The sequence below is a fragment of the Oryctolagus cuniculus genome, chromosome 21, assembly GCF_051225735.1.
Source record: "Oryctolagus cuniculus isolate XC-2025 breed Fujian yellow rabbit chromosome 21, ASM5122573v1, whole genome shotgun sequence".
In the NCBI taxonomy this organism is placed as follows: domain Eukaryota; kingdom Metazoa; phylum Chordata; class Mammalia; order Lagomorpha; family Leporidae; genus Oryctolagus; species Oryctolagus cuniculus.
Window position 1 is genome coordinate 43,098,103 of NC_142887.1, and position 72,089 is coordinate 43,170,191.

The window sequence follows — 72,089 nt, forward strand, 5'->3', positions numbered from 1 at the left end:
GATTCATCCACACCTCCCAGCTGAGTGTCTGTGGCTTCTGACTGAATTAACATGAAAATAGCAGTGAAACTCGGTTTGGAGGCAATTAATATCTGTCACCTCAGCCAAAGTGTTCCATTTTATTTTCCAAAACTCAAAAACTCACCTTCGTCTTCTTACCTGTAGATTTCAAACTTGAAATGCCTATTTGTTGTGTTTTTTATTTCATAATTGCTACTCTGTCCAAACTCTTGTTTGTATTGCGTCAGAATGCAAAATTTGGGAAGGAAGAAGGCAAAACCAACTCAGACCCTGAAAACATTTAGGAAATTGCCACTCAAGAAACCAAAAGTCAGCTGAGGCACCCACAACAATGACAGCAAGCCAGAATTGAGAAAGTAAACAGCTGTGCCCTGATTGAAAAATAACCTTCCTCTTGTGCCCTAAACTCAGTATGCCAGCCTCAAAACCAAAGCTCACATCAGAAAATTCATTACAAACCATGATAAATAAGAAAAATGAGAAAAAACCTAAGAAATGCCGGAGCTCTTAGGGATATTGGGCTTGATTTATGGCCATGTAAACGGCTGTTTCCAGATTCATCCACACCTCCCAAATGAGTGTCTTTGGATTCTGAATGAATTAACAAAAAAATCGCAATGAAACTCGGTTTTGGAGGCAATTAATATCTGTCACCTCAGCCAGAGTGTTCAATTTTATTTTCGAAAACAAAAAAACTTACCTTCGTCTTGTGACCAGTACATATATAAGCTTCAAACGCATATTTGTTGTATTTTTTATTTCATAATGGCTACTCTGTCCAAACTCTTGTTTGTATTATGCCAGAATACAAAATTTGGGGAGGAAGAAGGCAAAACCAACTCAGACCCAGAAAACATTTAGGAAATTGCCGCAAAGAAACCACAAATGGGCTGAGGCACCCAAAACCTTGAAAGCAAGCCAGAATTGGAGCAAGCCAACAGCTGTGCTCTGATTGAACAAGACCATTAATCCAGTGTCCTGAACTCCATATTCCAGCCTCAAAACCAAAGCTCACAAAAAAAAATCATTACAAAAAATGATAAATAAGGGAAATCTGAGAAAGCCAAAGTAATTCAAGAGTCCTTTGTGGTATTTGGCTGGATTTAGACAGAAGGAAACAGGCTGTTTCCAGATTCATGCCCCCCTTCCACAGACTGACTTTGGAATTCTGACTCAATTCACCTCAAAATCGCACTCACACTCAATTTGGAGGGAAATAGTATCTGTCCCCTCAGCAGAAGTGTTCCATGTCATTTTCCAAAACACAGAAACTCATCTTGGTCGTGTTGCCTATAGATTTCTAATCCTGAAAGGTCAATTTACTGTGTTCTTTTTTTTTCTTTCATAATGGCTACTCTGTCCAAAATCTTGCTTGTATTGCATCAGAATACAAAATTTGGGAATAAGAAGGCAACGCCGACTCAGACCCAGAAAACATTTAGGAAACTGCAGAAAAAGAATCCACAAATCAGCTAAGGAACCCAAAAAAATGACAGCAAGCCAGAATTGGAGCAAGCCAACAGCTGTGCCCTGATTGAAAAAGAACCTTCCTCTTATGCCCTAAACTCAATATGCCAGCCACAAAACCAAAGCTCACATCAGAAAATTCATTTCAAACCATGATAAATAGGAAAAATCAGAAAAAAGTCAAAGAAATGCAGGTGTTCTTAGTGATATTGGGCTTGATTTATTCCTAAGTAAACAGCTGTTTCCAGATTCATCCACAACTCCCAGCTGAGTGAATAGGGATTCTGACTGAATTAACCTCAAAATGGCAGTGAAATTCGGTTTGGAGACAATTAATATCTGTCACCTTAGCCAAAGTGTTCCATTTTATTTTCCAAAACAGAAAAACTCACTTTGGTCATGTTACCTATAGATTTCAAAGCTTCAAACGCCTATTTGTTGTGTTTTTTATTTCATAATGGCTACTCTGTCCAAAATCTTGCTTGTATTGCATCAACATACAAAATTTCGGAAGGTAGAAGGAAAAGCCAACTCAGACCCAGAAAACATTTAGGAAATTGCCACTCAAGAAACCAAAAGTCAGCTGAGGCTCCCAAAACCATGACAGCAAGCCAGAATTGGAGCAGGCAATCAGCTGAGTCCTGATTGAAAAAGGCCATTCTTCCGGTACCCTGTACTCCATATTCCAGCCTCAAAACCAAAGCTCACATCAGGAAATTCATTACAATCCATGATACATAAGAAAAATGAGAAAAATGGCAAGAAATGCAAGAATCCATAATGATATTGAGCTGGATTTAGTCGCAAGGAAACGGGCTGTTCCCGGATTCATCCACCCCTCCAACTGACTGCCTGCGGAATTCTGACTGAATTAACCTGAAAATCACAGTGAAACTCAGTTTGGAGGCAATTAATATCTGTCACCTCAGCCAAAGTGTTCCATTTGATTTTTCATAACACAAAAACTCACCTTGGTCTTGTTATCTGTAGATTTCTAATCTTCAAACACCTATGTGTAGTGGTTTTTATTTCATAATGGCTGCTCTGCCCAAACTCTTGTTTGTATTGTGTCAGAATACAAAATTTGGGAAGGAAGAAGGCAAAATCAACTCAGACCCAGAAAACATTTAGGAAATTGCCGCTCAAGAAATCACAAATCGGCTGAGGCACCCAAAAAAATGTCAGCATGCCAGAATTGGAGCACACCAACAGCTGTGCCCTGATTGAAAAAGAACCTTCCTCTTGTGCCCTGAACTCAATATGCCAGCCTCAAAACCAAAGCTCACATCAGAAAATTCATTACAAACCATGATAAATAAGAAAAATCAGAAAAAAGCCAAAGAAATGCAGGAGTTCTTAGTGATATTGGGCTTGATTTATTCCCTTATTGCTGGCTGGTTGCAGATTCATCCACACCTCCCAGCTGAGTGTCTGTGGTTTCTGACTGAATTAACATGAAAATCGCAGTGAAACTCGGTTTGGAGGCAATTAATATCTGTCACCTCAGCCAAAGTGTTCCATTTTATTTTCCAATACACAAAAACTCACCTTGGTCATGCTACCTGTAGATTTCTAAGCTTCAAATGCCTATTTCTTGTGCTGTTTATTTTATAACGACTACTCTGCCCACACTCTTGTTTGTATTGCGTCAGAGTACAAAATTTGGGAATGAAGAAGGCAAAACCAACTGAGACCCAGAAAACATTTATAAAATTGCCGCTCAAGACACCTAAAGTGAGCTGAGGCACCCAAAACAAGGACAGCAAGTCAGAATTGGAGCAAGCCAACAGCTGTGCCCTGATGGAAAAAGACCATTAATCCAGTGCCCTTACTCAATATGTGAGCCTCAAAAGCAAAACTCACATCAGAACATTCATTACAAACCATGATAAATAAGAAAAGTGAGAGAAAAGCCAAAGCAATGCAAGAATCCATAATGATATTGGGCTTGACTTAGTTGCAAGGAAACCGGCCATTCCCGGATGCATCCGCCCCTCCAGCTGACTGCCTGTGGAATTCTGACTGAATTAACCTCAAAATCGCAGTGAAACTCAGTTTGGAGGCAATTAATATCTGTCACCTCAGCCAAAGTGTTCCATTTGATTTTCCAAAACACAAAAACTCACCTTGGTCGTGTTACCTGTAGATTTCTAAGCTTCCAATGCCTATTTGTTGTGTTTTTTATTTCATAATGGCTACTCTGCCCAAACACTTGTTTGTATTGTTGCAGAATACAAAATTTGGGAAGGAAGAAGGCAACACCAACTCAGACCCAGAAAACATTTAAGAAATTTTCACTCAAGAAACCAAAAGTCAGCTGAGGCACCCAAACGAATGACAGCAAGCCAGAATTGGAGCACGCCAACAGCTGTGCCTGATTGAATAAGAAACTTCCTCTTATGCCCTGAACTACATATGCCAGCCTCAAATCCAAAGCTAGCATCAGAAACTTCATTACAAACCAGGATAAATAAGAAAAATTAGAACATGCCAAAGAAATGCAAGAATAAATAATGATATAGGGCTTGATTTAGTTGCAAGGAAACCGGCTGTTCCCGGATTCATCCACCCCTCCAGCTGACTGCCTGTGGAATTCTGACTGAATTAACCTGAAAATCGCAGTGAAACTCAGTTTGGAGGCAATTAATATCTGTCACCTCAGCCAAAGTGTTCCATTGTATTTTCCAAAACACAAAAACTCACCTTGGTCATGTTACCTGTAGATCTGTAAGCTTCAAACACCTATTTGTTGTGGTTTTTATTTCATAATGGCTATTCTGTACAAACTCTTCTTTGCATTGCATCAGAATACAAAATTTGGGAAGGAAGAAGGCAAAGCCAACTCAGACCCGGAAAACATTTGGGAAATTGCCACACAAGAAACCACAAATCGGCTGAGGCACTCAAAACAATGACAGCAAGCCAGAAGTGGAGCAAGCCAACAGCTGTGTCCTGATTGAAAATGAACCATCCTCTTGTGCCCTGAACTCCATATTGCTGCCTCAAAACCAAAGCTCACATCAGAAAATTCATTACAAACCATGATAAATAAGAAAAAAGAGAAAAAAGCCAAAGAAATGCAAGAATCCATACTGATATTGGGTTTGATTTAGTTGCAAGGAAACCGGCTGTTCTCAGATTCATCCACCACTCCAGCTGACTGCCTGTGGAATTCTGACTGAATTAACCTGACAATCGCAGTGAAACTCAAGAAACCAAATTTCAGCTGAGGCACCCAAAACAAAGACAATAGCCAGAATTGGAGCACACCAACAGCTGTGCCCTGTTTGAAAAAGACCATTCCTCCAGTGCCCTGAACTCTATATTGCAGTCTGAAAACCAAAGCTCACATCAGAAAATTCATTACAAACCATGATAAATAAGGGAAATGTGAAAAAGCCAAAGAAATGCAAGAGTCCTTTTTGATATTTGGCTGGATGTAGACACAAAGAAACTGGCTGTTTCCAGATTCATCCCCCCCTTCCACAGACTGACTTTGGAATTCTGATTGAATTCACCTCAAAATCGCTCTCACACTCCATTTGGAGGGAATTAGAATCTGTCACCTCAGCAGAAGCGTTCCATGTCATTTTCCAAAACACAGAATCTCATCTTGCTTGTGTTGCCTATGGATTTCTAATCCTGAAAGGTCAATTTCCTGTGTTTTTTTTTTTCTTTCATAATGGCTACTCTGTCCAAAATCTTGCTTGTATTGCATCAGAATACAAAATTTGGGAAGGAAGAAGGCAAAACCAACTCAGACCCCAAAAACATTTAGGAAATTGCCACTCAAGAAACCACAAATCAGCTGAGGCACCAAAAACAATGACAGCAAGCCAGAAGTGGAGCAAGCCAAGAGCTGTGCCCTGATTGAAAAAGAACCTTCCTCTTGTGCCCTGAAGTCAATATGCCAGCCTCAAAACCAAAGCTCACATCAGAAAATTCATTACAAACCATGATAAATAAGAAAAAAGAGAAAAAAGCCAAAAAATGCAAGAATCCATAATGATATAGGGCTTGATTTAGTCGCTAGGAAACCGGCTGTTCCCGGATTCATCCACCCCTCCAGCTCACTGCCTGTGGAATTCTGACTGAATTTACCTGAAAATCACAGTGAAACTCAGTTTGGAGGCAATTAATATCTGTCACCTCAGCCAAAGTATTCCATTTTATTTTCATAAACACAAAAACTCACCTTGGTCATGTTACCTGTAGATTTCTAAGCTTCCAACGCCTATTTGTTGTGTTTTTTATTTCATAATGGCTATTCTGTACAAACTCTTCTTTGCATTGCATCAGAATACAAAATTTGGGAAGGAAGAAGGCAAAGCCAACTCAGACCCCGAAAACATTTGGGAAATTGCCACACAAGAAACCACTAATCGGCTGAGGCACTCAAGACAATGACAGCAAGCCTTAATTGGAGTAAGCTAACATCTGTGTCCTGATTGAAAATGAACCATCCTCTTGTGCCCTGAACTCCATATTGCTGCCTCAAAACCAAAGCTCACATCAGAAAATTCATTACAAACCATGATAAATAAGAAAAAAGAGAAAAAAGCCAAAGAAATGCAAGAATCCATAATGATATTGGGTTTGATTTAGTTGCAAGGAAACCGGCTGTTCCCAGATTCATCCACCACTAAAGCTGACTGCCTGTGGAATTCTGACTGAATTAACCTGACAATCGCAGTGAAACTCAAGAAACCAAATTTCAGCTGAGGCACCCAAAACAAAGACAATAGCCAGAATTAGAGCACACCAACAGCTGTGCCCTGTTTGAAAAAGACCATTCCTCCGGTGCCCTGAACTCTATATTGCAGTCTCAAAACCAAAGCTCACATCAGAAAATTCATTACAAACCATGATAAATAAGGGAAATGTGAAAAAGCCAAAGAAATGCAAGAGTCCTTTGTGATATTTGGCAGGATTTAGACACAAAGAAACTGGCTGTTTCCAGATTCATCCCCCCCTTCCACAGACTGACTTTGGAATTCTGATTGAATTCACCTCAAAATCGCTCTCACACTCCATTTGGAGGGAATTAGAATCTGTCACCTCAGCAGAAGCGTTCCATGTCATTTTCCAAAACACAGAATCTCATCTTGCTTGTGTTGCCTATGGATTTCCAATCCTGAAAGGTCAATTTGCTGTGTTTTTTTTTTTTTCTTTCATAATGGCTACTCTGTCCAAAATCTTGCTTGTATTGCATCAGAATACAAAATTTGGGAAGGAAGAAGGCAAAACCAACTCAGACCCCGAAAACATTTAGGAAATTGCCACACAAGAAACAACAAATCAGCTGAGGCACCCAAAACAATGACAGCAAGCCAGAATTGGAGCAAGCCAACAGCTGTGCCCTGATTGAAAAAGAACCTTCCTCTTGTGCCCTGAACTCAATATGCCAGCCTCAAAACCAAAGCTCACATCAGAAAATTCATTACAAACCATGATAAATAAGAAAAAAGAGAAAAAAGCCAAAAAAATGCAAGAATCCGTAATGATATAGGGCTTGATTTAGTCGCTAGGAAACCGGCTGTTCCCGGATTCATCCACCCCTCCAGCTGACTGCCTGTGGAATTCTGACTGAATTTACCTGAAAATCACAGTGAAACTCAGTTTGGAGGCAATTAATATCTGTCACCTCAGCCAAAGTATTCCATTTTATTTTCATAAACACAAAAACTCACCTTGGTCATGTTACCTGTAGATTTGTAAGCTTCAAACACCTATTTGTTGTGTTTTTTATTTCATAATGGCTAATCTGTACAAACTCTTCTTTGCATTGCATCAGAATACAAAATTTGGGAAGGAAGAAGGCAAAGCCAACTCAGACCCGGAAAACATTTGGGAAATTGCCACACAAGAAACCACAAATCGGCTGAGGCACCCAAAACAATGACAGCAAGCCAGAAGTGGAGCAAGCCAACAGCTGTGCCCTGATTGAAAAAGAACCATCCTCTTGTGCCCTGAACTCAATATGCCAGCCTCAAAACCAAAGCTCACATCAGAAAATACATTACAAACCATGATAAATAAGAAAAAAGAGAAAAAAGCCAAAGAAATGCAAGAATCCATAATGATATCAGGTTTGATTTAGTTGCAAGGAAACCGGCTGTTCCCAGATTCATCCACCACTCCAGCTGACTGCCTGTGGAATTCTGACTGAATTAACCTGACAATCGCAGTGAAACTCAAGAAACCAAATTTCAGCTGAGGCACCCAAAACAAAGACAATAGCCAGAATTGGAGCACACCAACAGCTGTGCCCTGTTTGAAAAAGACCATTCCTCCATGCCCTGAACTCTATATTGCAGCCTCAAAACCAAAGCTCACATCAGAAAATTCATTACAAACCATGATAAATAAGGGAAATGTGAAAAAGCCAAAGAAATGCAAGAGTTCTTTTTGATATTTGGCTGGATGTAGACACAAAGAAACTGGCTGTTTCCAGATTCATCCCCCCCTTCCACAGACTGACTTTGGAATTCTGATTGAATTCACCTCTAAATCGCACTCACACTCCATTTGGAGGGAATTAGAATCTGTCACCTCAGCAGAAGCATTCCATGTCATTTTCCAAAACACAGAATCTCATCTTGGTTGTGTTGCCTATGGATTTCTAATCCTGAAAGGTCAATTTGCTGTGTTTTTTTTTTTTTCTTTCATAATGGCTACTCTGTCCAAAATCTTGCTTGTATTGCATCAGAATACAAAATTTGGGAAGGCAGAAGGCAAAACCAACTCAGACCCAGAAAACATTTAGGAAATTGCCACACAAGAAACCACAAATCAGCTGAGGCACCCAAAACAATGACAGCAAGCCAGAAGTGGAGCAAGCCAACAGCTGTGCCCTGATTGAAAAAGAACCTTCCTCTTGTGCCCTGAACTCAATATGCCAGCCTCAAAACCAAAGCACACATCAGAAAATTCATTACAAACCATGATAAATAAGAAAAAAGAGAAAAAAGCCAAAAAAATGCAAGAATCCATAATGATATAGGGCTTGATTTAGTCGCTAGGAAACCGGCTGTTCCCGGATTCATCCAACACTCCAGCTGACTGCCTGTGGAATTCTGACTGAATTAACCTGAAAATCACAGTGAAACTCAGTTTGGAGGCAATTAATATCTATCACCTCAGCCAAAGTGTTCCATTTTATTTTCATAAACACAAAAACTCACCTTGGTCATGTTACCTGTAGATTTCTAAGCTTTAAACACCTATTTGTTGTGGTTTTTCTTTCATAATGGCTATTCTGTACAAACTCTTCTTTGCATTGCATCAGAATACAAAATTTGGGAAGGAAGAAGGCAAAGCCAACTCAGACCCGGAAAACATTTGGGAAATTGCCACACAAGAAACCACAAATCGGCTGAGGCACTCAAAACAATGACAGCAAGCCAGAAGTGGAGCAAGCCAACAGCTGTGCCCTGATTGAAAAAGAACCATCCTCTTGTGCCCTGAACTCAATATGCCAGCCTCAAAACCAAAGCTCACATCAGAAAATACATTACAAACCATGATAAATAAAAAAAAGAGAAAAAAGCCAAAGAAATGCAAGAGTTCTTTTTGATATTTGGCTGGATGTAGACACAAAGAAACTGGCTGTTTCCAGATTCATCCCCCCCTTCCACAGACTGACTTTGGAATTCTGATTGAATTCACCTCAAAATCGCACTCACACTCCATTTGGAGGGAATTAGAATCTGTCCCCTCAGCAGAAGCGTTCCATGTCATTTTCCAAAACACAGAAACTCATCTTGGTCGTGTTCCCTGTAGATTTCTAATCCTGAAAGGGCAATGCGCTGTGGTTTTTTTTTTTTTCTTTCATAATGGCTACTCTGTCCAAAATCTTGCTTGTATTGCATCAGAATACAAAATTTGGGAAAAAGAAGGCAAAACCGACTCAGACCCAGAAAACATTTAGGAAATTGCCACTCAAGAAACCACAAATCGGCTGAGGCACCCAAAACAATGACAGCAAGCCAGAAGTGGAGCAAGCCAACAGCTGTGCCCTGATTGAAAAAGAACCTTCCTCTTGTGCCCTGAAGTCAATATGCCAGCCTCAAAACCAAAGCTCACATCAGAAAATTCATTACAAACCATGATAAATAAGGGAAATGTGAAAAAGCCAAAGAAATGCAAGAGTCCTTTGTGATATTTGGCAGGATTTAGACACAAAGAAACTGGCTGTTTCCAGATTCATCCCCCCCTTCCACAGACTGACTTTGGAATTCTCATTGAATTCACCTCAAAATCGCTCTCACACTCCATTTGGAGGGAATTAGAATCTGTCACCTCAGCAGAAGCGTTCCATGTCATTTTCCAAAACACAGAATCTCATCTTGGTTGTGTTGCCTATGGATTTCTAATCCCGAAAGGTCAATTTGCTGTGTTTTTTTTTTTTCTTTCATAATGGCTTCTCTGTCCAAAATCTTGCTTGTATTGCATCAGAATACAAAATTTGGGAAGGAAGAAGGCAAAACCAACTCAGACCCCGAAAACATTTAGGAAATTGCCACACAAGAAACCACAAATCAGCTGAGGCACCCAAAACAATGACAGCAAGCCAGAAGTGGAGCAAGCCAACAGCTGTGCCCTGATTGAAAAAGAACCTTCCTCTTGTGCCCTGAAGTCAATATGCCAGCCTCAAAACCAAAGCACACATCAGAAAATTCATTACAAACCATGATAAATAAGAAAAAAGAGAAAAAAGCCAAAAAAATGCAAGAATCCATAATGATATAGGGCTTGATTTAGTCGCTAGGAAACCGGCTGTCCCCGGATTCATCCACCCCTCCAGCTGACTGCCTGTGGAATTCTGACTGAATTAACCTGAAAATCACAGTGAAACTCAGTTTGGAGGCAATTAATATCTGTCACCTCAGCCAAAGTGTTCCATTTTATTTTCATAAACACAAAAACTCACCTTGGTCATGTTACCTGTAGATTTCTAAGCTTTAAACACCTATTTGTTGTGGTTTTTCTTTCATAATGGCTATTCTGTACAAACTCTTCTTTGCATTGCATCAGAATACAAAATTTGGGAAGGAAGAAGGCAAAGCCAACTCAGACCCGGAAAACATTTGGGAAATTGCCACACAAGAAACCACAAATCGGCTGAGGCACCCAAAACAATGACAGCAAGCCAGAATTGGAGCAAGCCAACAGCTGTGCCCTGATTGAAAAAGAACCTTCCTCTTGTGCCCTGAACTCAATATGCCAGCCTCAAAACCAAAGCTCACATCAGAAAATTCATTACAAACCATGATAAATAAGGGAAATGTGAAAAAGCCAAAGAAATGCAAGAGTCCTTTGTGATATTTGGCAGGATTTAGACACAAAGAAACTGGCTGTTTCCAGATTCATCCCCCCCTTCCACAGACTGACTTTGGAATTCTCATTGAATTCACCTCAAAATCGCTCTCACACTCCATTTGGAGGGAATTAGAATCTGTCACCTCAGCAGAAGCGTTCCATGTCATTTTCCAAAACACAGAATCTCATCTTGCTTGTGTTGCCTATGGATTTCCAATCCTGAAAGGTCAATTTGCTGTGTTTTTTTTTTTTTCTTTCATAATGGCTACTCTGTCCAAAATCTTTCTTGTATTGCATCAGAATACAAAATTTGGGAAGGAAGAAGGCAAAACCAACTCAGACCCCGAAAACATTTAGGAAATTGCCACACAAGAAACAACAAATCAGCTGAGGCACCCAAAACAATGACAGCAAGCCAGAATTGGAGCAAGCCAACAGCTGTGCCCTGATTGAAAAAGAACCTTCCTCTTGTGCCCTGAAGTCAATATGCCAGCCTCAAAACCAAAGCACACATCAGAAAATTCATTACAAACCATGATAAATAAGAAAAAAGAGAAAAAAGCCAAAAAAATGCAAGAATCCATAATGATATAGGGCTTGATTTAGTCGCTAGGAAACCGGCTGTCCCCGGATTCATCCACCCCTCCAGCTGACTGCCTGTGGAATTCTGACTGAATTAACCTGAAAATCACAGTGAAACTCAGTTTGGAGGCAATTAATATCTGTCACCTCAGCCAAAGTGTTCCATTTTATTTTCATAAACACAAAAACTCACCTTGGTCATGTTACCTGTAGATTTCTAAGCTTTAAACACCTATTTGTTGTGGTTTTTCTTTCATAATGGCTATTCTGTACAAACTCTTCTTTGCATTGCATCAGAATACAAAATTTGGGAAGGAAGAAGGCAAAGCCAACTCAGACCCTGAAAACATTTGGGAAATTGCCACACAAGAAACCACAAATCGGCTGAGGCACTCAAAACAATGACAGCAAGCCAGAAGTGGAGCAAGCCAACAGCTGTGCCCTGATTGAAAAAGAACCATCCTCTTGTGCCCTGAACTCAATATGCCAGCCTCAAAACCAAAGCTCACATCAGAAAATACATTACAAACCATGATAAATAAGAAAAAAGAGAAAAAAGCCAAAGAAATGCAAGAATCCATAATGATATTGGGTTGGATTTAGTTGCAAGGAAACCGGCTGTTCCCAGATTCATCCACCACTAAAGCTGACTACCTGTGGAATTCTGACTGAATTAACCTGACAATCCCAGTGAAACTCAAGAAACCAAATTTCAGCTGAGGCACCCAAAACAAAGACAGTAGCCAGAATTGGAGCACACCAACAGCTGTGCCCTGTTTGAAAAAGACCATTCCTCCAGTGCCCTGAACTCTATATTGTAGCCTCAAAACCAAAGCTCACATCAGAATATTCATTACAAAGCATGATAAATAAGGGAAATGTGAAAAAGCCAAAGAAATGCAAGAGTCCTTTGTGATATTTGGCTGGATGTAGACACAAAGAAACTGGCTGTTTCCAGATTCATCCCCCCCTTCCACAGACTGACTTTGGAATTCTGATTGAATTCACCTCAAAATCGCACTCACACTCATTTTGGAGGCAATTAGAATCTGTCCCCTCAGCAGAAGCGTTCCATGTCATTTTCCAAAACACAGAAACTCATCTTGGTCGTGTTGCCTGTAGATTTCTAATCCTGAAAGGGCAATGCCCTGTGGATTTTTTTTTTCCTTTCATAATGGCTACTCTCCAAAATCTTGCTTGTATTGCATCAGAATACAAAATTTGGGAATAAGAAGCCAAAACCGACGCAGACCCAGAAAACATTTAGGAAATTGGCACTCAAGAAACCACAAATTGGCTGAGGCACCCAAAACAATGACAGCAAGCCAGAATTGGAGCAAGCCAACAGCTGTGCCCTGATTGAAAAAGAACCTTCCTCTTGTGCCCTGAACTCAATATGCCAGCCTCAAAACCAAAGCTCACATCAGAAAATTCATTACAAACCATGATAAATAAGGGAAATGTGAAAAAGCCAAAGAAATGCAAGAGTCCTTTGTGATATTTGGCTGGATTTAGACACAAAGAAACTGGCTGTTTCCAGATTCATCCCCCCCTTCCACAGACTGACTCTGGAATTCTGATTGAATTCACCTCAAAATCGCACTCACACTCCATTTGGAGGGAATTAGAATCTGTCCCCTCAGCAGAAGCGTTCCATGTCATTTTCCAAAACACAGAATCTCACCTTGGTCGTGTTGCCTGTAGATTTCTAATCCTGAAAGGGCAATGCGCTGTGGTTTTTTTTTTTTTTTCTTTCATAATGGCTACTCTGTCCAAAATCTTGCTTGTATTGCATCAGAATACAAAATTTGGGAAAAAGAAGGCAAAACCGACTCAGACCCAGAAAACATTTAGGAAATTGCCACTCAAGAAACCACAAATCGGCTGAGGCACCCAAAACAATGACAGCAAGCCAGAAGTGGAGCAAGCCAACAGCTGTGCCCTGATTGAAAAAGAACCTTCCTCTTGTGCCCTGAACTCAATATGCCAGCCTCAAAACCAAAGCTCACATCAGAAAATTCATTACAAACCATGAAAAAAAGAAAAATGAGAAAAAATCCAAAGAAATGCAGGAGTTCTTAGTGATATTGGGCTTGATTTAGTGGCAAGGAAACAGGCTGTTCCCAGATTCATCCAACCCTCCAGCCGACTGCCTGTGGAATTCTGACTGAATTAACCTGAAAATCGCAGTGAAACTCACTTTGGAGGCAATTAATATCTGTCACCTCAGTCAAATTGTTCCATTTTATTTTAATAAACACAAAAACTCACCTTGGTAGTGTTACCTGTAGATTTCTAAGCTTCAAACGCCTATTTGTTGTGTTTTTTTATTTCATAATGGCTACTCTGCCGAAACTCTTTTTTGTATGGCGTCAGAATACAAAATTTGGGAAGGAAGAAGGCAAAGCCAACGCAGACCCAGAAAACATTTAGGAAATTGCCACACAACAAACCACAAATCGGCTGAGGAACCCAAAACCATGACAGCAAGCCAGAATTGGAGCAAGTCAACAGCTTTACCCTGTTTGAAAAAGACCATTCCTTCAGTGCCCTGAACTCCCTATTGCAGCCTCAAAACCAAAGCTCACTTCAGAAAATTCATTACAAACCATGATAAATAAGGGAAATGTGAAAAAACCAAAGAAATGCAAGAGTCCTTTGTGATATTTGGCAGGATTTAGACACAAGGAAACTGGCTGTTTCCAGATTCATCCCCCCCTTCCACAGACTGACTTTGGAATTCTGATTGAATTCACCTCAAAATCGCTCTCATACTCCATTTGGAGGGAATTAGAATCTGTCACCTCAGCAGAAGCGTTCCTTGTCATTTTCCAAAACACAGAATCTCATCTTGCTTGTGTTGCCTATGGATTTCTAATCCTGAAAGGTCAATTTGCTGTGTTTTTTTTTTTTTCTTTCATAATGGCTACTCTGTCCAAAATCTTGCTTGTATTGCATCAGAATACAAAATTTGGGAAGGAAGAAGGCAAAACCAACTCAGACCCCGAAAACATTTAGGAAATTGCCACACAAGAAACCGCAAATCAGCTGAGGCACCCAAAACAATGACAGCAAGCCAGAATTGGAGCAAGCCAACAGCTGTGCCCTGATTGAAAAAGAACCTTCCTCTTGTGCCCTGAAGTCAATATGCCAGCCTCAAAACCAAAGCTCACATCAGAAAATTCATTACAAATCATGATAAATAAGAAAAAAGAGAAAAAGCCAAAGAAATGCAAGAATCCATAATGATATTGGGGTTTTTTTTAGTTGCAAGGAAACCGGCTGTTCCCAGATTCATCCACCACTAAAGCTGACTGCCTGTGGATTTCTGACTGAATTAACCTGACAATCCCAGTGAAACTCACTTTGGAGGCAATTAATATCTGTCACCTCAGTCAAATTGTTCCATTTTATTATAATAAACACAAAAACTCACCTTGGTAGTGTTACCTGTAGATTTCTAAGCTTCAAACGCCTATTTGTTGTGTTTTTTTATTTCATAATGGCTACTCTGCCGAAACTCTTTTTTGTATGGCGTCAGAATACAAAATTTGGGAAGGAAGAAGGCAAAGCCAACGCAGACCCAGAAAACATTTAGGAAATTGCCACACAACAAACCACAAATCGGCTGAGGAACCCAAAACCATGACAGCAAGCCAGAATTGGAGCAAGCCAACAGCTTTACCCTGTTTGAAAAAGACCATTCCTTCAGTGCCCTGAACTCCCTATTGCAGCCTCAAAACTAAAGCTCACTTCAGAAAATTCATTACAAACCATGATAAATAAGGGAAATGTGAAAAAACCAAAGAAATGCAAGAGTCCTTTGTGATATTTGGCAGGATTTAGACACAAGGAAACTGGCTGTTTCCAGATTCATCCCCCCCTTCCACAGACTGACTTTGGAATTCTGATTGAATTCACCTCAAAATCGCTCTCATACTCCATTTGGAGGGAATTAGAATCTGTCACCTCAGCAGAAGCGTTCCTTGTCATTTTCCAAAACACAGAATCTCATCTTGCTTGTGTTGCCTATGGATTTCTAATCCTGAAAGGTCAATTTGCTGTGTTTTTTTTTTTTCTTTCATAATGGCTACTCTGTCCAAAATCTTGCTTGTATTGCATCAGAATACAAAATTTGGGAAGGAAGAAGGCAAAACCAACTCAGACCCCGAAAACATTTAGGAAATTGCCACACAAGAAACCGCAAATCAGCTGAGGCACCCAAAACAATGACAGCAAGCCAGAATTGGAGCAAGCCAACAGCTGTGCCCTGATTGAAAAAGAACCTTCCTCTTGTGCCCTGAAGTCAATATGCCAGCCTCAAAACCAAAGCTCACATCAGAAAATTCATTACAAATCATGATAAATAAGAAAAAAGAGAAAAAGCCAAAGAAATGCAAGAATCCATAATGATATTGGGGTTTTTTTTAGTTGCAAGGAAACCGGCTGTTCCCAGATTCATCCACCACTAAAGCTGACTGCCTGTGGATTTCTGACTGAATTAACCTGACAATCCCAGTGAAACTCAAGAAACCAAATTTCAGCTGAGGCACCCAAAACAAAGACAATAGCCAGAATTGGAGCACACCAACAGCTGTGCCCTGTTTGAAAAAGACCATTCCTCCGGTGCCCTGAACTCTATATTGCAGCCTCAAAACCAAAGCTCACATCAGAAAATTCATTACAAACCATGAGAAATAAGGGAAATGTGAAAAAGCCAAAGAAATGCAAGAGTCCTTTGTGATATTTGGCTGGATTTAGACACAAAGAAACTAGCTGTTTCCAGATTCATCCCCCCCTTCCACAGACTGACTCTGGAATTCTGATTGAATTCACCTCAAAATCGCACTCACACTCATTTTGGAGGCAATTAGAATCTGTCCCCTCAGCAGAAGCGTTCCATGTCATTTTCCAAAACACAGAAACTCATCTTGGTCGTGTTGCCTGTAGATTTCTAATCCTGAAAGGGCAATGCCCTGTGGATTTTTTTTTTCCTTTCATAATGGCTACTCTCCAAAATCTTGCTTGTATTGCATCAGAATACAAAATTTGGGAATAAGAAGCCAAAACCGACGCAGACCCAGAAAACATTTAGGAAATTGGCACTCAAGAAACCACAAATTGGCTGAGGCACCCAAAACAATGACAGCAAGCCAGAATTGGAGCAAGCCAACAGCTGTGCCCTGATTGAAAAAGAACCTTCCTCTTGTGCCCTGAACTCAATATGCCAGCCTCAAAACCAAAGCTCACATCAGAAAATTCATTACAAACCATGATAAATAAGGGAAATGTGAAAAAGCCAAAGAAATGCAAGAGTCCTTTGTGATATTTGGCTGGATTTAGACACAAAGAAACTGGCTGTTTCCAGATTCATCCCCCCCTTCCACAGACTGACTCTGGAATTCTGATTGAATTCACCTCAAAATCGCACTCACACTCCATTTGGAGGGAATTAGAATCTGTCCCCTCAGCAGAAGCGTTCCATGTCATTTTCCAAAACACAGAATCTCACCTTGGTCGTGTTGCCTGTAGATTTCTAATCCTGAAAGGGCAATGCGCTGTGGTTTTTTTTTTTTTTTCTTTCATAATGGCTACTCTGTCCAAAATCTTGCTTGTATTGCATCAGAATACAAAATTTGGGAAAAAGAAGGCAAAACCGACTCAGACCCAGAAAACATTTAGGAAATTGCCACTCAAGAAACCACAAATCGGCTGAGGCACCCAAAACAATGACAGCAAGCCAGAAGTGGAGCAAGCCAACAGCTGTGCCCTGATTGAAAAAGAACCTTCCTCTTGTGCCCTGAACTCAATATGCCAGCCTCAAAACCAAAGCTCACATCAGAAAATTCATTACAAACCATGAAAAAAAGAAAAATGAGAAAAAATCCAAAGAAATGCAGGAGTTCTTAGTGATATTGGGCTTGATTTAGTGGCAAGGAAACAGGCTGTTCCCAGATTCATCCAACCCTCCAGCCGACTGCCTGTGGAATTCTGACTGAATTAACCTGAAAATCGCAGTGAAACTCACTTTGGAGGCAATTAATATCTGTCACCTCAGTCAAATTGTTCCATTTTATTTTAATAAACACAAAAACTCACCTTGGTAGTGTTACCTGTAGATTTCTAAGCTTCAAACGCCTATTTGTTGTGTTTTTTTATTTCATAATGGCTACTCTGCCGAAACTCTTTTTTGTATGGCGTCAGAATACAAAATTTGGGAAGGAAGAAGGCAAAGCCAACGCAGACCCAGAAAACATTTAGGAAATTGCCACACAACAAACCACAAATCGGCTGAGGAACCCAAAACCATGACAGCAAGCCAGAATTGGAGCAAGACAACAGCTTTACCCTGTTTGAAAAAGACCATTCCTTCAGTGCCCTGAACTCCCTATTGCAGCCTCAAAACCAAAGCTCACTTCAGAAAATTCATTACAAACCATGATAAATAAGGGAAATGTGAAAAAACCAAAGAAATGCAAGAGTCCTTTGTGATATTTGGCAGGATTTAGACACAAGGAAACTGGCTGTTTCCAGATTCATCCCCCCCTTCCACAGACTGACTTTGGAATTCTGATTGAATTCACCTCAAAATCGCTCTCATTTCCATTTAGAGGGAATTAGAATCTGTCACCTCAGCAGAAGCGTTCCTTGTCATTTTCCAAAACACAGAATCTCATCTTGCTTGTGTTGCCTATGGATTTCTAATCCTGAAAGGTCAATTTGCTGTGTTTTTTTTTTTTTCTTTCATAATGGCTACTCTGTCCAAAATCTTGCTTGTATTGCATCAGAATACAAAATTTGGGAAGGAAGAAGGCAAAACCAACTCAGACCCCGAAAACATTTAGGAAATTGCCACACAAGAAACCGCAAATCAGCTGAGGCACCCAAAACAATGACAGCAAGCCAGAATTGGAGCAAGCCAACAGCTGTGCCCTGATTGAAAAAGAACCTTCCTCTTGTGCCCTGAAGTCAATATGCCAGCCTCAAAACCAAAGCTCACATCAGAAAATTCATTACAAATCATGATAAATAAGAAAAAAGAGAAAAAGCCAAAGAAATGCAAGAATCCATAATGATATTGGGGTTTTTTTTAGTTGCAAGGAAACCGGCTGTTCCCAGATTCATCCACCACTAAAGCTGACTGCCTGTGGATTTCTGACTGAATTAACCTGACAATCCCAGTGAAACTCAAGAAACCAAATTTCAGCTGAGGCACCCAAAACAAAGACAATAGCCAGAATTGGAGCACACCAACAGCTGTGCCCTATTTGAAAAAGACCATTCCTCCGGTGCCCTGAACTCTATATTGCAGCCTCAAAACCAAAGCTCACATCAGAAAATTCATTACAAACCATGATAAATAAGGGAAATGTGAAAAAGCCAAAGAAATGCAAGAGTCCTTTGTGATATTTGGCTGGATTTAGACACAAAGAAACTAGCTGTTTCCAGATTCATCCCCCCCTTCCACAGACTGACTCTGGAATTCTGATTGAATTCACCTCAAAATCGCACTCACACTCATTTTGGAGGGAATTAGAATCTGTCCCCTCAGCAGAAGCGTTCCATGTCATTTTCCAAAACACAGAAACTCATCTTGGTCGTGTTGCCTGTAGATTTCTAATCCTGAAAGGTCAATTTGCTGTGTTTTTTTTTTTTTTTCTTTCATAATGGCTACTCTCCAAAATGTTGCTTGTATTGCATCAGAATACAAAATTTGGGAATAAGAAGGCAAAACCGACTCAGACCCAGAAAACATTTAGGAAATTGGCACTCAAGAAACCACAAATCGGCTGAGGCACCCAAAACAATGACAGCAAGCCAGAAGTGGAGCAAGCCAACAGCTGTGCCCTGATTGAAAAAGAACCATCCTCTTGTGCCCTGAACTCCATATTGCAGCCTCAAAACCAAAGCTCACATCAGAAAATTCATTACAAACCATGATAAATAAGAAAAAAGAGAAAAAGCCAAAGAAATGCAAGAATCCATAATGATATTGGGTTTGATTTAGTTGCAAGGAAACCGGCTGTTCCCAGATTCATCCACCACTAAAGCTGACTGCCTGTGGAATTCTGACTGAATGAACCTGACAATCCCAGTGAAACTAAAGAAACCAAATTTCAGCTGAGGCACCCAAAACAAAGACAATAGCCAGAATTGGAGCACACCAACAGCTGTGTCCTGTTTGAAAAAGACCATTCCTCAGGTGCCCTGAACTCTATATTGCAGCCTCAAAACCAAAGCTCACATCAGAAAATTCATTACAAACCATGATAAATAAGGGAAATGTGAAAAAGCCAAAGAAATGCAAGAGTCCTTTGTGATATTTGGCTGGATTTAGACACAAAGAAACTGGCTGTTTCCAGATTCATCCCCTCTTCCACAGACTGACTCTGGAATTCTGATTGAATTCACCTCAAAATCGCACTCACACTCATTTTGGAGGGAATTAGAATCTGTCCCCTCAGCAGAAGCGTTCTATGTCATTTTCCAAAACACTAAAACTCATCTTGGTTGTGTTGCCTGTAGATTTTTTTTTTTTTTTTTTGACAGGCAGAGTGGACAGTGAAAGAGAGAGACAGAGAGAAAGGTCTTCCTTTTGCCGTTGGTTCACCCTCCAATGGCCGCCACCGCCGGCGCGCTGCGGCCGGCGCACTGCACTGATCCGATGGCAGGAGCCAGGAGCCAGGTGCTTTTCCTGGTCTCCCATGGGGTGCAGGGCCCAAGCACCTGGGCCATCCTCCACTGCACTCCCTGGCCACAGCAGAGAGCTGGCCTGGAAGAGGGGCAACCGGGACAGAATCCGGTGCCCCGACCGGGACTAGAACCCGGTGTGCCGGCGCCGCAAGGCGGAGGATTAGCCTAGTGAGCCGCGGCGCCGGCCTGCCTGTAGATTTCTAATCCTGAAAGGTCAATGCGCTGTGTTTTTTTTTTTTTTCTTTCATAATGGCTACTCTCCAAAACATGCTTGTATTGCATCAGAATACAAAATTTGGGAATAAGAAGGCAAAACCGACTCAGACCCAGAAAACATTTAGGAAATTGCCGCTCAAGAAACCACAAATCGGCTGAGGCACCCAAAACAATGACAGCAAGCCAGAATAGGAGCAAGTCAACAGCTGTGCCCTGATTGAAAAAGAACCTTCCTCTTGTGCCCTGAACTCAATATGCCAGCCTCAAAACCAAAGCTCACATCAGAAAATTCATTACAAACAATGATAAATAAGAAAAATGAGAAAAAAGCCAAAAAAATGCAAGAATCCATAATGACATTGGACTAGATTTAGTCTCAAGAAAACCGAATGTTCCCGCATTCATCCACACCTCCAGCTGATGCCTGTGGAATTCTGACTGAATTAACCTGAAAATCGTAGTGAAACTCAGTTTGGAGGGAATTAATATCTGTCACCTCAGCCAAAGTGTTCCATTTTATTTTCCAAAACACAAAAACTCACCTTGGTCGTGTTACCTGTAGATTTATATTCTTCAAATGCCTATTTGTAATGTTTTTTATTTCATAATGGCTACTCTGTCCAAACTCTTGTTTGTGTTGCGTCAGAATTACAAAATTTGGGAAGGAAGAAGGGAAAACCAACTCAGACCCAGAAAACATTTAGGAAATTGCCACACAAGAAACCACAAATCGGCTGAGGCACCCAAAAGAATGACAGCAAGCCAGAATTGAAGCAGGCCAACAGCTGTGCCCTGGTTGAAAAAGACCATTCCTCCTGTGCACTGAACTCTATATTGCAGCCTCAAAACCAAAGCTCACATCAGAAAATTCATTACAAACCATGAAAAAAAGAAAAAAGAGAAAGAAGCCAAAGAAATGCAAGAGTCCTTTGTGATATTGGGCTTGATTTAGTTGCAAGAAAACCAGCTGTTCCCGGATTCATCCACCCCTCCTAGCTGACTGGCTGTGGAATTCTGATTGAATTCACCTGAAAATCGCACTCACTCTCGATTTGGAGGAAATTAATATCTGCCCCTCAGTGGAAGGGTTCTATGTCATTTTCCAAAACCCAAAAACTCATCTTGGTCATGTTGCCTATGATTTCTAATCATGAAAACCCAATATGTTCTGTTTTTCGATTTCCTAATGGATCCTCGTTCTAAACCCTTGTTTGTATTGCATCAGAATACACAATTTGAAAAGGAAAAAGGCAAAACCAACTCAGACCAACAAAACATTTAGGAAAAAGTCGCTCAAAGTGAAAAATTGCCTGAGGCACCCAAAGCAATTACAGAAAGCCAGAATTGGAGAGAAACAACAGCTGTGCCCTAATTAAAAAAGACCATTCCTCTGGTTCCCTGAACTCCTTAAGCCAGCCTCAAAACCACAACCCACATCAGAAAATTTATTACAAACCATGATAAATAAGAAAATGTGAAAAATGCAAAAAAGAAAAAGAAATGCAAGAGTCCTTCGTGATATGGCGCTTGTTTTAGTACAAGGAAACCAGCTGTTTCCGGATTCATCCACCCCTCCCAGCTGACTGACTGTGGAATTCTGATTGTATTCACCTGAAAAGAGAGAACATTTATAAGTATATTGGGACTGTGGAACCTGTCATTTACCAATCACATGTTAGACTGAATCATAGACCAAATATAGGGAAGAAATCCTATGCATGTAAACCTTGTGGGAATTCATTCAGTATTAAATACCCTCCATCACAGCACTCATATTGTGGAAAACCCTCATGTGTGTAATGATTGTGTGGAAACCACTCACCAGAAGTCAGATCTCATTAGACATCAGAGAATTCACACAGGGTTGAAATCTTACAAATCTAATGACTGTGGGAAGTTCTTTGGCCAGAAGAAACACCTCATAAATCATCAGAGAATTCACACAGGTGAGAAACCTTTTGAATGTAATGACTGTGGAAAATCCTTTGGCCAGAAGGCAAACCTCATAAATCATCAGAGAATTCACACAGGTGAGAAACCTTATGAATGCAATTACTATGGAAAATCCTTTGGCCAGAAGGCAAACCTCATAAATCATCAGAGAATTCACAGAGGGGAGAAACCTTATGAATGCAATCATTGTGGAAAAGCCTTTGCTGAGAAATCAAAGCTCACAAAGCATCAGACAATTTGTACTGGGGGAAACCTTATGATTGCAATGACTGTGGAAAAACCTTTGCTGAGAAGTCAAACCTCAGAAAGTATCAGAGCCTTCACACCATGGAGAAAGCTTATAAATGAAATGACTGTGGAAAAGCCTTTGGTCCCATCCTTGCATACCAAGGATAAATCCCACTTGGTCTGGGTGGATGATCTTTCTGATGCATTGTTGGATTCAATTGGCCAGAATTCTGTTGCAGATCTTTGCATGTATGTTCATCAGGGAAATTGGTCTATAATTACTTTCTTTGTTGCACTTTTTTCAAGTTTAGGAATGAAGGTGATGTTGGCTTCATAGAAAGAATTTGGGAGAATCGCCTCTCTCTCAATTGTTTTGAATAACTTGAGAAGAATTGCAGTTAGTGCTTTAAATGTCTGTTAGAATTCAGCAGTGAAGCCTTCCAGTTTTGGGGTTTTCTTGGTAGTGATGGTCTTTATTACTGGTATCATTTCCATCTGGTTATGTGTGTGTTTAGGTTTTCTATATCTTTGTTGCTCAATTTAGGTAGGTTTTATGGATGGAAGGATGGTGGAAAGCCTCTTTGCTGTACTTCATAACTCATAAGATATCAGAGTATCCACACAGGGAATTTTCTACTTGACCTTTTTGTGCAAGTTATATCTCATGAAATATTAGAGAATTCACCAAGGGGAGAAATGCATGAATATAATACATGTGAATAGCCTTTGTGGTGCAAATCAGACCTCATCAAACATAAAAGAATTCTCATGGGGAGCAATTTTATGAATGTAATGACTCAGAGCCTTTTACCATAATTCAGCCCTCATTGTACATCATCAAATTCATATAGGGAAAAACTCCTTTGAAAGTAAAATCCCTTTAATTAGAAGCCATACCTCATAAGACAACAGGGAATTCACGTGGGAGAGAAACCTTATGGGTGTAATGAGTGTTGGAAAGCTCTGCCCAAATCTCTCCTTATATCAGAATGCACAACATATATATCTAATGAATGAAATAAATGTGAGAAAGTCATTTCACATAGGTAATGCCTCATAATCCATCATGGAATTTGAACAAGGGAGAGACCTTAACAATATAATGAATGTGGAAGAGCTTTTCTCCAAAATTCATGTAAGTATTGTGACAAAACCTTTTGCTGGAAATCACATCCTATCCAACAGAGACTCATGTAAAGGAGAAAGCTTATAAATATTATTAGAGTCAGAAGTCAATGGTACATCAGAGAATTGACACAGGTGGTTTCTTAGGCGTATACTGATTGTGCAAAAACATTTTCTTTATTTCAGGCTTGTATAGACACAGAATTCACAAAAGGTGATAGTCTTTGCATGCTGTAAATACAATAAAACCTTTAGCCAGAAATTAGACATCAACAGACTTCAGAGAATTCATAAGGAACAAAAGTCTATGCAATGAATTTGGAAAATGTATTTCTGTTATAAATCAGTCTTCAATTCCCATGAATAGACTCACAAATGAGAAAACATGCATGCATAGAAAAGTTTTGTACCATAAATTATCTCTAGATGGTAAACTAATATATCACACAAAAGAAATATCATGAGTGTAATGGAATTGGGAAACCCTTTGCTATAAGGCAGATTTCCAGAAAGCTTAGCAAGATTACAGAAAAGTCTCTGAAAATGTAACATGTCTGAAAGATTTGTTGGCATCACAAACTGGAGGATAGCTCAAGTGCATGTGTTTTTGTGCCTGGCATCCAAATTGATATCTCTTTTTCTTTGATGAATTCCTTGTTTATTTATTTAGCAGATTTAGAGACAAAGGATTCCTGTCCATTGATTTACTACTATATGCCCACAATTGCCATGGTAAAGTATATGGCAAAAACTGAGTGCTGGGGGCTGTGAATCTGATTCATCACTGATAACATTGAAGACATTGGTTCCTGGTTCTTATGCTGCTATGCATGGAAATGTTTCTCTAATTTCATTTTCAAATAGTTCATTGTTAATATAAAGAAATGCTTCTAATTTTTAAAATTTCATTGAAATAATTTGTGATTAATGTGTCCTAGTCATGCATTATTACAGGGTGTAGTGCAATATTTGCACACATTTATGCAGTAAAAAGTGATCAAGCTAAGCAACTACAGTTTTATTAAGTTTTTAAAGAGTTATTTATTTGAAAGACAGAGTTACAGAGAGAAGTAGCAGCAGAGAGAGAGAGAGGCCTTCCTCTGCCGGTTCACTCCCCAGATGGCCACAATGGCCGGAGCTCTGCCAATCTGATTCCAGGAACCAGGAGCTTCTTCCAGATCTCCCACTTGGGTGCAGGGACCCAAGGACTTGGGCCATCTTCTACTGCTTTCCCAGGCCATAGCAGAGAGTTGGATCAGAAGAGGAGCAGCCAGGACTAGAACTGGTACCCACAGGGGATGCTGGTGCTTCAGGCCAGGGTGTTAGCCCACTGTGCCACAATGCTGGCCCCCAAGCAACTACAGTTTCTAATTCTTCTCCATGATTTGAGACTACCAGCTCCTCTCCTTCAGTTCTTTACACAGAACCTAATATGGTTGAATGTAGTCATCTCATTATATTATGGAACACCAGAAGTTCTTTCTGCCTCTTTGATTTTTGATACCTATTATCCAATCCCCCTCTATCCCTAGCTGCTTCCCTTCTCAGCCTCTAGTAATCACAGTTCTGTGTTCAGATCCATTATTTTCTTTCACTTCCACATGTGACAAGGACCAGGTGACATTTGTGTTCCTGCTTCTGGCTTATTTCAATTAATTTAATAATATTTTGTTCTTTTTTTGTATCTAAAAGAGGTTGCCCTGTCCATTGTTTTTCACTGATGGACAGCTAGATTGGTTTCACATCCTGGCTGCAGTGAACTGTGTTATAGTGGCTGTGTTATGGGAAAATTGCTGTATCTTTGATATGCTCTCCTCCTTTCCTTCTAATAAAATTTCCTTATTCTATATAGCCAAGAGCAAGATAACTCTCACATGGTAGGTCAATTTTTATCTTAGTTTAATTTTTGTTATTTATTTGAAAGAGTTACAATAGAGGTAGAGACACAGAGAGGTCCTCCATTAGCTGGTTCGCTCTACAGATGACTACAAAGGCCAGAGTTATGCCATTCTGAAACCTGGAGACAGGAGCTTCCTCTGGGTCTCCCTCATGGGTGCATGGGCCCAAGGACTTGGGCCATCTTCTACTGCTATCCCAGGAGATAGCAGAGAGCTGTATTGGAAGAAGAGCAGCTGGAACTAGAACTGGCACCCAAATGGGATGCTGGCCCTTCAGGCCAGGGCTTTAACTCACTGCACAACAGCGCCAGCCCCAATTTTTATCCTTTTTAAGGAATGACCATACTGTTCTGCATAACATCTGTACTAACTTGTGTTTTCACCTACCATATATGGTGGTTTTCTTTTCCCATGTGCTCTCTAGCATTTGTTATTTTTTATCAGTTTGGCATAAAAATGATATAGTATTGTTCATGTTTTTGTGTATTTTGAAATCAGTTAATTTGTTTATTAAATCTTTATTATTTGAAAGGTGGATTTAGAGAGAGAGGGAAAGACATAGATAGCTTTCATCTGCTGGCTCACACCCCAGAGAGTTTCAACAGTTGAGCCTGGGGCATGCTGGAGTCAGGAGCTTCATCCAAGTCTCCCACATGAGTGGCAAGGACCTGAGTCCTTCGTCCATCTTCTGCTGGTTTCCCAGGTGTTTAGCAGTGAGCTAAATTGGAAGTGGAGATTCCTAAACTCAAAGTGGAACTCAGATGTTATGCTGGCCTCACAGATTGCAGCTTTCCCCACTTGGCCACAATGCCAGCCCCTCTATCAATTTAATTCCTCAAAAATAGCTCAGTAATGTTGGCATCTATCTCATTTTGTTTTTTCTCTGTTATTATTCAACTTATTGATGTCTTATTTTTGTTCACATTATTCCTCTCAATTGCTCTACCTGAGGTGAGTAGGGCTGCTGTGTTGCTTAAATGAAGTGTATGCTTTAGATTACTCATTTAATGAGTGCATGTCATTCACATAGCACTTCACTGAAGTTCTACTATGTCCCAAATCCTCTTCTAGGCACAGAATTTAGACCACTTTTCTCTTAGGCCCAGATCTTGCCTTTAACATACTACTTGGAATTTAGTAGCTCATGAAATCTGCAGACTGCATAAATGAATGAATATTTTGAGGGCTGTGCTTTTGTGGAGGAACTTCATAGGAGACCGAAGGAATAAAATAAATCAAAAGTATCCACAGTATATAGAATGTATACTATTTTACAAGTCACAGAGAAGAAGAAGAAGAAGGAAAGTAGTAAGACTAGAAAGTTTGTGGCAAGACTAACAGGCGCTGGTCAAGAACTTAATAAGCACATTAGGAAAGCAGTAAGGTTTCTTTTTTTTTTTTTTTGAGGAAAAGTTTTTATTTCTAGTGATGAAATTGGCTACAGAACATTATGAAAGTTTAAAAATACAAAGAGAAATTGTCTATAATTAATAGATTCAAAATTTGACAATCAGTGAATATCATTATTAGTCATTACCAACAACAGTTATTGATTTGAAAGGCAGAGTGACAGGAAGAGGGAACCACTGCTTCACTCCCCAGACACTTGCAATAGCCAAAGCTTGACCAAGCCAAAACCAGGAACTGGGAATTCATTCTGGATGTCCCATTTGGGTGCAGGGACCCAAGCACTTCTGCCATCCTCCGTCTCCTCCCAGGGTGCACACTAGCAGAAACTTGCCTCAAAGCAGAGAAGCTACCACTCAAGCCAGGCATTTGTATATGGGATGTGGGTGTGTGGTGGTGATAGCAAGCCCTCATGGATAAAAAAAAAAAAAAAAAAAAAAAAAAAAAAAAAAAAAGTTATTTCTATGCCAAGGAAATTACTCTGTAGTCTTTCTCTTATAAACTACGTATTGCTGAACCTAGATAATTTTTCCTTTATTTAACAATGACATGAAAATGTCAGTTGAGTTGGCTTTCCTGAAGACCTTGTTTCTTGAATATTAGTGGCTAGCTGAGATAAATTCTTTTCATCTCTTTCTCGCTTCGGCAGCACATGTGCTCGCTTCGGCAGCACATATACTAAAATTGGAATGATACAGAGAAGATTAGCATGCCCCTGCGCAGTAAGGTTTCTTTACCTCCCTGTAGGCTCTGCTCTCCAGAGGTGAACAGGGTCCTCTAAACCCACTTGCTGCACACACAAACACCTGAGTGTTGTATTCTCCCACAGGTGTTGGAGACTGATATGGTGTTCTGATTTATATTTACATAATGGCTAGTGACATCGGGCATATTCACATGTTTTGACCATGTACATTTCTTCTGAGAAATGTCTATTCAGATCCTTGCCTGTTTCTTCACTGTATTTTTTGGAGTTTTTCCAATTCATGTAAATGTTCTGGAAATCTGTAAACATTCAGAGTTTTAATTTTTCCTGCCATCTGTTCATTGTATCTACACTCTGATGTTTACTTTGTTGTGAAGAAGTATCTTAGTTGGATATACTCAAATGTCTCTGTTTTTATTTTTGTGACTATTGCTATTGGAATCTTACCCAAAAGCTATTGTGTGTTGACAATATTTAGAGTTTCCCTATGTTTACTTGGGTTTGGGTCTTATGATTACATTTTAATTCACTGTGAGTTCACTTTCACATAGTGTAAGAGATGTTGGAGTCTCTTTTCAGGCTTCTACATATGGATAATCAAGTTCCTCTGCACCACTTGTGAAAGAGATTCTTCTTTCTCCAGTTCATTTTAGTTCCTTTGTTAAATATGAGTTGCTGGTAGAAATTTGGGTTTATTTCTATGCTACCAAGTCTTTTCCATTGAACTATGTGTCTGTTATTATATCAGTGCTAACACTTCTTCTTCTTTTTTTTTTTTTTTGCAGTATATTTATTTGAAAGGCAGAGTTACAGAGAGGTAGAGGCAGAGAGAGAGAGAGGTCTTCCATCCACTGGTTTACTCCCCAAATGGCCACAATGGCCGGAGCTCTGTTGATCTGAATCCAAGTGTCAGGAGCTTCTTCCAGGTCTCTATGCAGGTGCAGGGGCCCAAAGACTTTGGCCATTTTCTACTTTTTTCTCAGGCTATACCAGAGAGGGGTATAAGAAGTGGAGCAGCTGGGAAACATACTGGCACCCATATGAGATGCCGGCACTGCAGACGGTGACTTTACCTGCTTTGTCATAGTGCTGACCCCTGTAATATGTCTTAAAATATGGTGTGATGTCTCCAGCTTTTTTTTGCTTTATAATATTGCTTTAGATGTTAAGCATCTCTCATGTTTCTATGTGAATTTTAGCATCATTTTTTCTAGCTCTGAGAACATCGTTGGTATGTTGATTGGGATTACATTGAATTTGCAAATTGCTTTTGGTAGTATGGATATTTTGGTATTATTCTTCCCATTCACAAACATAAGTTTTCTGTGAGACTTTCAAAAAGCCTTGACAAAAATTGGACTTTATTACACAAAAATTCATCACTTTTTGGGATCATTTAAATCCATAATTTTGCACTAATATTTGATAAATAATTAAAGACTTTGAGCATTTTAGTAGGAGAAATTAAAATATTTATCAATTTATTCAAATATTGTTTAGATGTGATATTCAAATATTGTTTAGAGCCATTGTCTATATTCCCTCTAAATTACGATCTTTTTGCTTTTTGCCTGTTAAACTTGTCCCTTGATTCAAGAACCCTTTTTAATGTAATGTAAACTGAAAATGTCATTTCATAAGCTAAAAAAAATGACAAAGAAGGAAAAAGAAGGGAGGGAGGTTGAGTATATAATTATGTTCTCCGAATTTTTTCTATAAAACATATTGAATCATTTAAAAGCTAATTAAAATTAAACTCAAAATTGGACCATTATGACCAATATTTAAAACAAGTGATTAAAAACTGTAGATGTCTTCAATTTTGATTATCATTCTTCTTTAGAATATCTGAAAGAAATCCGGCTTCTCACTTTAAAATATACCAGTGTGTTAGAATTCAGTATTAAATGACTTTGTTTAAAAGTTTTATTTAATCTATTGCTTTAAGTAGTAATACTATGGCCATTGTAAAACAAAATCCTTATCATTTTTCATAAAACAGAAAGGGCCTTTAAAACATCATCACTAAAAATATTAAGAGACCTAAAATATAACATTCTTAAAACCCAAGTGATACCATTCAAAATTTTCAAATATGCAGGGATAGTTCATGTCAAGTAACTAAATAATTGTTAAGTGTATATATGGAATAGCTTCTATAAATTCTTTTGGCAAGGGCTGGCACTGTGGCATAGTGGGTGAGGCTGCCACCTGCAGTGCTGGTATTCCATAGGGGCATCAGTTCAAGACCTGGCTGCTCCACTTCCTATCCAGCTCTCTGCTATGGCCTGGGAAACACTATAAAATGGTGCAAGTCCTTGGGCCCCTGCACCTGCATAGGAGACCAGGAAGAGGCTCCTGGCTCCTGCCTTCCAGTCAGCACAGCTCCAGCCATGGAGGCCAACTGTGGAGTGAACCAGTGAATGGAAGACCACTCTCTCTGCCTGTCCTTCTCTCTCTGTGTAATTCTGACTTTCAAATAATATAAATAAATCTTTAAAAATTCTTTTGGCAAATAGATGAAGCTACTTGTTATACATTTCAAATAAATAGCAAACATACTAGAAAAATATATTGAATAAAATTTAAGCAACTCATAGCTATACACAGAAATTTCTCACCATAACAACATAGCAACCACTAAATTTCCAAATTCAATTTTCCACAACTTAGAATCTTTAACTCCAGAAGGAGTACAAAATTGACAGAACAGTGGCCTATGTATCAGGATACCTAATGCTAATACAGAATTATCCCTGCCACAACTTACCTATGTGACCTTGAACAATTCACTTTACTTCTCTGGGCTTGGCATTTAGCATCCTCATGTGATAAAGGAGGCTTGGATAAGATCAGTTGTACTCTATCTTGAGACTTCAATGATCTCTCAGTTTCCAAACAGGCACCTTAAGGGAAAGTAAACCTTTAGATCAAAGCTTACATTTTTAAATCTAAATATATTTTATTTTTTTTTTGAATATTTATTTATTTATTTTTTTTTTTTTATCTTTTATTTAATGAATATAAATTTCCAAAGTACGTCTCATGGGTTACAATGGCTTTCCCCCCCATACCGTCCCTCCCACCCACCACCCTCCCCTTTCCCACTCCCTCTCCCCTTCCATTCACATCAAGATTCATTTTCGATTATCTTAGTATACAGAAGATCAGCTTAGTATACCTTAAGTAAGGATTTCAACAGTTTGTTCCCACACAGAAACATAAAGTGAAAAATAATAGATGATTTTTTTTAAATGATGATGAAATCAGATCAGACCTATTGTCATGTTTAATCCCAGTGAGAGTCAAGTTGGGAATTGATAGTTTCTTTTCTTTTTTTTTTTTTTTTTTAACAGAAGATCAGTTTAGTGTACATTAAGTAAAGATTTCAACAGTTTGCACCCCCATAGAAACACAAAGTGAAATATACTGTTTGAGTACTCGTTATAGCATTAAGCCTCAGTGTACAGCACATTAAGGACAGAGATCCTACATGAGGAGTAAGTGCACAGTGACTCCTGTTGTTGACTTTACAAATTGACACTCCTGTTTATGGCATCAGTAATCTCCCTATGCACCAGTCATGAGTTTCCAAGGCTATGGAAGCCCCTTGAGTTCTCCGACTCTTATCTTGTTTAGACAAGGTCATAGTCAAAGTGGAGGTTCTCTCCTCCCTTCAGAGAAAGGCACCTCCCTCTTTGAAGACCTGTTCTTTCCACTGGGATCTCACTCACAGAGATCTTTTTGCCAGAGTGTCTTGGCTTTCCATGCCTGAAATACTCTCATGGGCTTTTCAGCCAGATCCGAGTGCCTTTAGGGCTGATTCTGAGGCCAGAGTGCTATTTAGGACATCTGCCATTCTATGAGTCTGCTGAGTATCTCACTTCCCATGTTGGATCACTCTCCCCTTTATTTATTCTATCGGTTAGTGTTAGCAGATACTAGACTTGTTTATGTGCTCCCTTTGACTCTTAGTCCTTTCATTATGATCAATTGTGAACTGAAATTGATCACTTGGAATAGTGAGATGGCATTGGCACATGCCACCTTGATGGGATTGAATTGGAATCCCCTAGTATGTTTCCAACTCTAAATATATTTTAAACTCTTTCTACAACTAGTACAAAACAACACATTCAAATGTGTACCATGCCACTTTTCAATATTTGGGAATAATTAATGCATCATTTTAGAGCATTGTCTTGAGGCCAGTGCTGTGGTGTAGCTAGTAAAGCCACTGCATGCAGTGGGGGCATCCCATATGGAGGCCGGTTCAAGTCCAGGCTGCTCCATTTTCCATTCAGCTGTCTGCTATAGCCTGGGAGAGCAGTAGGAAGTTGGCCCAAGTCCTTGGGCCCCTGAATCTGCATGGGAGACCCTGAAGAGGTCCTGGCTCCTGGTTTCAGATTGGCATATCTCTGACCTTTTAGGTCATCTGGGGAATGAAAAAGCAGATGGAGGAACTCTCTCTCTTCCTCTTGTTCACTATCTGTGTAACTCGGACTTCCAAATAAATAAATAAATAAATCTTTTAAAAAATCAAAAGAATATTGTCTGGCACACAGTGAACCACTAAGTACAAGATATTATTAGTAATATTAGATTGAAATATTGAAATAAACTAGGCAATAAGCCTTAAGATGCAAATTAATACCAAGAAATATAATCTCAAATTTCTGTGTTCAACAAGGTAGTCTCTTTTCACGACTAACTTTATACTAAATAAGATATTTTGATATTTTGTTAAGAGTAAATTTATCGGGGGCCAGCGCCGTGGCTCACTTGGTTAATTCTCCACCTGTGGTGCTGGTATCCCTTATGGGCAAAGTGTTCTAGTCCTGGTTGCTCCTCTTTCAGTCCAGCTTTCTGCTATGGCCCGGGAAGGCAGTAGAGGATGGCCCAAGTGCTTGGGCCCTGCACCCGGATGGGAGACCAGGAGAAAGCACCTGACTCCTGGCTTTGGATGGGCACAGCTCCAACTGTGGCAGCCATCTGGGGACTGAACCAATGGAAGGAAGACCTTTCTGATTTCTCACTGTATATAACTCTACCTGTCAAATAAAAAAAATTATTAGTTTTTCATAAAAACTGCAGTATTGAAAAAGTTCTAAAATCCCTCTAATTCTAAATGTCTGTGACTGCTAACTCATTAGCACATATTGCATTCTTTACATCTGGGTAATCATGACAATTCACTTTTAAATGATTAACAGATCTGCTGTTATATATAAATACATGCTTTTCCGAAAATCATACAATAAGCAGGCTACATACTTTACTTCAAGTAGAACTGCCATATCCAGTCCTACAATTGTAAATAAGACAGTTTCAATTGTTCAGCATTATCAATTATAAATTCCAATCGTGTAGCAATACTCATAAGAATTTAGGGGGCCGATGCTGTGGAGTAGCAAGTAGAGCTGTGGCTTGCAGTGCTGACATTCCAATTGGGTGCCAGTTCAAGTCCTGGCTACTCAAATTACTATCCATCTTTTTAGGCAAGTAAGACTTACTATCCAGCAGTAGAGGATGGCCCAGGCCCTTGGGCTCCTGCACCTGCATAGGAGACCCAAAAGAAGCTGCTGGCTCCTGGCTTTGGATTGGCAGAGCTCCAGCCATTGTGGCCAAATGGGGAGTGAACCAGCGGTTGGAAGACTGCTCTCTCTCTCTCCTTCTCTGTGTAACTCTGATTTTCAAGTAAAATAAATGAATTTTTTTAAAAAAAGAATGAAATAAAAAGGAAGATGAAGATTACAAAATTGTTTAATTTTTTTAATAAATATAAATTTCCAAAGTACAGCTTTTGGATTACAGTGGCTTCCCCTCCCCCAAAACATCCCTCCCACCCATAATCCTCCTATTTCCTGCTTCCTCTCCCATCCCAGAAGATTACAAAATTGTATGAAGGACATTTGTACAGTAAACAAATATACTGATTTCCAATGCAATATTTGAATACTTGAAGCAGGAAGGCTAAGTACTTCTTTGCCAAAATAACATGTTTTCTCCAGTGTAAAACCCATTTGCCATCCCAATACACAAAGGGATTTGGGGCAAGAAGGAAAAAAGAAGTCCACACATGCAGAAATTTTAAGCAAAACAAAATAGAGAATGTATTTAGTTTCATGTAAATCACATGAGAATTAATAGTATTCTACCAATTTGCAACAAATATTTTTAACTTTAATGAATGAATGAACTTTCAGTTACATAGCAGGAAACTTCTACCCTCTCCCATAAAACTGAAAGAGAAACTTTTTAAAAGTAAAAACTGATGAAAGAATTCTGCAATACATGTTAATGTTAAGTAGCCCAGCAGAGTTTATTTAGAAATACAAACACACACACAGAAAATAAATACATTAAAATCTTACTGAATAGTCCAGTAATAGTTCAGGATCCAATATGTGTGCAAAAGATTCTGGATTTCCCAGTCACTTTGTATAGGAAATGATGTGCTTTGCTATGTAGCATGTAACTTTAGATTCCTGAACACCTCCACTTTGCTTCTTACCCTGAGTCCCAGCAAATACAGGAACACAGCTGTTGAGTCATTCATTTTCTGGATTTGGGAATATCAAAGAATTAATGAGTATAGAAAGTTGTACAGCAAAGACCAAGAATATCCAAGGGAGGTCAGGAAAATCAATTGAACAAGTCAAAATACTATGAATGTATACTGAATGCTCTGTTTTTAATATGTCTTACTTACCTAAAAAGACATGAGGGCTATTGCTCTCTCTCTTAATACAACTAAGGAGAAGATATCACCAATGCTCAAGAAAAATGAATACACAGCAGAGCTAATACAAAATCCCCAAATTCCAAAATAGAAAAACTGGATATGCACTCCTTACACACACCCTGAAGTGGCAATGAAGTAGAACAAATCTAAAATTAGAAAAAAATCTTTTTTTAAAGATTTATTTATTTATTTGAAAGTCAGAGTTGCACAGAGAGAGGTAGAGAAGAGAGAGGGGTCTTCCATCCACTGGTTCTCTCCCCAGTTGGCTGCAATGGCCAGAGTTGTGCCAATCCAAAGCCAGGAGCAAGGAGCTTCTTCCAGGTCTCCCACATGGGTGCAGGGGCCCAGGACTTGGGCCATCTTCTACTGCTTTCCCAGGCTATAGCAGAGATCTGGATCCATATGAGCTGCCAGCACTGCAAGTGGTGGCTCTACCCACTATGCCACACCACTGGCCCCGAAAATTCTTGTCAAATTAAGAACATTTAACCTTTGTTTTAGAGTGCATTATTAAAATATCTAAACTGGGGGAATACATAATTTCTTTCTTTAGAAATCAGAAGAGAAAAAGAACACTTCAAGCCTACTGTGACACCACACAGAAGGAATGGAGAATCATGATCTCAATTAGCCTAGGGACAGAATAAAAGGGAGGGAAATAGGAACAACAGAATTAAGATGAATAAGCTTTGACAGCTGAGGGAATCTGAATGTAAAGAAAAGGCATGCAGTTAACTGAAACAATAGAGATAATTCTGAGAGGAAAAAACATTGTTAAGTCATATTAATGGGGCCAGAGCTGTGACTTAGTAAAGTAAAAAAAAAATCTAAAATTTGTTTTTAAATTATATAATTAAAAAAGATAAAAAAGATGTTCAATCTTAAGTCTCTACAGCATAAGATATACATCAATTTTCCCAGGTTCTATTTGCATTTATTAACAAAGTTTCATGGGTGTAATCACTAAAGTGGCTCCAATAAGTCTTTTTATAAAAATTATTTTTTATTTTGACAGGCAGAGTGGACAGTGAGAGAGACAGAGAGAAAGGTCTTCCTTTTTCTGTTGGTTTACCCCCTAGTGACCGCTGCCGCCAGTGTGCTGCAGCTGGCACATGGCACTGATCCAAAGCCAGGAGCCAAGTGCTTCCTCCTGGTCTCCCATGCAGGTACGGGGCCCAAGCACTTTGGCCATCCTCCATTGCACTCCTGGGCCATAGCAGAGAGCTGGACTGGAAGTGGAGCAACTGGGACAGAATCTGGCTCTCCCAGCAGGACTAGAACTTGGTGTGCCTGCACCGCAGGTGGAGGATTAGCTTATTGAGCCATGGAGCCTGCCTCCAATAAGTCTTAACCTGGGATGCAACTAAATTTAACAAGGATACTCAATAGGAATTTTAGAAGAATTCCAAAATATGTATCAGAATAAAAATAAATACTTTACTTGGTACATCTCATTTTAACTATACTATTGTCTAAATTTCCAAATGTCAGATGTACTAAAAAAATCCCCAAAGCAGCAGAGTTGGTCCGACATGATGAGGAATAAAATAAAGAAAATGAGAATTCGCAGATCCCAGATTAAAATAACCAAGAAGGCCCAATAAAAGAAAACTCAATGTCTTCATACACTAACATTTATTACCTCAGATTTATTTAACAAAAAGGTGATTATTCCAGCTACATCCTATTAGGTAGCCCAATTTTACCTGCTAAATCCATTTAAAAAAAGCACCTCATGATATATTACTAAAATCATATTGCTATATGCCATCCACCATGTCCACTGTACCTTATACCTAATGTTAACAGATCTGATGAAAATCAGTAGATAAATGATGTGTCTTAACCACGTGTGGGAAATGTCTTTTGTTCAACGTTTTTCCAAAAACCCCTCAGTCTCAGTTTGCCTTCACCTTGAAAAGACACTTCTGAGGTTTACTAATCAGTCCAGCTTCTTCGGGCCTCCCTCCAATGAAAGGGGCTAAAATCCATCAAAATAAACTCTAGGCACTGTCCTTGTGCTCCCAGTGACTTTTTCACTCTAGGGGCTCACAAACCTTCTAAATTCTTTAGATCACCTGTGATGTCCATTAGTTCTCAAAGACTATGATGCAAGTAATTTCCCCTCTTGGAACCTTGTTATTAACTGTGCTGTATGAGAAATGAAGTCTCCTACACACCTTGTGCTTATGATTCTCCAAACCATGTTGCCTGCTAGGACTTTGGCCATGAATATAGGACAGCAATACCTGAACATGATTATTGAGATCTCCTTAATAAAGGATAGACTGGGGCCAGCACTGTGGTGCAGTGGTGTAATCCTTTACCTGCAATGCTGGCACCCCATATGAGCACCAGTTCTAGTCCCCATTTCTCCTTTTCCCATCCAGCTCTCTGCAATAGCCTGGGAAAGCAGTAGAAGCTGTTCCAAGTGCTTTGGTCCCTGCCAAAATATGGGAGACCTGGAAGCTCCTAGCTCAGATTGGCCCAGCTGCAGACATTGCAGTCATTAGGGGAGTAAATGAGCATATGGAAGACCTTTCTGTGTCTCTTCTTCTCACTCTCTGTAAGTAAACCTGTCAACTACATAAATAAATTCCTTATATATATATTTACATTTATTTATATATTTATGTATATAAATATATTCATATATAAAATATATTATAATTTATCATACAATATATTATATAATATATAATTATAAACAGATAATATTATATAATTTATTATATGTATTTTATATATATATATATATATATTATTGAGATGACTTCAATAGCCAGAGTGTGGCCAGGTTGAAACCAGGAGCTTTTCCTCTGATGTGTGTCCCAGGAACCCAGGTACTTGGAGCATCTTTCACTGCTTTTTCAATCCATTGGTAAGGAGCTGGATCAGAAATAATTATTTATATATAAATAACAAATTCATATATAATATATACAATTATATATTTATAATAATTATATGCAATTCTATATTATGTATAGAAATATATAGTATAATATATAATATATATTATAATATATAAATATATATATGATGGACCAAAATATGGTATTCTCCATTTGGCAGAAGGGACAGGCTCCAATATCTACTGTCTATGTCAGTATGTCAGCATAATGCAGGAGGTAACCCCTCTACCAAATAAGAAAAGCTATTTCAGTTCAGCTGGACATCATTCTGCTGACTGTTGACCTTATTACTGTTAGTCTGGATGCTTTCATTGGTTGCAATCCAGAGACCCAATTTTCCCATAGATATAAACATCAGCAAACATGAAAATTTGGTAAGAAAAGCTTAAACTGAGAGTTATGATTAATAACTATTTTTTTTTAATTTTTATTTAATGCATATAAATTTCCAAAGTACGACTTATGGATTACAATGGCTTCCCCCCCATACCGTCCCTCCCACCCACAACCCTCCCCTTTCCCACTCCCTCTCCCCTTCCATTCACATCAAGATTCATTTTTGATTATCTTAATATACAGAAGATCAGCTTAGTATACATCAAGTATGGATTTCAACAGTTTGCTCCCACACAGAAACATAAAGTGAAAAATAATAGATGATTTTTTTTTAAAATGATGATGAAATCAGAGCAGACCTATTGTCATGTTTAATCCCAGTGAGAGTCAAGTTGGGAATTGATAATTTCTTTTTTTTTTTTTTAACAGAGGATCAGTTTAGTATGCATTAAGTAAGGATTTCAACAGTTTGCACCCCCATAGAAACACAAAGTGAAATATATTGTTTGAGTACTCGTTATAGCATTAAATCTCAATGTACAGCACATTAAGGATAGAGATCCTACATGAGGAGTAAGTGCACAGTGACTCCTGTTGTTGACTTTACCAATTGACACTCCTGTCTATGGCATCAGTAATCTCCCTATGCTCCAGTCATGAGTTTCCAAGGCTATGGAAGCCCTCTGAGTTCTCCGACTCTTATCTTGTTTAGAAAAGGTCGTAGATAACCCTACGGTTCGACCCAGCCATCCCACTCCTTGGAATTTACCCAAAGGAATTTAAATTGGCAAACAAAAAAGAGGTCTGCACCCTAATGTTTATTGCAGCACAATTCACAATCGCTAAGACCTGGAACCAACCTAAATGCCCATCAACGATAGACTGGATAAAGAAATTATGGGATATGTACTCTTTAGAATACTATACCGCAGTAAGAAACAACGAAATCCAGTCATTTGCAACAAAATGGAGGAATCTGGAACACATCATGCTGAGTGAAATAAGCCAGTCCCAAAGGGACAAATACCATATGTTCTCCCTGATCAGTGACAACTGACTGAACACCAAGAGGGAAACCTGTTGGAGTGAGGTGGACACTATGGGAAACGGTGGCTTGATCAGCATAGCCCTGACTGTTAATGAACAACTTAATACATTATCCCTCTTAGTAGTTTTTTTTATCTGTTCTACTTAATATGACTGGTTTAGATCTGTAATTGATGCACAGTTATTCTTAAGTGTTGAAAATTAACTGAAATGTGATCCCTGTTGAACATGGTGGTGGGAATGGGAGAGGGAAGAGATGTATAATTTGGGACATGCTCAGGCTGACTTGCCCCAAGTGGTGGAGTTGGAAGCATACCAGGGGATTCCAATTCAATCCCATTGAGGTGGCATGTACCAATGCCATCTCACTGTTCCAGGTGATCAGTTTCAGTTCACAGTTGGTCATGGTGGAGGGACTGGGAGTCAAAGGGAGCACATAGACAAGTCTAGTACCTGCTAACGCTAACCGATGGAGTAAATAAAGGGGAGAGTGATCCAACATGGGAAGTGAGATACTCAGCAGACTCATAGAATGGCAGATGTCCTAAATAGCACTCTGGCCTCAGAATCAGCCCTAAAGGCATTTGGAGCTGGCTGAAAAGCTCATGAGAGTATTTCAGGCATGGAAAGCCAAGACACTCTGGCAAAAGATCTCTGCGAGTGAGATCCCAGTGGAAAGAACAGGTCATCAAAGAAGGAGGTACATTTCTCTGAAGGGAGGAGAGAACCTCCACTTTGACTATGACCTTGTCTAAACAAGATTAATAACTATTTTAACAAAATTTCTCAGAACCCATCTAATCCAAACCTTGGACAATTGGAAGACATTGTACTTGGCCCACCCATAATCAAAATGGATTCTAAATCCTTCAACTGCAAGGAGAGTATCATAGACATTAATGCTCCAAACGGATCCAGTTCTCTGCTAATGTGTCTGGAAAAGCAGCACAGGGTGACTCAAATATTGGGGCTCCTGCACCCTTGTGAGAGACCTGGAAGAAGCCCCTGGCTCCTGATATCAGTCTGGCCTAGCCGCAGTCATTGCAGCCATTTGAGGAGTGAACAAACCAGGAGGAAGATCAATCTCTCCCATTCTCTCCATCTAGTGCTGCCTTTCAAATTCATAAAAGGATCTTTAAGAAAATAGATCACTTCAATAAATTTGCCATTGCTCAGTCATGATGACTTTTACTACCTTCAGTTCTTTTTCAAAAGATTTATTTATTGGAAAGGCAGATAGAGGAGCTGGTGGTTGTGGTGCAGTGGACAAAGCTGCTATCTGTTACATTGGCATCCTGTATGTGCACCAGTTTAAGTACCAGCTATTCCATTTCTGATCCAGCTCCTTACCAATGGACTGAAAAAGCAGGGAAAGATGGCCCAAGTGCCTGGGATGCTGCCACGCACATTGCAGGAAAAGCTCCTTGCTGCCATGCACATCGGAGGGAAAGCTCCTGGCTTCAACCTGGCCACACTCTGGCTATTAAAGTCATCTCAAAAATGAATTAGGTGGTGGAAGATTTCTGTCTCTCCCTCTCTCTGTAACTCTTTCAAGTAAGTAATTAAATATTTTAACATGATAAAAAAGGCAGAGACACACAGAGACAAAGAGAGAAGGAAAGAGAAGCAGAGAGATCTCCCATCTGCTGGTTCACTTTCTATATGGCTACCACTGTGCAAGACCAGGTTCTCAAGTCCCCATTGAGGTTACAGTTCTCCAATTTGACGACAGGAATGAAAGAATTTGAGCTATTATACATTGCTTCCCAGGGATATTAACATGAAGCTGATTTGGAAGTGTAGTACCCAAAACTCAGATTAGCACTGCAATATAGGATGTGGGCATCTGTTGTGACTGCTAACAAATTGGAAATCCTAGAGTAAAAATCAACAGATTCCTGGACATACACAATATACCAAAATTGAGTCATGAAGACACATAGAAAAGCTAAACAAATCAAAAACCAAGACAGAGATTGGATGAGTAATAAAGACCCTCCCAACAAGCAAAAGTCCAGGATCAGACAGCCTCACTATTGAATTCTACAGGACTTTTAAAGAACTAATGCTTCTCAAACTATTCAACACAATTGAAAGAGAGACAATCCTCTCAAACTCCTTCTATTAATCCTGCATCACCTTAATTCTTCAACTAGAAAAAGATACAGTGGAGAGAGAGTACTATAGAAAAATATCCCTGATGGGGGCCAGTGCTGTGGCACACTGGGTTGATCCTCCACCCGTGGAGACGGCATCCCATATGGGTGCCAGTTCTGGTCCCGGTTGCTGCTATTCCAGTCCAGCTTTCTGCACTGGACTGGGAGGGCAGTGGAGGATGGCCCAAGTGCCTGGGTCCCTGCACCCGCATGGGTGACCAGGGAGATGCTCCTGACTCTGGCTTCCGATTGGACCAGCACTACCTGTTGGGCCATATGGAGCATAAACAAGCAGATAAAATACTTCTGTCTCTCTGCCTCTGCCTCTCCATCTCTGTAACTCAATCTTTCAAATAAATAATTCTTTTGAAAAGGTCAACAAACAATAAAGGCTGGTGGAGAGGGAGAGAAAAAGGTACCCTAATCCACTGTTGGTGGGAATGAAGCTAGTGCAACCATTATGGAAGGCAGTATCAAAGTTCCTCAGAAATCTGAAAACAAACATACCATGTGATCCTGCCATCTGACTACTGGGAATTTATCCGCATGAAATGAAATAGAATATGCACAGGCATGAGTTATCTGTACCCTCATGTTTATTACAGCTCAATTCACAATAGCTAACATGGAATCAACCCAGATGTCCATCAACTGGTGACTGGAACAAAAATATGAGCTATATATACAGTGTAAAATACTATTCAACCATAATTGAGAATGAAATCCCATCTTCTGTAACTAAATGGATGAACTGGAAACAAGTATGCTTCATGAAAGAAGCCAGTCCCCAAAAGACAAATACCATATGTTTTCTCTGACTGGTGGTAATTAATATATAGACAACAAAAAGCAGCATATGAGTTAAATTGACATTTTGAGATTTGAGTATTGTTCATAGCACTTTTCTGTACTCTTTGATAGAGTACACAACATATACTCATTGATATTTCTGCTACTACTTGCTGAATTCTTTATTTTGTAGAGGGTTAAAGCTTGTGATTCTAAAATAAAATCAAAGCATGCAGCTGTCAAAATTAAAAGAAAATAAAACAAGAAGGAGGGAGTTGGAAATATGAGAACAAGGGAAGATAGGATAGGATGTTATCAGTTTGCTCTTCAATCTGTATATATAAATTACATGAAATTTGTTCACTTAATATGCATTTAAAAATATAAACTTAACACTGGAAGAAAAAGACCTGAGATCAGTGCTTTCTGGATTACCACTAATAAAATTTAGTCTTCATTTATGTCTGACCATATTTAATTTCTTATTTATTTATTTTATAAGAAAATTAACATCACCATTCCTAACAAGTCCATCCTGCTTCATGCATATCTATCAGTTCCCACTATGCTAATAATTTCTCATGAACTTAAATCCATATCATCTTAAAAAGATGCAATGTGGGGCTGGCGCTGTGGCATAGCAGATAAAGTTGTTGCCTGCAGTGTTGGCAAGCCATATGGGTGCCAGTTCAAGTCGCGGCTGCTCCACTTCTGAACCAGCTCTCTGCTATGTCCTGGGAAAGCATTAGAAGGTGGCCCAAGTCCTTGGGGCCTTGCACACATGTGAAAGACCCTGAAGAAGCTCCTGGCTTCAGATTGACACAGACCAGTCATTGCGGCCAACTGGGAGTAAACCAGCCGATGGAAGACCTCTCTGTCTCTGTCTGTCTGTCTCTCTCTCTCTACCTCTTCTCTATTTGTGCAACTCTTTCAAATAAATAAATTAATATTTAAGAAAAAAGCCTGATTCATGTTATTATTTATGTGTTTTAGAGGCTTTGCAGATGTTGATTACATGTGCCATGAAAACCCATTAAAATGCAAATCCTATAAGAGGCAACTCCATGTGCACTAAACTGGTAAAATCCAGTGCATGTGTTGAGAAAAACACACTAGCAATACATTTCAAAAAGCTGTGAAATATTATAAGTGGCTGTCAAAAGCTAAAAATCTGACAATGACTCATTATGTCATTTATTTATATATAATGCTGAGAAAATCAGAAGTATTTGTTAAAACTTCTGCTAAAATGCACTAGATTTATAATTTTTAAATGCATCTTTCCTAGACGTAATGCAGTCCTGTACTACTTTAGAGTATCAGAAATTTAAAATGTTGGACCGGTGCTGTGGTGGAGCAGGTTAACACCCTGGTCTGAAGCGCCAGCATCCCATATGGGGGCCGGTTCAATACTCAGCTGCTCCACTTCTGATCCTGCTCTCTGCTATGGCCTGGCAAAGTAGTAGAAGATGGCCCAAGTCTTTGGGCCCCTGTACCCATCTGGGAGACCGGGAACTAGCTCCTGGCTCCTGGCTTCAGATCAGCACAGCTCTGGCAGTTGCAATCAATTAGGGAGTGAACACCAGATGGAAGACCTCTCTCTTTCTCTCTGTCTCTCCTCTCTGTCTGTAACTCGACTTGTACATAAATAAATAAATCTTTAAAACAATTAAGAAATTTAACATGTGAAAGGTTTTTAAAAAATGTATTTCTTTATTGTGAGGCAGAGTTACAGATATAGAGAGGAAGAGAAAGAGAGGTCTTCTATCGACTGGTTCACCCCTAAATGGCCAGAATGGCTGGAGCTGGGCCGATCTGAAGCCAGGTGCCAGAAGCCAGGAGTCAGCAGCTTCCTCCAGGTCTCTCACATGGGTGCAGGGGCCCAAGAACTCAGGGCATATTGCACTGCTTTCCTAGGCCATTAGTAAAGAGCTGGATTGGAAGTGCAGGAGCAGGGACTCAAACTGGTGCCCATGTGGGATGCTGGTGCTGCAGGTGGATGCTTAATCTACTATGCCACAGAGTGGGCCCAGGGAATGGTTTTAGGAAGACATCTTTCATGTAGACTAGGCTGCAATATTGCAAGGTAAGGTTTAGCTTTTATTCCCACACATCAGTATTCATCTTTTAGCAACTATAAATACTGAATATCATACATATAGACATAAATATAGGTAACTGAAGATTTTGTTGTCATTCTTTCTAATTCTCTTTTTAATGTCTGCTAATAGGTCATCTTATGGATTATTATATTGATGTTACCCATACACAAGCATCAGGCATTTCCACTGTTGAATGTGTTTATGAGTACAGGTAGATTTGTGTGTACATGAATGCACATTTGATGGAGATAGCACTGACAGTAATACTGTGAGAAATCCTAACGCTGATTCCAAACTTTCTGTCCTCCGCAGAGATGGCTGTCATTGAAGTAGACCACAGGGCCCCTTTTGCTGTTATGGACTGAAATGTGCCTCCCTAAAACTCTAACACGGAAGTGCTAACCAGCAACATGACTCTACCTGAAGAAAGTGCTTTTAAGCAGATCAAATGGTAGATGTGTCTGTCACATCGGAGAAAGGCTTCTGGAAAAATCGAGCCTATTTAAGCACCTTGATCTGATATTTTCAAGCTCTACAACTCTGAGAAGTAAAATTCCATGATTTAAATCATATTCTCTGTGGTATTTTCTTAGCAAATTAATATATCCTCATTTCTGCCAGCATTTTCTATTGTCATCCAGAAGGTCCTAGTGATTAGCAGAGAAATATAGAAACTAAAAACTGTGATTTTAGATTACCAAGTATCTACTAACACAAAAAGATCCCAGAAGCCACCTACTACCATCCTCCAGGACCCAGAAAAAAAACAGGAAGGAGTCAAGTTGCAGGGCAGTAGAAAAAAGTGAATAATGAAAGATCACAGCAGAAGTAAATAAGGAAGTGTTTGGTGCTGTGGTGTAGTGGATTAAAGCCTTGACCTGCTGTGCATGCATCCCATATGTTGCTGCTAGGAGACCAGGTGCTCCACTTCCAATCCAGCTCCCTACTAATGCACCTAGGAAATTGGTGGAAGATGGACCGTGTTCTACGGTGCTGGCACCCACATGAGAGACTTGGAAGAAGCATCTGGCCTTTCCAATAAATAAATAAATCTTAAAAATATAGAAACAGTGTTAGCACTGTTGGAAAACAGACTCATAGTTCAGTGTAAAAGTATAGGCAGCTGAAATAAACCGACTTTTCCAGAGGCAACTCCTATTTAACAAAGGAAAGAAAACAAACAGGAGAAAGAAGAACCCCTTTAGCATATGGTTTAAAGGAAAGTGATTATCCATATGTAGAAGCCTGAAAATATACCCAAAACCTCATACACTATGTAAAAGCAACTCAAGGTGAATTAAAAGTCTAAATATAAAACCAGAAACTAAGTAAACATATGAGAAACTATAAAACATAAGCATAGATAACAGTTTTGGGTAAGATTCCAAAAGCACAAGTAACAAAAATAAAATATAGAAATTTGAGCATATCATATTAAGATACATCTTCACAACAAAGTAATCAACAGAGTGAACATACAATGGACAGAATGGCAGGAAACATTGAAAACTCTGATTATGACAAAAGATTGATAGCCAGAACATACATATATAGAACTGGGAAAATCTCCAAATAAGAAGCAAAATGTACAGCTAAGAAATGGGCAAGGATCAAAACAGATGTTTCTCAGAAGAAGAAATCTCAATGGTCAAGACATAGATGAACATGCCCACTATCACTAGCCATTAGGGAAATGTAAATCAAAACCAATAGCAGACTCCATCTGTGGGAGAAGACAATGCTTGGGTTTTCATTTGTGCAACAAGTGGGTTTAGAGGACCCTGTTCACCATAAGAGGGCAGAGTCTACATGGAAGTAAGGAAACCTTAATGTTTTCCTAATGGGCTTGTTAAATTCTTGACCAGTGCCTATTACCTTTGCCGCAAACTTTCCAGTCTCACTACTTTCCTGCTTCTTCCTCTTCGCTGTGGCTTGCAAAAACAGTGTACCTTCTATATACGGAGGATACTTTTGTTTTGTTTTATTCCTCCTATCTCATGATGTTCCTCTAAGAAATCACAACCCTCCAAGTATTCATTAATTTATGCAGTCTGCAGTTTTCATGGGCTACTACATGGCAAAGTACTAGGTTAAAGGAAAGGTATAGGTCAGGAACTGAGCAAAGTTCACAATGATGAAGCCATTGGGGAAATGAACCTGATGGAAGACCTCTCTCTCTCTCTCTCTCTCTCTCTGCCTCTCCTTCTCTATCTGTGTAACTCTGATTTTCAAATAAATAAATAAATCTTTAAAAACTAACAAAATATACTAAAAACCTGGTGGCAACACCTTTCTATCAGAACATGTGAAGCACTCAAACACAGTTTGTCCCAGAAAGTCAACCATAAGGGCATATCGTCTACTGCACTTGTGGACATCTCTGAGGGAGGTAAGGGGCACTTATTTCTTCCCCTCTTCTTTCTTAGCACTCTCACAGTTATAACTTCTATCGATGCTTCCAAAGACCAGTCTCTATGAAATTGTAGAACTAATATCCTCCCATGTCAAAAGTGTCATGGGTTTAAACACAGAACCCAAAATAAGATAAGTAACTGGCCTTCTTAATTACACAGTGTGGAATGTAAGATTCTCAGTGGAGCACTGGGTAATATAAAGTGCTGGGCAGAGAAAAACTGTTACTTATCTGTATTTATGATGCTGTAATTCTCCTCTTTATGCAAACTCAGATTAAAAGAGCTCCCGTTAGTGGGCAGCACTGTTGCATAGTGGGTAAAGCTACTGCTGCCTTGTCAGCATCCTATATGGGTGCCGGTTGGGATCCTGGCTGCTGCACTTCCCATCCAGCTCTCTGCTGTGGACTGGGAAAACAGTAGAAGTTGGCCCAAACCCCTCATCTCCTGCACCCACCTATGAGACCTGGACAAAGTTCTGCCTTTCAAATAAATAAATAATTATTTAAAAAAACAGCTTCATCTCAGAAGGAGCTCCTGGCTACTGGCTCCAAATTGGCATACCTCCAGCTATTGCTGCCAATTGGGGAATGAACCATCGGATGGAAGACCTCTCTCTCTTTCTCTCTCTCTCTCTCTCCTCTCTGTGTAACTCTTTCAAATGAATAAATAAATCTTTAAAAAAGTAGCTCCAGTTATTGACAACACAGTAGACTTGCATTAATTTTGGTTCCCTTCTCACTTTGCAAAGGGATCAGTGGCAGGTCAAAACAGTTGACAGCCTTGCTAACAGGAGAAGAGATAGCTGAAGACAGAAAATGAAAAGCAGCCAAATACATCATCAAAGAAAGAGAAGTGGACCCCATCCAACACAAACCTTTAAAAGTGGATGCTCACAATTAATGAGTGAAACAGCTGCCCACTGAAATCTTGTCTAGGGAGGGAAGATGTCCTAAGTTCTGCTTTTGTAAACTCCAGTCATAAATCTGTCCTAATAAATCTGTCCCTGGCATCTCTTTTACAAACATACTGGACCCACTGACCATTGGAAATGTGGTTCTAATCATGTAGGCTGCCATTTAAACCCACCAATGCTGTAACAGCTAAGAAACTTGAATTTGATGCTCAATTCTCAGGAAATCATTCCAGCTGTGCCTAGGGCCATTAATAGAAACTCCTTGGATCCTCCACTGTCTCTGTGCCTGTTTGAAAGAAGGGAGATTTCCCACCCCATGTTTCTGGAACAGCTTCAAATTCCACATTGGAAAAATTTGATAATTAATACTTGAGAGGGATCAACACACAAAGCAGCTATTCACGCTTCACACTGCTCCCCACCAGGAAGATGAGGTGCAGGATGAGAGCAGTGGGGCAGATCCTAGACAGATCCTCCTGCCCACCCCTCTGCTGCCCCAGGCTCCCTCCTGAGGGCCATCCAGCCCCACCCTGCAGGAACCAGCCCAGGAAACATCAAGAGACCAGGCCAGACTGCATTCTGAGACCACCCACAGTGGGAACCCGGCTTATTTAACTGTGGAGATCAGGAGTCTTTCTGCCTTCCTTCCCTGTGAGTGCAGGTTCCCAGAACACTGCCCCCTCTCTCCTGTAACCACTAAATAAAGCACATTAGGGACAGTTTAGGTGAGGTACTGCAGGAGAGAGTCCGGGCACTTTGAGCCTGGGAAATAGAGGTGGGAGACAGAGCAGCCCGGGTCCCAGCCCTGACCTCGGGAGAAGCTGCCAGGATCGCTGGCACACTTCTCCCACATGTGTCTCCGCCCCTTCCTGCATGCCAAACCTGCAGCAGAAAGTCCCTTGAGCAGGTACCCTTTCTTCCAGATACACGGGGAGTGAAATTGGGAGTGTGGAGAAGAGAGTCCCTGGCATGTGGGACCCACAGTTGGTGGATGAAGAGGGAAGAAGCAGCAGGAGGCAGGCTCAGGGTGAGCACTCGGAAACTGCCTGGGATCGCACGTGCAGAGCAGGAGTTGCAGTAAATGCCAGAGAAGGAGCAGCATAGCCCCCAGGGTTGACACTGATCAAGGAATGAACTCCCCTGGTCCAACTCTGAGCCCCAGGGACTGGCAGTGGCAGGTGCATGCCCACAGGTATTTGGAAAGCAGAATACCTTGGAGCTACTGGGAACTCTGGGAAATGGAGTCCAGGCTGCAGCATCCCTAGAGACACCAGCTGTTCCTCCGAAAAGCTGCAGTCAGGGGTGGGTGCCCACAACCAGAGGGCATTTGCTTTTGTTAAGTCCCTCCTTCCTTTCCTTCCCACACCAAAATCTCAGGGATCAGTTGCTGTTCCTTTCCTGCATCAAATCTGAAAGAGTGACACTCACTTTTGCTAACTGACCCCAAATCCTGGCTCCCTCATAACCTCTGTCTCTTCCAGAAAAATCTTATTTACTACTTTGGCCCTAGAAATCATAAATGACTATGATAGAATGTAACTTTTAACAGAGGTGTAGAAGGCATGGTTTAATATCCAGTTTTGAGAATACAATTTTCATTTGTGTTTTATTGATGTTTATACTTCTTTTAAGATTCATTTTTTTATTTAGAAGTCAGAGTAACAGAGAAGGAGAGGCACAGAGAGAGTGAGAGAGAGAGAGAGAGGTGTTTTCCATCTGCTGGTTCACTCCCCAATTGGCAGCAGCAGCACAGCGCTGACCCCTTATAGTTCTTTACAAATCATTTTACACTGTCTTTTTATTCATCTAGTAAAGAGACAGAAGAATGGACACAGAGCTAACTCTGTCCAAAATCTTGCTTGTATTGCATCAGAATACAAAATTTGGGAAGGAAGAAGGCAAAACTGACTCAGACCCAGAAAACATGTAGGAAACTACCACTCAAGAAACCAAAAGTCAGCTGAGGCACCCAAAACAAGGACAGCAAGCCAGAAGTGGAGCAAGCCAACAGCTGTGCCCTGATTGAAAAAGACCATTCCTCTTGTGCCCTGAACTCAATATTGCCGGCTCAAAACAAAAGCTCACATCAGAAAATTCATTACAAACCATGATAAATAAGAAAAAAGAGAAAAAAGCCAAAGAAATGCAAAAATCCATAATGATATTGGGCTTGATTTAGTCGCAGGGAAACCGGCCGTTCCCGGATTCATTCACCCCTCCAGCTGACTGCTTGTGGAATTCTGACTGAATTAACCTGAAAATCACAGTGAAACTCAGTTTGGAGGCAATTAATATCTGTCACCTCAGCCAAAGTGTTCCATTTGATTTTCCAAAACACAAAAACTCACCTTGGTCATGTTGCCTGTAAATTTCTAAGCTTCAAACACCTATTAGTTGTCTTTTTTAATTCATAATGGCTACTCTGTCCAAACTCTTGTTTGTATGGTGTCAGAATACAAAATTTGTGAAGGAAGAAGGCAAAACCAACTCAGACCCAGAAAACATTTAGGAAATTGCCGCTCAAGAAACCAAAAGACAGCTGAGGCACCCAAAACAATGACAGCAAGCCAGAATTGGAGCAAGCCAACAGCTGTGCCCTGTTTGAAAAAGACCATTCCTCTGTTACCCTGAACTCCATATTGCCGCCTCAAAACCAAAGCTCATATCAGAAAATTCATTACAAACCATGATAAATAAGGGAAATGTGGAAAAACCAAAGAAATGCAAGAGTCCTTTGTAATATTGGACTGGATTTAGACACAAGGAAACTGGCTGTTTACAGATTCGTCCCCCTTCCACAGACTGACTTTGGAACCTGATTGAATTCATCTCAAAATCGCACTCACACTCAATTTGGAGGGTATTAGTATCTGTCCCCTCAGCAGAAGGGTTCCATATCATTTTCCAAAACACAGAAACTCATCTTGGTCGTGTTGCCTGTAGATTTCTAATCCAAAAAGGACAATGCGCTGTGTTTTTTTTTTTTTGCTTTCATAATGTCTACTCTGTCCAAAATCTTGCTTCTATTGCATCAGAATACAAAATTTGGAAATAAGAAGGCAAAACCGACTCAGACCCAGAAAATATGTAGGAAATTGCCACTCAAGAAACCACAAATCGGCTGAGGCACCCAAAACAATGACAGGAAGCCAGAATTGGAGCAAGCCAACAGCTGTGCCCTGTTTGAAAAAGACCATTCCTCTTGTGCCCTGAACTCAATATTGCCACCTCAAAACCAAAGCTCACATTAGAAAATTCATTACAAACCATGATAAATAAGGGAAATGTGAAAAAGCCAAAGAAATGCAAGAGTCCTTTGTGATATTTGGCTGGATTTAGACACAAGGAAACTGGCTGGTTCCAGATTCATTGCCCCCTTCCACAGACTGACTTTGGAATTCTGAGTGAATTGACCACAAAATCGCACTCACACCCCCTTTTTAGGGAGTTAGAATCTGTCCCCTCAGGAAAAGGGTTCCATGTCATTTCCCAAACACAGAAACTCATATTGGTCGTGCTGCCTGTAGATTTCTACTCCCGAAAGGGCAATTTTCTGTGTTTTTTTTTTTTCTTTCCTAATGGCCGAGGCACCCAAAACAAGGACAGCAAGCCAGAATTGGAGCAAGCCAACAGCTGTGCCCTGATTGAAAAAGACCATTCCTCTCGTGCCCTGAACTCAATTTGCCAGCCTCAACACCAAAGCTCACATCAGAAAATTCATTACAAACCATGATAAATAAGAAAAACGAGAAAAAAGCCAAAGAAATGCAAGAATCCATAATGATATCGGGCTTGAGTTAGTCGCAAGGAAACCGGCTGTTCCCGGATTCATCCACTGCTCCAGCTGACTGCCTGTGGAATTCTGACTGAATTAACCTGAAAATCGCAGGGAAACTCAGTTTGGAGGCAATTAATATCTTTCACCTCAGCCAAACTGTTTCATTTTATTTTGCAAAACACAAAAACTCACCTTGGTCATGTTGCCTGTAAATTTCTAAGCTTCAAATACCTATTAGCTGTCTTTTTTAATTCATAATGGCTACTCTGTCCAAACTCTTGTTTGTATTGCGTCAGAATACAACATTTGGGAAGGAAGAAGGCAAAACAAACTGAGACCCAGAAAACATTTAGGAAATTGCCGCTCAAGAAACCACAAATCGGCTGAGGCACTCAAAACTACGACAGCAAGAGGCACCCAAAACATTTAGGAAATTGCCGCTCAAGAAGCCAAAAGTCACTGAGGCACCCAAAAAATGACAGCAAGCCAGAATTGGAGCAAGTCAACAGCTTTACCCTTTTTGAAAAAGAACCTTCCTCTTGTGCCCTGAACTCCATATTGCAGCCTCAAAACCAAAGCTCACATCAGAAAATTCATTACAAACCATGATAAATAAGAAAAATGAGAAAAAAGCCAAAGAATTCCAAGAATGCATAATGATATTGGGCTTGATTCAGTCGCAAGGAAACCGGCTGTTCCCGGATTCATCCACCCCTCCAGCTGACGGCCTGTGGATTTCTGACTGAATAAACCTGAAAATCGCAGTGAAACTCAGTTTGGAGGCAATTAATATCTGTCACCTCAGCCAAAGTGTTCCATTTGATTTTCCAAAACACAACTCACCTTGGTTGTGTTACCTGTAGATTTCTAAGCTTCAAACGCCTATTTGTTTTGTGTTTTATTTCATAATGGCTACTATGCCCACAGTCTTGTTTGTATTGCGTCAGAATACAAAATTTGGGAAGGAAGAAGGTAAAACCGACTCAGACCCAGAAAATATTTAGCAAATTACTGCTCAAGAAACCACAAATCGGTTGAGGCACCCAAAACAATGACAGCAAGCCAGAATTGAAGCAGGCCAACAGCTGTGCCCTGTTTGAAAAAGACCATTCCTCTGGTGCCCTGAAGTCCATATTGCAGCCTCAAAACCAAAGCTCACATCGGAAAATTCATTACAAACCATGATAAATAAGAAAAAGGAGAAAAAAGCCAAAGAAATGGAAGAATCCATAATGAAATCAGAGTTGATATAGTCGCAAGGAAACCGGCTGTTCCCGGATTCATCCACTGCTCCAGCTGACTGCCTGTGGAATTCTGACTGAATTAACCTGAAAATCGCAGTGAAACTCAGTTTGGAGGCAATTAATATCTGTCACTTCAACCAAACTGTTCCATTTCATTTTCTAAAACACAAAAACTCACCTTGGTCGTGTTACCTGTAGATTTCTAAGCTTCAAATGCCTATTAGTTGTGTTTTTTATTTCATAATGGCTACTCTGCCCAAACTCTTGTTTGTTTGGCGTCAGAATACAAAATTTCGGAAGGAATAAGGCAAAACCAACTCAGACCCAGAAAACATTTAGGAAATTGCCGCTCAAGAAACCAAAATTCAGCTGAGCCACCCAAAGCAATGACAGCAAGCCAGAAGTGGAGCAAGCCAACAGCTGTGCCCTGTTTGAAAAAGAACCTTCCTCTTCTGCCCTGAACTCAATATGCTAGCCTCAGAACCAAAGCTCACATCAGAAAATTCATTACAAACCATGATAAATAAGAAAAAGGAGAAAAAACCAAAAGAAAAGCAAGAATCCATAATGATATTGGGCTTGATTCAGTCGCAAGGAAACCGGCTGTTCCCGGAATCATCCACCCCTCCAGCTGGCTGCCTGTGCAATTCTGACTGAATTAACCTGAAAATCGCAGTGAAACTCAGTTTGGAGGCAATTAATATCTGTCACCTCAGCCAAAGTGTTCCATTTGATTTTCCAAAACACAAAAACTCACCTTGGTCGTGTTACCTGTAGATTTCTAAGCTTCAAACGCCTATGTGTTGTGTTTTTTATTTCATAATGGCTACTATGCCCACAGTCTTGTTTGTATGGCGTCAGAATAGAAAATTTCGGAAGGAAGAAGGGAAAACCAACTCAGACCCAGAAAACATTTAGGAAATTGCCGCTCACAAACCACATATCGGCTGAGGCACCCAAAACAATGACAGCAAGCCAGAATTGGAGCAGGCCAACAGCTGTGCCCTGTTTGAAAAAGACCATTCCCCCGGTGCCCTGAACTCCATATTGCCGCCATAAAACCAAAGCTCACATCAGAAAATTCGTTACAAACCATGATAAATAAGAAAAATGAGAAAAAAGCCAAAGAAATGCAAGAATCCATAATGACATTTGGCCTTATTAGTCACATGGAAACCGGCTGTCGCTGGATTCATCCTCTGCTCCAGCTCACTGCCTGTGGAATTCTGACTGAATTAACCTGAAAATCGCAGTGAAACTCAGTTTGTAGGCAATTAATATCTGTCACCTCAGCCAAAGTGTTCCATTTGATTTTCCAAAACACAAAAACTCACCTTGGTCGTGTTACCTGTAGATTTCTAAGCTTCAAATGCCTATTTGTTGTGTTTTTTATTTCATAATGGCTACTCTGCCCAAACTCTTGTTTGTATGGCGTCAGAATACAAAATTTGGGAAGGAAGAAGGCAAAACCAACTCAGGCCCAGAAAACATTTAGGAAATTGCCACTCAAGAAACCAAGTCAGCTGAGGCACCCACAACAATGACAGCAAGCCATAATTGGAGCAAGCCAACAGCTGTACCCTGTTTGAAAAAGAACCTTCCTCTTGTACCCTGAACTCAATATGCCAGCCTCAGAACCAAAGCTCACATCAGAAAATTCATTACAAACCATGATAAATAAGAAAAAGGAGAAAAAAGACAAAGAAATGCAAGAATCCGTAATGATATCGGGCTTGATATAGTCGCAAGGAAACCGGCTGCTCCCGGATTCATCCACCCCTCCAGCTGACTGCCTATGGAATTCTTACTGAATTAACCTCAAAATAGCAGTGAAACTCATTTTGCAGACAATTAATATTTGTCACCTCAGCTAAAGTGTTCCATTTTATTTTGCAAAACACAAAAACTCACCTTGGTCGTGTTACCTGTAGATTTCTAAACTTCAAATGCCTATTTGTTGTGTTTTTTATTTCATAATGTCTATTCTACCCAAACTCTTGTTTGTATGGCGTCAGAATACAAAATTTGGGAAGGAAGACGGGAAAAACAACTCAGACCCAGAAAACATTTCGCAAATTGCCACTCAAGAAACCACAAATCAGCTGAGGATCCCAAACAATGAAAGCAAGCCAGAATTGAGGTAGGCCAATAGCTGTGCCCTGTTTGAAACAGAACATTCCTCTTGCTCCCTGAACTCCATTTTGCAGCCTCAAAACCAAAGCTCATATCAGAAAATTCATTACAAACCATGATAAATAAGAAAAAGGAGAAAAAAGCCAAAGAAATGCAAGAATCCGTAATGTTATTGGGCTTGATTTAGTCACATGGAAGCCGGCTGTTCGCGGATTCATTCACCCCTCCAGTTGACTGCCTGTGGAATTATGACTGAATTAACCTGAAAATCGCAGTGAAACTCAGTTTGGAGGCAATTAATATCTGTCACCTCAGCCAAAGTGTTCCATTTTATTTTCCAAAACACAAAAAATCACCTTGGTCATGTTACCTGTAAATTTCTAAGCTTCAAACGCCTATTTGTTGTGTTTTTTATTTCATAATGGCTACTCTGCCCAAACTCTTGTTTGTTTGGCGTCAGAATACAAAATTTCAGAAGGAAGAAGGCAAAACCAACTCAGACCCAGAAAATATTCAGGAAATTGCCGCTCAAGAAACCAAAAGTTAGCTGAGGCACCCAATGCAATGACAGCAAGCCAGAATTAGAGCAAGCCAACAGCTGTGCCCTCTTTGAAAAAGAACCTTCCTCTTCTGCCCTGAACTCAATATGCCAGCCTCAGAACCAAAGCTCACATCAGAAAATTCATTACAAACCATGATAAATAAGAAAAAGCAGAAAAAAGAAAAGAAAAGCAAGAATCCATAATGATATTGGGCTTGATTCAGTCGCAAGGAAACCGGCTGTTCCCGGAATCATCCACCCCTCCAGCTGACTGCATGTGTAATTCTGACTGAATTAACCTGAAAATCGCAGTGAAACTCACTTTGGAGGCAATTAATATCTGTCACCTCAGCCAAAGTGTTCCATTTGATTTTCCAAAACACAAAAACTCACCTTGGTTGTGTTACCTGTAGATTTCCAAGCTTCAAATGCCTATTTGTTGTGTTTTTCTATTTCATAATGGCTACTCTGCCGAAACTCTTGTTTGTATGGCGTCAGAATACAAAATTTGGGTAGGAAGAAGGCAAAACCAACTCAGACCCAGAAAACATTTAGGAAATTGCCGCTCACAAACCACATATCGGCTGAGGCACCCAAAACAATGACAGCAAGCCAGAATTGGAGCAGGTCAACAGCTGTGCCCTGTTTGAAAAAGACCATTCCCCCGGTGCCCTAAACTCCATATTGCAGCCACAAAACCAAAGCTCACATCAGAAAATTCATTACAAACCATGATAAATAGGAAATCAGAGAAAAAAGCCAAAGAAATGCAAGAATCCATAATGATATTGGGCTTGATTCAGTCAAAAGGAAACCGGCTGTTCCCGGATTCATCCACCCGTCCAGCTGACTGCCTGTGGAATTCTGACTGAATTAACTTGTAAATCACAGTGAAACTCAGTTTGGAGACAATTAATATCTGTCACCTCAGCCAAAGTGTTCCATTTGATTTTCCAAAACACAAAAACTCACCTTGGTCGTGTTACCTGTAGATTTCTAAGCTTCAAATGCCTATTTGTTGTGTGTTTCATTTCATAATGGCTACTCTCCCCAAACTCTTGTTTGTACGCCGTCAGAATACAAAATTTGGGAAGGAAGAAGGCAAAACCAACTCAGACCCAGAAAACATTTATGAAATTGCCGCTCAGAATCCACAAATCGGCTGAGGTACTCAAAACAATGACAGGAAGCCAGAATTGGAGCAGGCCAACAGCTGTGCCCTGTTTGAAAAAGACCATTCCTCTGGTGCCCTGAACTACATATTCAGCCACAAACCAAAGCTCACATCAGAAAATTCATTACAAACCATGATAAATAAGAAAACAGAGAAAAAAGCCAAAGAAATGCAAGAATCCATAGTGACATTTGGCCTTATTAGTCACAAGGAAACCGGCTGTTCCCGGATTCATCCTCTGCTCCAGCTCACTGCCTGTGGAATTCTGACTGAATTCACCTGAAAATTGCAGTGAAACTCAGTTTGGAGCCAATTACTATCTGTCACCTCAGCCAAAGTGTTCCATTTGTTTTTCCAAAACACAAAAACTCACTTTGGTCAAGTTACCAGTAGATTTTGTAGGTTTAAACGCCTATTTCTTGTGTTTTTTTATTTCATAATGGCTAATCTGCCCAAACTCTTGTTTGTGTGCCATCAGAATACATAATTTGGGAAGGAAGAAGGCAAAAACAACTCAGACCCCGAAAACATTTAGGAAATTGCCGCTCAAGAAACCAAAAGTTAGCTGAGGCACCCAAAACAATGATAGCAAGCCAGAATTGGAGCAAGCCAACAGCTGTACCCTGATTGAAAAAGAACCTTCCTCTTGTGCCCTGAACTCCATATTGCAGCCTCAAAACCAAAGCTCACATCAGAAAATTCATTACAAACCAGAAAAAATAAGAAAAATGAGAAAAAAGACAAGGAAATGCAAGAATCCATAATATTGGGCTTGATTCAGTCGCAAGGAAACCGGCTATTCCCAGATTCATCCACCCCTCCAGCTGACTGCCTGTGGAATTCTGACTGAGTTAACCTGATAATCGCAGTGAAACTCAGTTTGGAGGCAATTAATATCTGTCACCTCAGCCAAAGTGTTCCATTTGATTTTCCAAAACACAAAAACTCCCCTTGGTCATGTTACGTGTAGATTTATAAGCTTCAAAATCCTATTTGCTGTGTTTTTTATGTCATAATGGCTACTCTCCCCAAACTCTTGTTTGTAGAAATCAGAATACAAAATTTGGGAAGGTAGAAGGCAAAACCAACTCAGACGCAGAACACATGTAGGAAATTGCAGCTCAGGAAACCAGAAATCGGCTGAGGCTCAAAACAATGACAGCAAGCCAGAATTGGAGCAGGCCAACAGCTTTGCCCTGTTTAAAAGGTCCATTCCCCCGGTTCCCTGAACTCCATATTGCAGCCTCAAAACCAAAGCTGACATCAGAAAATTCATTACAACCCATGATAAATAAGAAAAAGGAGAAAAAAGCCAAAGAAATGCAAGAATCAATAATGATATTGGGCTTGATTTAGTTGCAAGGAAATTGGCTCTTCCCGGATTCATCCACCCCTCCAGCTGACTGCCTGTGGAATTCTGACTGAATTCACCTGAATATCGCAGTGAAACTCAGTTTGGAGGCAATTAATATCTGTCACCTCAGCCAAAGTGTTCCATTTTTTTTTCCAAAACACAAAAACTCACCTTGGTAATGTTACCTGTAGATTTCTAAGCTTCAAATGCCTATTTGTTGTGGTTTTTATTTCATAATTGCTACTCTGTACAAACTCTTGTTTCTGTTGCCTCAGAATACAAAATTAGGGAAGGAAGAAGGAAAAACCAACTCAGATGCACAATACATTTAGGAAATTGCCACTCAAGAAACCACAAATTAGCTGAGGTATCGAAAACAATGACAGCAAGCCAGAATTGGAGCAAGACAACAGCTGTGCCCTGATTGAAATAGAACCTTCCTCTTGTGCCATGAACTCCATATTGCAGCCTCAAAACCAAAGCTCACATCAGAAAATTCATTACAAACCATAAAAAATAAGAAAAATGATAAAAAAGCCAAAGAAATGGAAGAATCCATAATGATATTGGGCTTGATTTTGTCGCAAGGAAACCGGCTGTTCCCAGATACATCCACCCCTCCAGCTGACAGCCTGTGGAATTCTGAGTGAATTAACCGGAGAAACACAGTGAAACTCAGTTTGGAGGCAATTAATATCTGTCACCTCAGCCAAAGTGTTCCATTTGATTTTCCAAAACACAAAACCTCACCTTGGTCGTGTTACCTGTAGATTTCAAAGCTTCAAATGCCTATTTGTTGTGTTTTTATTTCATAATGGCTACTCTCCCCAAACTCTTGTTTGTATGGCATCAGAATACAACATTTGGGAAGGAAGAAGGCAAACCCAATTCAGACCCAGAAAACATTTAGGAAATTGCCGCTCAAGAAACTAAAAGTCAGCTGAGGCACCCAAAACAATGACAGCAAGCCAGAATTGGAGCAGGCCAACAGCTGTGCCCTGTTTGAAAAAGACCATTCCTCCGTTACCCTGAACTCCATATTGCAGCCTCAAAACCAAAGCTCACATCAGAAAATTCATTACAAACCATGATAAATAATGGAAATGTGAAAAAGCCAAAGAAAGGCAAGAGTCCTTTGTGATACTTGGCGGGATTAGACAAAAGGAACCTGGCTGTTTCCAGATTCATCCCCCCATCCACAGACTGACTTTGGACTTCTGATTGAATTCACCTCAAAATCCCACTCACATTCAATTTGGATGAATTAGTATCTCTCCCCTCAGCAGAAGGATTCCATATCATTTTCCAAACCACAGAAACTCATCTTGGTCATGTTGCCTGTAGATTTCTAATCCTGAAAGGCCAATTTGCTGTGTTTTTTGTTTTCTTTCATAATGGCTACTCTGTCCACAATCTTGCTTGTATTGCATGAGAATACACAATTTGGGTATGAAGAAGGGAAAACCAACTCAGACCCAGAAAATATTCAGCAAACTGACCCTCAAGAAACCAAAAGTCAGCTGAGGCACCCAACAATGACAGCAAGCCAGAATTGGAGCAAGCCAACAACTGTGCCCCAATTGAAAAAGAACCATTCTCTTGTGCCATGAACTCCATATTGCAGCCTCAAAACCAAAGCTCACATCAGAAAATTCATTACAAACCATGATAAATAAGGGAAATGTGAAAAAGCCAAAGAAATGCAAGAGTTCTTTGTGATATTTGGCTGGATTTAGACACAAGGAAACTGGCTGTTTCAGGATTCATCCCACCCTTAAACAGACTGACTTTGGAATTCTGATTGAATTCACCTCAAAATTGCACTCACACTCAATTTGGAGGAAATTAGTATCTGTCCCCTCGGCAGAAGGAGTCCAAGTCATTTTCCAAAACACAGAAACTCATCTTGATTGTGTTGCCTGTACAGTTCTAAACATGAAAGGCCAATTTGCTTTGTTTTTTTTTTTTCTTTCATAATGGCTACTCTTTCAAAATCTTGCTTGTATTGCATCAGAATACAAAATTTGGGAATAAGAATGCAAAACTAACTCAGACCCAGAAAACATTTAGGATATTGCCACTCAAGAATCCACAAATCAGCTGAGGCACCCAAAACAATGACAGCAAGCCAGAATTGGAGCAGGCCAACAGCTGTGTCCTGATTGAAAAACAACCTTCCTCTGGTGCCCTGAACTGAATATGCCAGCTTAAAACCAAAGCTCACATCAGAAAACTCATTACAAACCATGATACATAAGAAAAATGAGAAAAAAGCCAAAGAAACGCAAGAATCCATAATGATATTGGGCTTGATTTAGTCAAAAGGAAACCGGGTATTCCCAGATTCATCCACCCCTCCAGCTGACTGCCTGTGGAATTCTGACGGAATTATCCGGAAAATCGCAGGGAAACTCAGTTTGGAGGCAATTAATATCTGTCACCTCAGCCAAAGTGTCCCATTTTATTTTCCAAAACACAAAAACTCACCTTGGTCGTATTACCTGTGGATTTCTAAGCTTCAAACGCCTATTTATTGTGTTTATTTTATGGCAAAATGGCAAGTCTGTCCAAACTCTTGTTTGTATTGGGTCAGAATACAAAATTTTGGAGGAAGAAGGAAAACCAACTCAGACGAACAAAACATTTAGGAAATTGATGCTCAAGAAACCTCAAATCGGCGGAGGCAACCAAAACAATGACAGTAAACCAGAATTGGAGTAACCCAGCAGCTGTGCCCTGATTGAATAAGAACCTTCCTCTTGTGCCCTGAACTCCATATGCCAGCCTGTAAACCGAAGCTCACATCAGAAAATTCATTACAAACCATGATAAATCAGAAAAATGAGACAAAAGCCAAAGAAATGCAAGAATCCATAATGATGTTGGGCTGGATTTAGTTTCAAGGAAACCGGCTGTTCCCAGATTCATCCACCCCTCCAGCTGACTGCCTGTGGAATTCTGACTGAATTAACCTGAAAATCGCAGTGAAACTCAGTTTGGAGGCAATTAATATATGTCACCTCAGCCAAACTGTTCCATTTGATTTTCCAAAACACAAAAACTCACCTTGGTCATGTTGCCTCTGGATTTCTAAGCTTCAAAACCTATTTGTTGCGTTTTTTATTTCATAATGGCCACTCTGCCCAAACTCTTGTTTGTATTGCGTCAGAATACAAAATTTGGGAAGGAAGAAGGCAAAACCAACTCAGACCCAGAAAACATTTAGGAAATTGCTGCTCAAAAAACCTCAAATTGGCGGAGGCACCCAAAACAATGACAGCAAGCCAGAATTGGAGCAGGCCAACAGCTGTGCTCTGTTTGAAAAAGACCGTTCCCCCGGTGCCCTGAACTCCATATTACAGCCTCAAAACCAAAGCTCACACCAGAAAATTCATTACAAACCATGATAAATAAGAAAAATGAGAAAAAAGCCAAAGAAATCAACAATCCATAATGATATTGGGCTTCATTTAGTCGCAAGAAAACGGGCTGTTCCCGGATTCAACCACCCCTCCTGCTGACTGCCTGTGGAATTCTGACTGAATTAACCTGAAAATTGCAGTGAAACTCAGTTTGGAGGCAATTAATATCTGTCACCTCAGCCAAAGTGTTCCATTTTATTTTCCAAAACACAAAAACTCACCTTTGTTGTGTTACCTGTAGATTTCTAAGCTTCAAAAGCCTATTTGTGGTGTTTTTTATTTCATAATGGCTACCCTGCCGAAACTCTTGTTTGCATGGCGTCAGAATACAAAATTTGGGAAGGAAGAAGGCAAAACCAACTCAGACCCAGAAAACATTTAGGAAATTGCCGCTCAAGCAACAAAGGGCCGCTGAGGAACCCAAAACTTTGAAAGCAAGACAGAATTGGAGCAAGCCAACAGCTTTGCCCTGATTGAAAAAGACCATTCCTCCGGTGTCCTGAACTCGATATTGCAACCTCAAAACCAAACCTCAGATCAGAAAATTCATTACAAATCATGATAAATAAGAAAAATCAGAAAAAATCCAAAGAAATGCAGGAGTTCTTAGTGATATTGGGCTTGATTTATTCCCTTGTTAATGGCTGTTTCCAGATTCTTCTATACCTCCCAACTGAGTGTCTGTGGTTTCTGCTGAATTAAAATGAAATTCGCTGTGAAACTCGGTTTGGAGGCAATTAGTATCTGTCACCTCAGCAAAAGTGTTCCATGTCTTTTTACAAAACACAAAATCTCACCTTGGTCGTGTTACCTGTAGCTTTCAAAAGCCTATTTGATGTGTTTTTTATTTCATAATGTCTATTCTGTCCAAAATCTTGCTTGTATTGCGTCAGAATACAAAATTTGGGAAGTAAGAGGACAAAACCATCTGAGACTCAGAAAACGTTTAGGAAATTGCCACTCAAGAAACCTCAAATCGGCGGAGGCACCCAAAACAATGACAGCAAGCCAGAATTGGAGCAAGCCAGCAGCTCTGCCCTGATTGAAAAAGACCATTCCTCCGGTGCCCTGATCTCCAAATTGCAGCCTAAAACCAAAGCTCACATCAGAAAATTCATTACAAACCTTCATACATAAGAAAAATGAGAAAATACCCAAAAATGCAAGAATCCAGAATGATATTGGGCTGGATTTGTTCGCAAGGAAACCGGCTGTTCCCGGATTCATCCAACCCTGCAGCTGACTGCCTGTGGAATTCTGACTGAATTAACCGGAAAATCGCAGTGAAACTCAGTTTGGAAGCAATTAATAACTGTCACCTCAGCTAAAGTGTTCCACTTTATTTTCTAAAACACAAAAACTCACCTCGGTCGTGTTACCTGTAGATTTCTAAGCTTCAAACGCCTATTTGTTGTGTTTTTTGTTTCATAATGGCTACTCTGCCCAAACTCTTGTTTGTATGTGGGCAGAATACAAATATTGGGAAGGAATAAAGCAAAATCAACTCAGACCCAGAAAACATTTAGGAAATTGCCGCTCAAGCAACAAAGGGCCGCTGAGGAACCCAAAACTTTGAAAGCAAGACAGAATTGGAGCAAGCCAACAGCTTTGCCCTGATTGAAAAAGACCATTCCTCCGGTGTCCTGAACTCGATATTGCAACCTCAAAACCAAACCTCAGATCAGAAAATTCATTACAAACCATGATAAAAAAGAAAAATCAGAAAAAATCCAAAGAAATGCAGGAGTTCTTAGTGATATTGGGCTTGATTTATTCCCTTGTTAATGGCTGTTTCCAGATTCTTCTACACCTCCCAGCTGAGTGTCTGTGGTTTCTGACTGAATTAAAATGAAATTCGCTGTGAAACTCAGTTTGGAGGCAATTAATATCTGTCACCTCAGCAAAAGTGTTCCATCTCTTTTTACAAAACACAAAATCTCACCTTGGTCGTGTTACCTGTAGCTTTCAAAAGCCTATTTGATGTGTTTTTTATTTCATAATGTCTACTCTGTCCAAAGTCTTGTTTGTATGCCATCAGAAAAGAAAATTTGGGAAGGAAGACGGCAAAACCAACTCAGACCCAGAAAACATTTAGGAAATTGCCACTCAAGAAACCGAAAGTCAGCTGAGGCACCCAAATAAATGGCAGCAAGCCAGAATTGGAGCAGGCCAACAGCTGTGCCCTGATTGAAAAAGACCGTTCCCCCGGTGCCCTGAACTCCATATTACAGCCTCGAAACCAAAGATCACACCAGAAAATTCATTACAAACCATGATAAATAAGAAAAATGAGAAAAAAGCCAAAGAAATCAACAATCCATAATGATATTGGGCTTCATTTAGTCGCAAGAAAACGGGCTGTTCCCGGATTCAACCACCCCTCCTGCTGACTGCCTGTGGAATTCTGACTGAATTAACCTGAAAATTGCAGTGAAACTCAGTTTGGAGGCAATTAATATCTGTCACCTCAGCCAAAGTGTTCCATTTTATTTTCCAAAACACAAAAACTCACCTTTGTTGTGTTACCTGTAGATTTCTAAGCTTCAAAAGCCTATTTGTGGTGTTTTTTATTTCATAATGGCTACCCTGCCGAAACTCTTGTTTGCATGGCGTCAGAATACAAAATTTGGGAAGGAAGAAGGCAAAACCAACTCAGACCCAGAAAACATTTAGGAAATTGCCGCTCAAGCAACAAAGGGCCGCTGAGGAACCCAAAACTTTGAAAGCAAGACAGAATTGGAGCAAGCCAACAGCTTTGCCCTGATTGAAAAAGACCATTCCTCCGGTGTCCTGAACTCGATATTGCAACCTCAAAACCAAACCTCAGATCAGAAAATTCATTACAAATCATGATAAATAAGAAAAATCAGAAAAAATCCAAAGAAATGCAGGAGTTCTTAGTGATATTGGGCTTGATTTATTCCCTTGTTAATGGCTGTTTCCAGATTCTTCTATACCTCCCAACTGAGTGTCTGTGGTTTCTGCTGAATTAAAATGAAATTCGCTGTGAAACTCGGTTTGGAGGCAATTAGTATCTGTCACCTCAGCAAAAGTGTTCCATGTCTTTTTACAAAACACAAAATCTCACCTTGGTCGTGTTACCTGTAGCTTTCAAAAGCCTATTTGATGTGTTTTTTATTTCATAATGTCTACTCTGTCCAAAATCTTGCTTGTATTGTGTCAGAATACAAAATTTTGGAAGTAAGAGGACAAAACCATCTGAGACTCAGAAAACGTTTAGGAAATTGCCACTCAAGAAACCTCAAATCGGCGGAGGCACCCAAAACAATGACAGCAAGCCAGAATTGGAGCAAGCCAGCAGCTCTGCCCTGATTGAAAAAGACCATTCCTCCGGTGCCCTGATCTCCATATTGCAGCCTCAAAACCAAAGCTCACATCAGAAAATTCATTACAAACCTTCATACATAAGAAAAATGAGAAAATACCCAAAAATGCAAGAATCCAGAATGATATTGGGCTGGATTTGTTCGCAAGGAAACCGGCTGTTCCCGGATTCATCCAACCCTGCAGCTGACTGCCTGTGGAATTCTGACTGAATTAACCGGAAAATCGCAGTGAAACTCAGTTTGGAAACAATTAATAACTGTCACCTCAGCTAAAGTGTTCCACTTTATTTTCTAAAACACAAAAACTCACCTCGGTCGTGTTACCTGTAGATTTCTAAGCTTCAAACGCCTATTTGTTGTGTTTTTTGTTTCATAATGGCTACTCTGCCCAAACTCTTGTTTGTATGTGGGCAGAATACAAAATTTGGGAAGGAAGAAGGCAAAACCAACTCAGACCCAGAAAACATTTAGGAAATTGCCGCTCAAGCAACAAAGGGCCGCTGAGGAACCCAAATCTTTGAAAGCAAGACAGAATTGGAGCAAGCCAACAGCTTTGCCCTGATTGAAAAAGACCATTCCTCCGGTGTCCTGAACTCGATATTGCAACCTCAAAACCAAACCTCAGATCAGAAAATTCATTACAAACCATGATAAAAAAGAAAAATCAGAAAAAATCCAAAGAAATGCAGGAGTTCTTAGTGATATTGGGCTTGATTTATTCCCTTGTTAATGGCTGTTTCCAGATTCTTCTACACCTCCCAGCTGAGTGTCTGTGGTTTCTGACTGAATTAAAATGAAATTCGCTGTGAAACTCGGTTTGGAGGCAATTAATATCTGTCACCTCAGCAAAAGTGTTCCATCTCTTTTTACAAAACACAAAATCTCACCTTGGTCGTGTTACCTGTAGCTTTCAAAAGCCTATTTGATGTGTTTTTTATTTCATAATGTCTACTCTGTCCAAAGTCTTGTTTGTATGCCATCAGAAAAGAAAATTTGGGAAGGAAGACGGCAAAACCAACTCAGACCCAGAAAACATTTAGGAAATTGCCACTCAAGAAACCGAAAGTCAGCTGAGGCACCCAAATAAATGGCAGCAAGCCAGAATTGGAGCAGGCCAACAGCTGTGCCCTGATTGAAAAAGACCATTCCTCCGGTGCCCTGAACTCCATATTGCAGCCTCAAAACCAAAGATCACATCAGAAAATTCATTACAAACCATGATAAATAAGAAAAATGAGAAAAAAGCCAAAGAAATGCAAGAATCCATAATGATATTGGGCTTGATTTAGTCGCAAGGAAACCGGCTGTTCCCGGATTCATCCACCCCTCCAGCTGACAGCTTGTGGAATTCTGACTGAATTAACCTGAAAATCGCAGTGAAACTCAATTTGGAGGCAATTAATATCTGTCACCTCAGCCAAAGTGTTCCATTTGATTTTCCAAAACACAAAAGCTCACCTTGGTTGTGTTACCTGTAGATTTCTAAGCTTAAAACGCCTATTTGTTGTGTTTTTTATTTCATAATGGCTACTCTGCCCAAACTTTTGTTTCTATTGCGTCAGATTACAAAATTTGGGAAGGAAGAAGGCAAAACCAACTCAGACCCAGAAAACATTTAGGAAATTGCCGCTCAAGAAAAAAACGGCCGCTGAGGAACCCAAAACAATGACAGCAAGCCAGAATTGGAGCAGGTCAACAGCTGTGCCCTGTTTGAAAAAGACCATTCCCCCGGTGGCCTGAACTCCATATTGCAGCCTCAAAACCAAAGCTCACATCAGAAAATTCATTACAAACCATGATAAATAACAAAAATGAGAAAAAAGCCAAATAAATGCAAGAATCCAGAATGATATTCGGCTTGATTTAGTTGCAAGGAAACCGGCTGTTCCCGGATTCATCCACCCCTCCAGCTGACTGCCTGTGGAATTCTGACTGAATTAACCTGAAAATCGCAGGGAAACTCAGTTTGGAGGCAATTAATATCTGTCACCTCAGCCAAAGTGTTCCATTTGATTTTCCAAAACACAAAAACTCACCTTGGTTGTGTTACCTGTAGATTTCTAAGCTTCAAACGCATATTTGTCGTGTTTTTTTATTTCATAATGGCTACTCTGCCCAAACTCTTGTTTGTATTGCGTCAGATTACAAAATTTGGGAAGGAAGAAGGCAAAACCAACTCAGACCCAGAAAACATTTAGGAAATTGCCGCTCAAGAAACAAAGGGCCGCTGAGGAAGCCAAAACCTTGAAAGCAAGACAGAATTGGAGCAAGCCAACAGCTGTGCCCTGATTGAAAAAGACCATTCCTCCGGTGTCCTGAACTCGATATTGCAGCCTCAAAACCAAAGCTCACATCAGAAAATTCATTACAAACCATGATAAATAAGAAAAATCAGAAAAAATCCAAAGAAATGCAGGAGTTCTTAGTGATATTGGGCTTGATTTATTCCCTTGTTAATGGCTGTTTCCAGATTCTTCTATACCTCCCAGCTGAGTGTCTGTGGTTTCTGACTGAATTAAAATGAAATTCGCTGTGAAACTCGGTTTGGAGGCAATTAATATCTGTCACCTCAGCAAAAGTGTTCCATATCTTTTTCCAAAACAGAAAATCTCACCTTGGTCGTGTTACCTGTAGCTTTCAAAAGCCTATTTGATGTGTTTTTTATTTCATAATGTCTATTCTGTCCAAAATCTTGCTTGTATTACGTCAGAATACAAAATTTGGGAAGGAAGAGGACAAAACCAACTGAGACTCAGAAACCGTTTAGGAAATTGCCACTCAAGAAACCTCAAATCGGCAGAGGCACCCAAAACAATGACAGCAAGCCAGAATTGGAGCAAGCCAGCAGCTGTGCCCTGATTGAAAAAGACCATTCCTCCGGTGCCCTGAACTCCATATTGCAGCCTCAAAACCAAAGCTCACATCAGAAAATTCATTACAAACCATGATAAATAAGAAATATCAGAATAAAGCCAAAGAAATGCAAGAATCCATAATGATATTGGGCTTCATTTAGTTTCAAGGAAACCGGCTATTCCCGGATTCATCCACCCCTCCAGCTGACTGCCTGTGGAATTCTGACTGAATTAACCTGAACGGTGGCAATTAATATCTGTCACCACAGCCAAAGTGTGCCATTTTATTTTCCAAAACACAAAATCTCACCTTGGTCGTGTTACCTGTATCTTCAAAAGCCTATTTGTTGTGTTTTTTATTTCCTAATGGCTACTCTGTCCAAACTCTTGTTTGTATTGTGTCAGAATACAAAATTTGGGAAGGAAGAAGGAAAACCAACTCAGACCAAGAAAACATTTAGGATATTGATGCTCAAGAAACTTCAAATCGGCGGAGGCACCCAAAACAATGACAGCAAGCCAGAATTGGAGCAAGCCAACAGCTGTGACCTGATTGAATAAGAACCTTCCTCTTGTGCCCTGAACTCCATATGCCAGCCTCAAAACCAAAGCTCACATCAGAAAATTCATTACAAACCACTAAAATTAAGAAAAATGAGAAAAAGGCCAAAGAAATTCAAGAATTCATAATGATATTGGGCTTGATTTTGTCGCAAGGAAACCGTATATTCCCAGATTCATCCACCTCTCCAGCTGATGCCTGAGGAATATTGACTGAATTAACCTGAACGGAGGCAGTTAATATCTGTCCCCACAGCCAAAGTGTTCCATTTCATTTTCCAAAACAAAATCTCACCTTGGTCGTGTTACCTGTAGCTTTCAAAAGCCTAGTTGATGTGTTTTTTATTTCATAATGGCTATTCTGTCCAAACTCTTGTTTCTGTTGCGTCAGAATACAAAATTTGGGAAGGAAGAGGACAAAACCAACTGAGACTCAGAAACCGTTTAGGAAATTGCCACTCAAGAAACCTCAAATCGGCGGAGGCACCCAAAACAATGACAGCAAGCCAGAATTGGAGCAGCCAACAGCTGTACCCTGATTGAAAAAGACCATTCCTCCGGTGCCCTGAACTCCATACTGCAGCCTCAAAACCAAAGCTCACATCAGAAAATTCATTACAAACCATGATAAATAAGAAAAATCAGAAAATAGACAAAGAAATGCAGGAATCCATAATGATATTGGGCTTCATTTAGTTTCAAGGAAACCGGCTGTTCCCGGATTCATCCACCCTTCCAGCTGACTGCCTGTGGAATTCTGACTGAATTAACCTGAACGGAGGCAGTTAATATCTGTCACCACAGCCAAAGTGTGCCATTTTATTTTCCAAAACACAAAATCTCACCTTGGTCGTGTTACCTGTATCTTCAAAAGCCTATTTGTTGTGTTTTTTATTTCCTAATGGCTACTCTGTCCAAACTCTTGTTTGTATTGTGTCAGAATACAAAATTTGGGAAGGAAGAAGGAAAACCAACTCAGACCAAGAAAACATTTAGGATATTGATGCTCAAGAAACTTCAAATCGGCGGAGGCACCCAAAACAATGACAGCAAGCCAGAATTGGAGCAAGCCAACAGCTGTGACCTGATTGAATAAGAACCTTCCTCTTGTGCCCTGAACTCCATATGCCAGCCTCAAAACCAAAGCTCACATCAGAAAATTCATTACAAACCACTAAAATTAAGAAAAATGAGAAAAAGGCCAAAGAAATTCAAGAATTCATAATGATATTGGGCTTGATTTTCTCGCAAGGAAACCGTATATTCCCAGATTCATCCACCTCTCCAGCTGATGCCTGAGGAATATTGACTGAATTAACCTGAAGGGAGGCAGTTAATATCTGTCACCTCAGCCAAAGTGTTCCATTTCATTTTCCAAAACAAAATCTCACCTTGGTCGTGTTACCTGTAGCTTTCAAAAGCCTATTTCATGTGTTTTTTATTTCATAATGGCTATTCTGTCCAAACTCTTGTTTCTGTTGCGTCAGAATACAAAATTTGGGAAGGAAGAGGACAAAACCAACTGAGACTCAGAAACCGTTTAGGAAATTGCCACTCAAGAAACCTCAAATCGGCGGAGGCACCCAAAACAATGACAGCAAGCCAGAATTGGAGCAGGCGAACAGCTGTACCCTGATTGAAAAAGACCATTCCTCCGGTGCCCTGAACTCCATACTGCAGCCTCAAAACCAAAGCTCACATCAGAAAATTCATCACAAACCATGATAAATAAGAAAAATGAGAAAATAGACAAAGAAATGCAAGAATCCAGAATGATATTGGCCTTGATACTGTCGCAAGGAAACCGGCTGTTCCCAGATTCATCCACCCCTCCAGCTGACAGCCTGTGGAATTCTGACTGAATTAACCTGAACGAAGGCAGTTAATATCTGTCACCACAGCCTAAGTGTTCCATTTTATTTTTTCAAAACAAAATCTCACCTTGGTCGTGTTACCTGTAGCTTAAAACACCTATTTGATGTGTTTTTTATTTCATAATGGCTACTCTGTCCAAACTCTTGTTTGTATTGCATCAGAATACAAAATTTGGGAAGGAAGAAGGCAAAACCAACTCAGACCCAGAAAACGTTTAGGAAATTGCCATTCAAAAATCCAAATTCAGCTGAGGCACCCAAAACAATGACAGCAAGCCAGAATTGGAGCAGGCCAACAGCTGTGCCCTGTTTGGAAAAGACCATTCCCCCGGTGGCCTGAACTCCATATTGCAGCCTCAAAACCAAAGCTCACATCAGAAAATTCATTACAAATCATGATAAATAACAAAAATGAGAAAAAAGGCAAAGAAATGCAAGAATCCAGAATGATATTGGGCTTGATTCAGTTGCAAGGAAACTGGCTGTTCCCGGATTCATCCACCCCTCCATCTGACTGCCTGTGGAATTCTGATTGAATTAACCTGAAAATCGCAGTGAAACTCTGTTTGGAGGCAATTAATATCTGTCACCTCAGCCAAAGTGTTCCATTTTATTTTCCAAAACACAAAAGCTCACCTTGGTCGTGTTACCTGTAGATTTCTAAGCTACAAATGCCTATTTGTTGTGTTTTTCATTACAAAATGGCTACTCTGTCCAAACTCTTGTTTCTACTGCGGCAGAATACAAAATTTGGGAAGGAAAAAGGCAAAACCAACACAGACCCAGAAAACTTTCAGGAAAATGCCACACAAGAAACCAAATTTGGAGGGAATTAGAATCTGTCCCCTCAGCAAAAGGGTTCCATGTCATTTTCCAAAACACAGAAACACATCTTGTTCATATTGCCTACATTTCTCATTCTGAAAGGGCAATTTGATGTGTTTTTTTTTTTTTCTTTCATAATGGCTACTCTGTCCAAAATCTTGCTTGTATTGCATCAGAATACAAAATTTGGGAATAAGAAGGCAAAACCGACTCAGACCCAGAAAACATTTAGGAAATTGGCACTCAAGAAACCACAAATCTCCTGAGGCACCCAAACAATGACAGCAAGCCAGAATTGGAGCAGGCCAACAGCTGTGACCTGATTGAAAAAGAACCTTCCACTTGTGCCCTGAACTCAATATGCCAGCCTCAAAACCAAAGCTCACACCAGAAAATTCATTACAAACCATGATAAATAAGAAAGATGAGAAAAAAGCCAAAGAAATGCAAGAATCCATAATGATATTGCGCTTGATTTAGTCGCAAGGAAATCGGCTGTTCCCAGATTCATCCACAGATCCAGCTGACTGCCTGTGGAATTCCGACTGAATTTATCAGAAAATCGCAGTGAAACTCAGTTTGGAGGCAATTAATATCTGTCCCCTCAGCCAAAGTGTTCCATTTTATTTTCCAAAACAAAAAAAATCATATTGGCGTGTTACCAGCAGATTTATAATCTGTAAATGTCTATTTGTTGCATTGTGTCAGAATACAAAATTTGGGAAGGAATAAGGCAAAACTAACTCAGACCCAGAAAAAATTTAGAAAATTGCCGCTCAAGAAACCAAAAGTCAGCTGAAACCCCAAAACCAATGACAGCAACCCAGAATTGGAGCAAGCTAACAGCTGTGCCCTGTTTTAAAAAGACCATTCTTCCGGTGCCCTGAACTCCATATTGCCGTCTCAAAACCAAAGCTCACATCAGAAAATTCATTACAAACCTTGATAATAAGGGAAATGTGAAAAAGTCAAATAAATGCAAGAGTCCTTTGTGATATTTCGCTGGATTTAGACACAAGGAAACTGGCTGTTTCCAGATTCATCAACCCCTTCCACAGACTGACTTTGGAATTCTGATGGAATTCACCTCAAAATCGCACTCACACTCAATTGGAAGGTAATTAGAATCTGTCCCCTCAGCAGAAGTGTTCCAAGTCATTATCCAAAACACAGAAACTCATCTTGGTCTTGTTCCCTGTAGCTTTTGAATCCTGAAAGGGCTTTTTGCCGTATTTTCTTTTTTTTCATAATAGCTACTCTGTCCAAAATCTTGCTTGTATTGCATCAGAATACAAAATTTGGGAATAACAAGGCAAAACCAACTCAGACCCAGAAAACATTTAGTAAATTACCACTCAAGTAACCACAAATCGGCTGAAGCACCCAAAACAATGACAGCAAGCCAGAATTGGAGCAAGCCAACAGCTGTGCCCTGATTGAAAAAGAACCATCCTCTTGTGCCCTGAACTCAATATGCCAACCTCAAAAACAAAGCGCACATCAGAAAATTCATTACAAACCATCATACATAACAAAAATGAGAAAAAAGCCAAAGAAATGCAAGAATCCATAATGATATTGGGGTTGATTTAGTTGTAAGGAATCCGGCTATTCCTGGATTCGTCCACCCCTCGAGGTGACTGCCTGTGCAATTCTCACTGAATTAACCTGAAAATCACAGGGAAACTCAGTTTGGAGGCAATTAATATATGTCACCTGAGCCAAAGTGTTCCATTTTATTTTCCAAAACACAAAAACTCACCTTGGTCGTGTTACCTGTAGATTTCTAAGCTTCAAACGCCTATTTGTTGTGTTTTTTATTTCATAATGGCTACTCTGTCCAAACTCTTGTTTGTATTGAGTCAGAATAAAAAATTTGGGAATAAGAAGAAAAAACCGTGTCAGACCCAGAAAACATTTAGGAAATTGCCACTCAAGAAACCTCA

At 40.0% G+C, this 72,089-nt stretch overlaps 1 pseudogene; it reads left to right on the forward strand.

Annotated features, from left to right (window-relative positions):
* Positions 1 to 27,566: 27,566 nt before the first annotated feature.
* On the forward strand, positions 27,567 to 27,634 carry LOC149119967 (U6 spliceosomal RNA; annotated as a pseudogene).
* Positions 27,635 to 72,089: the final 44,455 nt, after the last annotated feature.